The sequence below is a fragment of the Silene latifolia genome, chromosome 6, assembly GCF_048544455.1.
Source record: "Silene latifolia isolate original U9 population chromosome 6, ASM4854445v1, whole genome shotgun sequence".
Taxonomy (NCBI): Eukaryota; Viridiplantae; Streptophyta; class Magnoliopsida; order Caryophyllales; family Caryophyllaceae; genus Silene; species Silene latifolia.
In genome coordinates, this window is record NC_133531.1 from 5723407 (window position 1) to 5793846 (window position 70440).

A 70440-nucleotide genomic window follows, 5' to 3' on the forward strand; every position below is an offset into this window, starting at 1 on the left:
GCCGTGGAGGAGCACGCTTCCCGTGACCCTTCGACTAAGAGGGTTCGGCGGTACGGATTTAACTTGTGGTTCGGATTTAGCCGGCTCGTTGGGCATTCCTGGTGACAGCTTTCGACGTGTCAATGCACGGTGACATGGATGCTCTCGTAACTTTTTTGCAGTTCCATCGTCGGAGACCGCCGTCCTCGGCCGAACGGCAGCGGGGAAGCGACACGAGAAGGCGGTTGAGAAAACGGGTGACCAAAGTGTCACCGTGGACTCCTCACCCCAGAAGCTTACCCCTACCGAACTCGTGGCGGAGGGTGAGAAAATATACAAGAAGTTGGGGAGATGGAACCGTCAAGCCGCTTCCCTCATCATGGAGCAAGAAAAGGCCACGGCCCAATCGGGCGGCGATCGCAAAGCTCAAGTTTGATCTTCTTGCTGCGAGGGGGAAGCCGGGAAGGCTAAGGCCTGGATCTCCGTCCGCCGAGGGGCGTGCGGAGGAAGCCGAGAAGCCGCGAGGGCCGAGAGGGCCAAAGTTGAGGATGCGATGGCGCCACGACCAAGATGATGGAGGAACGGGACAGTACAAGGGCGCCTACGACTCTGTGGTTACCAAGAGGGACGAGTGGGAGGATCGGTTTCAGAAGCAAGCGAGAGGTGCTCGGGGGCACGCAGCTATCCTTGCTCGAGAAGAGAAGGATATTGAAATGCTTCAGGATGAGCTCCTTCCTAAAATGTGCGTCCAGTTCGGGACCGGGCCGAGAAGGCGACCGGGGAGGCGATAAGAAGACTCGTCCCCGAGGGCTCCTTTCCATGGGATAAATTTGATACTCTTTTGGATGAAATGGCGTCTTTGAGGAGGCGCGGCTACGGAGAAGGCCGAGGCGGCGAAGGCGCTCGAAGCGAGGCAAGGCGGGCGATGATGCGAAAGTGAAGGAGGATGAGAGGTGAAGTTGCTTGAAGATGCTCGGCCTTCAACAAAGCCGGCCACCGATGATCGTGGTGGCTGCGACGCAGGGAGCATCGAGCATAGGGAGACGGGCGGTCGTCACCGGACTCACCCAAGCATCTCGGATAGCTTTAGCGTTCGGGGCCAATTATTGAGCCTTCTCTCCCCCGCCATCCTTTTGGCGCTTTAATTTCCAAGTCCAGTACCTTTTTGCTTTTCTGTTTCCTTGCTTTTTGTAAAGCTCTGGTAGGTAGAGTTTAGGCAATCCTTATGGGGACGGCCGTCGTTTGTACTCTTCTTGCAGTCATTTTAACAAGGTTTTATCTTTTTGGTCCTCGGCTTGGCCGGGACTCTGATTACGATCCTTTATTTGTCTTCTTGTGTCACTGACTGAGGCGATTTGAATGTATGTCTTAACCGTGTAGACATATTGACCGCTAGATTGGCGTCTCAATTGCACTGAGTATACGTTTCTTCTTAGCGTATCGGCCGACGTGTTCCCCGTCGCTCTCGGTTTTGGCCGAGGTAATCGGGGTTGCGGCTTCGATAGCAATCGCAACTGTGTAGGCACATTGACCGCTAGATTGGCGTCTCAATTGCACTGAGTATACGTTTCTTTTTAGCGTATCGGCCGACGTGTTCCCCGTCGCTCTCGGTTTTGGCCGAGGTAATCGGGGTTGCGGCCGATAGCAATCGAGAATCGTGTAGGCACATTGACCGCTAGATTGGCGTCTCGGTGACCGAGTATACGTTTCTTTTTAGCGTATCGGCCGACGTGTTCCCCGTCGCTCTCGGTTTTGGCCGAGGTAATCGGGGTTGCGGCTTCGATAGCAATCGCAATCGTGCAGGCACATTGACCGCTAGATTGGCGTCTCAATTGCACCGAGTATACGTTTCTTTTTAGCGTATCGGCCGACGTGTTCCCCGTCGCTCTCGTTTTTGGCCGAGGTAATCGGGGTTGCGGCCGATAGCGAATCGCAATCGTGTAGGCACATTGACCGCTAGATTGGCGTCTCGGTGCGGCGAGTATACGTTTCTTTTTAGCGTATCGGCCGACGTGTTCCCCGTCGCTCTCGGTTTTGGCCGAGGTAATCGGGGTTGCGGCCTCGATAGCAATCGCAACTGTGTAGGCATATTGACCGCTAGATTGGCGTCTCGGTGCACCGAGTATACGTTTCTTTTTAGCGTATCGCCGACGTGTTCCCCGTCGCTCTCGGTTTTAGCCGAGGTAATCGGGGTTGCGGCTTCGATAGCGTTTCTTCCCTTCGAGTTTCCGTCTAGTGGCAAATTGTGGAGGGGACAGAGATGCGATGGGGAACTTTGGGCGATTCACTTGCTTGTTATCATCGTGCGTTGGGGTGTCCACAATGTGTTCGGACACCTCCGCCGCTATACAAAGTATTTTCTCAAGTTATCGGTGTTCCAATGGCTCATCAGAGGCACACCTCCCATGTCTGTCGTCCCGGTATGTACCCGGCCTTATTTCTTCGATCACTTTGTAGGGACCTTCCCGGTTGGGCGTCGATTTGCCATGAATATTTCCTTTGTTGGTGGCGGCCGACTTCCTTAGGACTAGGTCTCCTACTTTTAAGTCCCTTTTGTGGACTCTTCGGTTGTAGGCTCTCTTCATCCGGCTCGATATACGGACCAAGTTGAGGCGTGCGGGTGTCTCGGCTTTCTTCGACCGTGTCGAGGGAAGCTCTAAGGCCTTCCTCGTTTTCATTTGGGTCAAAAGTGGCCGTTCGAATGTCGGCACGTCGCTTCGATCGGCAAAACCGCTTCGGAGCCGTAGACCAGGTGGAAAGGGGTGTATCCCGTGGCTTCTTTCTCCGTGGTTCGAAGGGACCACAGGACGCCGGGTAGTTCATCGGCCCATCTTCCTTGAGGTCTTCAACCGTCTTTTTCAAACCGTTGAGGATGGTTTTGTTGGTCGCCTCCGCCGCCGTTGCTCGTGGGTGGCGGACGGAGGAATACGCAAACTTGATGCCGAGCTCCTCTAACCGATTCATTATTAGGTCGCTCCAAAACTCTCGGCCGTGGTCAAATACCATAACTTGGGGCAATCCGAAGCGGGTTATAACGTTTTCCCAGATTACCTTTCGACGAGCTGCTTGTGGTCTTTGCGATCGCTACGGCCTCAACCCATTTGGTGAAGTAGTCAACGGCAACAATTAGGAACTTCCTTCCCCGGAGGTGTTGGGAATGGCCCTAGCATGTCCATCCCCCCTTTGTGCGAAGGGGAAGGGGATTAAGCACCGGTTGTAGGTCCCCTGGAGGAGCGTGTATCACCGGGCATGTATTTGGCGTTCGTGCACTTCTTGGTCTTCGCTCGGGAATCTTGAAGCATGGTGGGCCAGAAGTAGCCGGCTCGGAGAGCTTTGTGGGCTAGTGTTCTTGCCCCATGTGATGTCCACAGATGCCTTCGTGAATTTCACATCGTATCATTCGCATCGGCCGGACCGACACACTTCAAGAGTGGTCTTATTACGAGATCTCCGTATAGTTCCCCTTCGAACATTAGGTACATTTTGGCGGCGATCCTTTTATTTTGGCCGAGGGATTGCGGCCCTCCGGTAATTCACCTGTAAGCTTGTATCTTATTATCGGAGTCATCCATGTTGACTCGGTTTCTATGTTACCCACCATGCGGCGGTCTCGGTGATGCTCTTCGCGTTCACGATGTCTACCAAGACGGTTGGTGACATTCTTGATGGTTGGCTGGCGGTTTGAGAGAGCGTCGGCCGGTTGTTCTCGGATGCGGGGACGCACCGTATTTGGAAAGACTTCAATTTTGCTACGTCGGCTTTTACCCTTTCTAGGTACCTTACCATTCCGTCGTCCCGGGCCTCGTACTCCCCTACGATTTGGTTAGTAACCAACGGTGAGTCATTTTTAACACAATGTGTTCTCGCTCCGTGACCCTAGCTAGCTCGACTCGGTTATCACCGCCTCGTATTCGGATTCGTTATTCGAGGCCGAGAATGTGAATTTCAAGGCGTACTCAAACTCGTCTCCGTTTGGGCTGATGATAAGGATGCCGGCTCCTGAGCTATTCGTTGTGGAGGAGCCGTCGGTGTAGACCTCCCATATGCCTGGGTTTGGCTCTTCCTGCACGTGCGTGCATTCGGCAAGGAAGTCCGCAAGTGCTTGCCCCTTTATCGAAGGCCTTGGTTTGTATTGAATGCCGAAGCCAGAGAGTTCCACCGCCCATTTGATGAGCTCCGGATTGTTCGAATTTTTCCAAGGATTTCTCCAATGGCTGATCGGTTAGGACCGTCACGGGGTGTGCGTCGAAGTAGGGTTTTAACTTCCTTGTGTCGACGACGACGGCGAAAGGCGCTTTTCGATTAGTGGATAGTTTTTTTTCGGCGAACAACGGTGTATGGTCGACGAAGTAGATTGGGTGTTCTTTGTTTGTCTTCTTCCCGATGATCACGGCAAGACCGACCGTGGCCGAGGTTATCTTATGTATAGGTATAGCGTCTCCCCCATTATCGGCACGGACAGAGTTGGGAGAGTCGAAGATGAGCTTTCGGTTGTTTGAAAGCGTACTCTGTTCCTCCCCCCATTTGAAATCTTTATTTCCTTTCAAAGACTTTGAAGAATGGGGTGCTCTTATCGGCCCGACCGAGAGATGAAACGGGCGAGAGCCGCCATTCTCCTGTCGATTATCATAACCTCTTTCCGATTCCTTGGTTGGGCGGTCTAGGATTGCTTGGACTTTGTCGGATTGGCATCTATGCCTGCGGCCGACAAGTACGCCTAGAAATTTTCTGCCGGACACCGAAGTTGCATTTCATTGGGTTGAGCTTCATCTTGTATTTCCTTAGTGAACAAAATGTCTCGTGTAAATCGCCCGGATGCTCTTGTCGGACTTGCTTTTTACAATAGCGTCGTCGACGTATGCCTCAATGTTCCGTCCTTTTTGATTTTGAAACACTTTGTCCACTAGCCTTGTGTACGTCGCTCCGGCGTTCTTCAGACCAAATGGCATCATTTTGTACATGTATGTGCCGTTGGCGGTGATAAATGCGCATTTAGGCATGTCTTCCTCGGCCATAAACACTTGGTGATACCCTGAGAAGGCGTCCAGCAGGCTCAAAGCATGGTGTAGCTCGCCGTGGCGTCGATTAAGCTATCTATCCGAGGCAAGGGATAACAATCTTTGGGGCATGCTTTATTAAGGTTGGTAAAGTCTACACACATTCTCCATGCCCCGATGACTTCTTCACCATTACAACATTGGCTAACCACTCGGGATAAGTACAAGGCGTGATGAAACTGCCGCTAGTAATTTATCTACTTCGGCTTTGATGGCCTCGTCCTTCTCAACCGAGGAGTTTCTCATTCTCTCGCTTGACGGGCGGGCGGTGGGTAGCACGTTCACTTGTGAACAATCACCTCCCGATTCACGCTGGCATCTCGGCGGCCGAGTATGCGAAAACGTCTTTGTTCTTTCTCGGCAGTCTAGGAGGTCGGCTCGAATTCTCGGTTCCAGGTTGACACCGACGGTTACGGTGCGGCCGGATCGATCTCTACCTCCTCGGTCTCTGCTCCTTCGATCATGCCGATGGTCCGGTCGTTCCGGATGCGGGGGTGTCTTGTATCCGGAACGACTCTAGTTACGGCGTTTACGCTCTCACCCTTACTAGATACCTTATTGTTTTGTAGTCCTGGGCTTCGCACTCTCCTCTAACCTGGTTGGTCACGAGGAGCGAATCTGTCTTTACCATGATACGTTACGCCGCGGCTTTAGCTAGCTCAATTCGGTTATCACCGCCTCGTACTTGGATTCCTTGGGGGTCACCGAGGTAAGCTTCAAGGCGTGCTCGGATACGTCCCCGTTTGGGCTGATGATAACCATGTCGGCCTTCGAGCCATATGTCGCGAGAGGGCGTTAGCGTGAACCTCCCACAAACCGGGATCTTCCTCTTTCTTCGAGATGAGCTTATGTGCCTCCCCCCGGTCCGAGACATACATCAATGTCGGGCAGGATGGATATTACTGGCGTCGATCTCGCTCAAAGTGATCCGGCCTATGAGTACATCGTAGGCAGGTGTACCGTCGATGACCACGAATTTAGACATGACGTTCTTGTCGCACCTCCCTCGCCGAACCTTAAAGCAAACCGATTGACCCCGGGGTACCATGCCGGCCCAGAAAAGTCAGTATAACGGGTTGGTGCGGGGCTCAAATCTTCCATCCTCGGACCGAGGCCGAGAAAGCATTCTTTATTCATAACATTGGTGTAGGCGCTGTGTCAATCAGGCACCCCTTCACCAAGTGGTCGGCTATGTCTAGGTGGACCATAAGTGGGTCGCTGTGAAGAGCGACGACTCTCTCGTAATCCTCCTGTCCGATGGTCATATCGGGAACTTTGGAAGCGGGGGTCACTGTGTTGGGCGCAAAGTTGATGGCCTGATAAGGTTTATCCAGGTGCCGTTTGTGCCCAGGAGTGAACTCGCCGCTCTCGTTGTCCCTGACGACGACATTGATCACTCCTACTCGCTCGGGAGCGGGCTTGCTCTTTGATCTGCCGGCATCTGGTTTTTGGCCTCTGGCAACATATTTGCCGAGGTTCCCCATCCGAATCAGTTCTTCAATGGCATCCTTCAGGTGTCGGCAATCGTTGGTTAGGTGTCCGTTGTGGCCGTGGTACTCACAGTACTGGCTCGTGTCACCATCACTTCTCGGCCTAGGGGGTCTTTCCCATTTCTGGCCCTCGTTTTTGCTCAAAGCGAAAACATCGGCGGCCGACGCGACTAGGGGATGTGATCATCGTATCGCTTTTTGTAGTATGTCCCCGAGCTCCCCCCGGCATTCGCCGAGCTTTGTTTTCTGGCAGACTTCTCTGGCCGTGACCAATTATTCTCACGGCGTCTCTCATCGGATCGTGACCCATTGTTGTCACGGCGTCTTTCGTCCGGGTTATTCTCCCGGCGGCTATTCCTTTCTGAGTGCTTGGCCTCGCTGGGGCCTTCCCAAGTCTTGTGGTAGTCTTCCACCTTGATGGCTTGGTCAGCCAACTTCCTTGCGGCGTCCAAACCTAGGCCTCCGCACTTGATGAGCTCATTTTTTAAATCTCCTTTTGGGAGGCCCTTCATCGTCACGAAGGCGCCGATTCGGGATTGATTTCTCGAATCTGCTGGACCTTTCCATCAAACCTCTTTACGTAGCTTCGGAGAGACTCGCCCCCCTTCTGTCTGATAGTTAGGAGGTCGGAGGTCTCTACGGCCCTTCTCTTATGCGAGAGTCTTGGGTTAGGAAAGCGCCCTTCGGGTCGGCGTAGTAGTACACCGAGCCATCGGGAAGCCCTTTGTACCGGCTCCGAGCCATCCCATGCGAGTTGTTGGGAAAATCCGGCACGGACCTCGTCAGGCCGCTCCCATACCGACATGTAAGACTCGAAAGCCTCGGCGTGGTCGGTGGATCGCTATCCCCTTGTATGATAGGGGTGGAAGTTTTAGCTTGTTTGGCACCGGGACTTCTAGGACGTAGGCGTTGAGGGGTTGCTTGACCACGTGTTGAATGACACGTGGCGATCGGCTCCTCGCATCCCTATCCGGGCTTCTCCCCTCGTAGCGGGAGGGGCTCCTTCTTCGACTATGACTCCTTCTCCAACTCTGCTGAGTCGGACTCCTCTGGCTCCTTTGGGGTATGCCTCGTTCGTGTGGCGGGGACGCTGTCCTTCCGTGAGTGCGGGAAGGACTTAGGTCTACCGCACCCACTTTGGGCTCCCGGCGTCTCGACCGGGTCAACTTCTCCTAGTGCTCCGTTGATTTCTCGGAGTCACGTTTTGGGCCCTGTTATCTGGGACGGTTTCCGCCGCTCTTGTCGGTGTGACAGTGTGAGCGGGCGTGTTCTTGATTAGGTCCGGGAGCATTTTTAGCTTTGCTACGTCAACCACATGCCCCATGATGGTGACCTGGTTGGTTGGCACCGGCGCGTCGGGTATTATTGGCATCCCGAACTCCGGTTGGATTACTCCGCCGGTGGAGGGCCGCATGACTCGAGTTGTTGAAAGCGTCATCTTGGTAGAACGCGGTTTCGTCGGTCACGATGCGTCTTCTTTGTTTCGACATTTTCTCGGCTTTTTGGGTGGGTTTTTGTTTTGAGTTTTGTTTTTGTTTGGGAATGAATGTGACTAGCTTCTAGTGTCTTCCCCACGAGACAGGCGCCAATTGTTAGGGTATAATTTCCGGAGAGCGGTTATTAGTTACCACCCTTGACTTGTAGAATAATGTCTTGAGCTGAATCCTTCTTGCTCCTATCGTCCCACTCGGCCTCTCCTGCAACAATGAACGAAGGCGAGGGCTTGTTTGTGTGCAAGCGTACTCACTCCGACGCTCAAGTCGGTAAACTTAAAGGATTAAGCTGTGTTACTTGGCTAGATGCGTATTGTAGAGAGATAAGGGAGATATTACAGGATGAATAAAGTGTATTTAGGTTATAATTGTGAGATGCTTTCCTCAATGAAGGTTGAGGAGTATTTATAGACTTTCACCTTTTGTCACGTAGTGGCCAAGTGGCCAAGTGGCTAGCAGGTGGAAAGACTGATCTACCCCTCGGCCGAGGGACCTATGGCAGGCCGGCGGACAATGTTGACTCGCCGCTGAGGGGTCTTGGATATGAGTACGCGGATGTGTGTCCCGGCTATCTAAGTCGTTGACTTGCTGTGGATATCTTTGACCTTGCTCAGTGTGTTGACTTGGTCAGCGGTGCAGAATATGCCCCATCAATTACATTGGTATTCAAAGTTATGACCTGACAATCCTGACATCCTGTTAATAAACCTAGCAAAACTAATCCGACCCAAACTCGAATTGAGCGCCCGAAACATGAATTGACTCGACCTTATTCAACCCGTACAGAATGCTTATTATTGCATATTGACCATTATCTTCAAATAAGTTGATAATAACTCACCCAAAAATGACCTGAACTGACCTAGTTCGAATCCTTATAAACCAGGCGAACACGAATTAACCCGATCCGATCCAAGTTCCAACCCGGCCCAATTAACAGGTTTACTCGTTAGCATCAAAATCGCCTTTAATAGACAACGGGTGAGCATAGTGGGAAACGGATCCGGGTAAAAAATAGGGAAATCGGAAAGGCATTAGGCATCCCTCCCCAATCCCCATCCTTATTTCCCTACCACTCCAGCAGTACTGCACTAGTACAAGTCTACTGGACTGCCACAATATCCATCTCATTCTCATACTCTGGTATTTACATTAGATTGAATGTTAATAAATGGCGGGAGAGTTAAATCCTGCGGCGGCGATTAATTACCCGGCGGCAACAGCGACGGCGATAGCGGGAGAGAAGAACAACTTGGGCCCAAAGCGACAAAGGCGGCCCAGCGTAAGATTAGGCGAAATCGGCGGCGACAAACCGTCCACCAATACCGGCCTCCTCCGTCCAAAACCCCCTTCTTATAAGACCCGCCCTCTAACCAACTTGGTCAACAAAGACGAATACGAATTCGACGACGACAACAACGACAAACCGGCCAAAAGACCGCTCACCAATTTCAGCATCAACAACAACAACAACAACAACGACGAAGAAGACGAAGAAGCTGGAGACGAAGACGAAGAACAACAACAACAACATCAGCAGCAGACTAGTCAAGATAGTGGTGAGTCGGGCGACGAGAGAGTGTTTCAAGTATGGCATGCTCATAACCGTAGATCTACCAGGCCTATTAATAATAATATTAATATTAATAATAATACTTCGTCTGGAGGTGGGTTTCGAGGATTGGATATTGGGGTTCGAAATTGGTTAATTGATTTAGGGTTAGCTCGTTATGCTCCGGTATTTGAGATACATGAGGTTGATGATGATGTCTTGCCGTTTTTGACTCTTGAAGATCTTAAAGATATGGGTATTAATGCTGTTGGTTCTCGTCGTAAATTGTATGCTGCTATTCTTAATCTTCGTAAGGGTTTGTCTTGATTTTTTGTTGTTTCTTTTCGGATGGTCGTCTACACTTTCAATTTATATTTATACAAATACTGCCTTTTATTCTGATTGTGACTGTTCTCTTGCTTGTTCTGTCTTACTTTTGATTCATTCTTGCTTTGGGCAGTAATTTGGTAAAATTAGAGGGAAATTTGAGTTCAAAATGCGATTTTTCTGATGGTGTGAACAAATTTACATCTGGGTTTCAGTGTAAATTATGTGAGGATTATGAAAATGTGGTTAATTTAGGAAAACATGGTAAAAGATGTGATCTTTTTGATGAAGTTAGTGAAATTTCATGTGTAAATGTGAGAAAACCTAGTTCAAGATATGATCTTTTTCATGAAATAAACAAGTTTTATAATTGGGTTTGTGAATAATGTAGGTGGTAATGCTGAGATTTTAGTTTCGGAATAAATAGGGATATGGGTTTGGTTTTGGTAGTTTTAGTAGGAATAGTGAAGTTGATGAATAGTGGAGAATGATTGATTTCGCCTGAGATACAAGGTGGATATTGACCTCAGTGGTGGCAGACACGGCCGCGAGCTGTGATGCTGCTGGCCATGTTCTTTCTGGTGTGAGTGACAAAAGGAATGTATTGCTGAAGGGATACTTACTGTTGCAAAAAGACCTGTTTGGGTCTAGTGAAAAGTGTGAAACCAAGGGTTTCGACTTTGAGGGTGAGAGTGTTGCTAGGGAACGGAGCAATTGTAGGGATTTGGTGCAGTGTCTTTCATCTCCTTCTGACGAGAAAATGAGTGAAAAATGGGATGGTGACGGTGATGGTAATATCAGTAATATGAGTGGGTTGCGATTAATTCAATGTGACGAATGTCTGCCCTTTGAATTTGTTAGGGTTTCATCCTCACAACCTCACCTTCATCTACTCAGTTTTTCTTCAGATTTGTTGGACAAGAGTAATAGCATAATCTCAAGTCTCAACTAGTGATGCCACTAGTACTTCTTCTAATAGTCAAAGAAATATGTGTTCTTTTCGGCATTTAGACATGAGCTCTGAAATTCGAGGTGTGCTTGGTCCTCCACTTGATCATTTCGCGCCTAGTCCATCCCTGCATTCCCTGTTAGTCCTAAAATGGACCAGGGATGGCTATTTAGTCCTACTTCGGAAGATTCGTTAGGAATTGGGAACGTTATGAAGTCTCCTAATTTCAGGTTGTCTTGTGACCTTGCTCAGAGTCCTAACTGCAATTATAGGTCTCCTAACTTTGACCTCTCTGATCTAAGTAGAGACCCGATATTTAGACTTTGGTTTGAGTGTGATGTTGTGAACTTGACTCGGTGGCTGAAGCTCTTCTTAGAGTTAGCATATCTCCAGGATGTCAAATATCTTTATTCTCCCAGAACAAGTTCGAGTTCAGTCCCCTTATTAAACGCGACAAATTAACCTAACTCTTCTCTGGGAAGCCATGGATGTGGGGATTCCTGACTCCCAGGCCAGGATATCATGGAGGGAAGGATTAGCAAGCCGCATGTTTGAAATGGACGACTTAGATGGTTGTCACTATCTTTCTGATGAAGAAGACAATGTCAGGGTGGCCTAAACCATGTCTCAAGTCCGTAGATGATGATTGATGATGATGAAAGGTATGAACTTGTTCCAAACGACTCAAGTTGGACAGTATGCTATAAAAACGATTGGTTTCAACTGTGATATATCATTCTTTTGCTCTCATTTGGCTGGTTGTTGGATTCATTTTCCACTTCAGGTTCAATAACTTCAAGCTTCAGTTTTCGGTGTACTTACCAGAACACTTGGCCATATAAGACAGAGAGATTTTTCATTAAACCCCTCCGTCCATTCCCCTAGATCTTCAAATTGGTCTGCGCAGTCCCGCTAAGAGGCCCATCATGTTGAGTTGTGTTGTGTTGTGTTATGTCGGAATTTGGAGATGGCGTCAGGGACTCACGGCCCACTGTTCCCACGATCTGTTTTTATGATGAAAAGATTGCGCAAGTCAGTCCTCACTGTAAAGGTCCACATATTTTTCAGAAAAACTGAAGGCTACATATGTTCTTAGGCCTATCATACCATGAGACGGCATAACCCATTCTTGGACCATGTCGCGCCATGACATCCTAAAGACCCACAAGACCACAACCTGTGTTCCAACCTTATCTACTGTCAGTAAATGGGTCTGTCCGTATCACAGGCTTCATAGCTGAAATGTTCCATTTAATATTATGACCCATTTTCTGCTACTAGTGCATTTCTCTACTTTTTAGATCAATGTTTTTGCCATGCTGATTTTTTCACAAAGCAAACTGAAAACAGAGGACCACGCCTATTTATCACTAGGCCAAATTGTAGTAATTGATTATTAATGTAAAGCTATCCGGAATAGCAATCATCCTTTATTATCGTGCCATCATCGGAGTTCGTGATCGATAGACTGTAGACAGCATAAAACGGCCTTTTAATTGATTAAAAACTCATTTATTACTACTCGTGAATGAGATATTTAACTGTCTTTATACAATAATAACTCGCTTTGTAACATAAGAATCACTAGTTAGCCTGGAATTGAATAGGATAACTTTTGAATCAACCCCGTACATGTGGTAGAAAACCGGGAGAAAAAGAAACACAACCTGGTACGGCCTCCCGAATGACTCTTATTGAAGTGTATAATACACGGTTTTCTTGATTCTAAGATCCCAAAACAAAAATATCCCCAAATCACACGAGTGATTGACAAAGCGGCCTCACAAAATTTGAGGAGCAACAGAGTATATTTGAAGCTGCCGATGTGCGATAAACCAGTCTCGGGCGGAAATCAGGTACTCGTTAAAAATGGTTAATACTTGTTATTTAGGGCGGAAATCGAATAGGATAACTCCAGAAGTGACCATGAACATGTGATAGAAAAACTGGGAGAAAAAGAAATGTGACATGGTACGGCCTCCCGAACGGCTCAAATTGAGGTGTAATTGAAATGTATAATACAATGTTTTAAAGATTCCGGGCTCCAGCAACAAAAATGTCATCCATGTTGTGCGATAAACCACTCTCGAGCAGGAATCGGATACTTGTTAAAAATGATTTAATACTTGTTATTTGAGGCAGAAATTGAATAGGGTAACTCGTGATACAACCCCGGATACGTGTTAGAAAAAACGGTTGTTGAGCCACTCAAATTGAAGTGTAATACACGGTTTTCGGGATTCTAAGGTCCCGGAACCAAAATGTCCGAAAATCACACGCATGGTTTCTCAGGTCGGACAAAGCGGCCTCACAAATTTTGAGGTGCAACGGATAACATTTGAGGCTGCCGTTGTACGATAAACCAGTCTCGAGCGGAAATCGGATACTCGTTAAAAATGGTTTAATACTTGTTATTTGGGAAAGAAATTGAATAGGATAACTCCTAATACAACCCCGGATACGTGTTTCAAAAACCGACTGAAAAATAAACACAACGCCTCCCGTGCGGCTCAAATTGAAGTGTATGATACACGGTTTTCAGGATTCTAAGGTCCCGGAACCAAAATGTCTGAAAATCACACGGATGATTTCTCAGGACAAAGCGGCCTCACAAATTTTGAGGAGAAACGGAGAACATTTGAGGCTACCGTTGTGCGATAAACCAATCTCGAGCAGAAATCGGATACTCGTTAAAAATGGTTTATTTTTCGAAGGAGAAATTGAATAGGATAACTCGTGATACAACCCCGGATACGTGTTTGGATAACTGGCTAAAAAATAAACACAGCCCATTATGGCCTCCCGAGCGGCTCAAATTGAGGTGTATAATACAGGTTTTCGGGATTCTAAAGCTCCGGAACCAAAATGTCCGAAAATCACACGGATGGTTTCTCAGGTCAGACAAAGCGGCCTCACAAAGTTTGAGGAGCAACGGAGAATATTTGAGGCTACCGCTTTGCGATAAACCAGTCTCGAGCGGAAATCGGATACTTATTAAAAAATGGTTTAATGCTTATTATTTGGGTCAGAAATTGAATAGAATAACTTCGAATACGACCCCGGATACGTGTTTCAAAAATCGACTGAAAAATAAAGACAACCCAATATGGCCTCCCGAGCGGCTCAAATTGAAGTGTATAATACACGGTTTTCGGGATTCTAAGGTCCTGGATCCAAAATGTCCGAAAATCACACGGATGGTTCTTAGGCCAGACAAAGCGGCCTCACAAATTTTGAGGTGCATTAGAGAACATTTGAGGCTGCCTCTTGCGATAAACCAAACTCGAGCGGAAATCGAATACTCGTTAAAAATGGTTTAATACTTGTTATTTGCGGCAGAAATTGATTAGGGTAACTGTAACATCCCGTTTAATGTTTATGAGTGTCTTGATATTGGATTTTTCTAGTGAATAAGATATTGGTGAGACGAAGCAAGCGGCGTTGGTGGATGATATTTAGTAGTGTATGGAGTTAGTGTCGACAGACTATAATGTGGTGGATACAATATCGTGAGCCATGTTGTGGAGGTAGGCATAGTTGGTGTTAAGAGTTCATGTTTTATAGGTTGGGTTTGAACTTCGAGGACGAAGTTCGTTTTAAGGATGGAAGACTGTAACACTACGGTTTTCTATGCTTTTGAGTACTCTATCGAGTGGGGCTTACTCTGTCGAGTAAGTGAGTTTACGAAACAGTGTACTGCTTATGGGTACTCGATCGAGTAAGTGTGGCACTCGATCGAGTAAGGGTCACTCGATCAAGTACGTGACTTACTTGATCGAGTAAGTCAGTTTTACGGGTTATTTGCCGGGTTTGATAGCAATGCGTGAATAGGTTATATAAGCTTCTCCGTCAGTTTTTTTTTTTACTTTTTACCAAGTTCTAAACATTTTTACAAGAAAACAAACATCGTTGTATTCTCTTTTCGCATTGCTATCAAATCCAAGGGGCTAGAGTCGTTGGAATTCAGAGTTCTTTCTACCGTTGAGACCGACGTATTGTGGGTAAGATTCTTGTACAGTTTTTATGTCGTTTCATTGATTTTAGATGAAACCCTAATTGGATAATTTGGGAGTTTTGGGAGTATTTTGATACTAGATGGTGATTATATGATTATATATTTGATAGGACGTGATTTCGTAGAGGAATTTTGCTGATTCGTTAGGGTGACGGTATTGGTGATTGCTTTTTCAGGTAGGGTTTCCCTACTCGGTTATGGATTACATAGTTGTTGGTGATGGTTGTGTTTATTGTTGATCTTTATCGTATTGGAATTGTATTGGTGGTGTTGTTGTATAATTGGTTGTGTTTGTGTGTGTTCTCGAGGCGTGTCCTCGGCTGAGTGGAGTCACTTGCGGAAGTGGCTTCACGCCCTTGATTCGCCCTCTGTGGAACCCGCCACAGGAGGGGATGTGCGCATTAAGGAACATGGTTTATCGCTCGGAATAGATGAGCGGGGATTTGGTGGGTACGGCTGCAGTCCCCCACTGGCAGCGTGGAATATCTGTTGCGATGGGTATTCTGGCAGGGCTACACACTGTAGTGTGTAGTCAGGTGTGTGGATATGTGACGAAGCTAAGTTGGGTGATTCGTATATTGTTATCTTGTGTATCTTGTTTTGTGTAATCAGTAACTGACCCCGTTTAAATGTCTTAAAAACTGTGGTGATCTATTCGGAGTGGTGAGCAGTTGTCTAGCAGGTATACTATGGATGTGCGCGGGATTAGCTGGGGATGGAGTCGCCACGAGTCTGAAAGTAGTCTTCCGCTGTGTTATCAAGAGACCTTTTGTTACTTTAGTTGTAGTTTGGTTTTAGAACAATTGTACTTTACTTTACAGTTGGTTTTGTTATGTAATCACTTAAACTTATGGTCTATTTGATATTCATTGCCTCGGGTAACCGAGATGGTAGCACTTTCATGCATTGGGTGGTCTTGGTAAAGCACATTGGTGTATGGGGGTGTTACAATAACTCCTAATACGACCCCGGATACGTGTTAGAAAAACTGGCTGAAAAATAAAGACAACCGAGTATGGCCTCCCGAGCGGTTCCAATTGAAATGTGTAATACACGGTTTTCCGGATTCTAAGGTCCCGAAACCAAAGTGTACGAAAATCACACGGATAGTTTCTCAGGTCAGAAAAAGCGGCCTCACAGATTTTGAGGTGCAAAAGAGAACATTTGAGGCTGCCGCTGTGCGATAAACCAGTCCCGAGCGGAATTAATATGAACTACCCGACATTGTATAAGATAAGATATCATATACTGATTAAGTTGAAATGATTATTCAATTTTGATTCTAAGCTCACAAATATACTATCGAGTACTTCCTCCTTCTCGAACTCTCGATCATTTATTTATCTTTGGTGTTGGTGGAGGTATAGTTGTATAGTTATTGATTGATATATCATAAATTTTTAAAGAGAGGCGGTCTCTCATTAATGTTAGTGAGAGACCTTTCTCATAAGAGGTACTTAATATTTTATTTAATTAGTTTTTTGTTAGTTTATTGGTTGTCTACTCGTCTCCATTAATGTAATGAGATAACGTCTTCTCTATATAAATGGTTAATATCATTACGTAGAAAAACATTTTCAATATACAAAGGTAAACAAATGAGATAAACCGCGGAAATTATAAGCTAAGGCTACGTTTGACACGACACTTCAGGTAGTTTATTTGACCAAAGTAGCTTATTTGACCAAAATTTCAGCTACCTGATTTTTTTGGAAGTGTTTGGTAAGTAGCTTATTTGGTCAAATAAGGTACCTAAAATGAAATGCTATCTCAGGTAGCATTTGAGAAATCAGGTACCTGAAATGACTTATTTTCCATTTTGTACCCCTTTATTCTAAAATAGTTTATTAAATAATTTTCATATCCTTTTACGTCATTTTACGAAAATCAGCTACATTTTCAGTTAGTTTGTCAAACACATTTTTATATAATCAGTTACCTTATTAGCTCCTACTTTCCAGCTACCTTATCAGGACCAAGTTATGTTATGGCCCAAAAGGTGGCAAATCTTCGTCTGAAAATGTTACGGCATTAGTGAGCCACGGTTGGTTGTGAGCTATAGAGGCGACCATATTCAATTAGCTTTTCATTTTTTAGCTAACTTTTCAGATAGTTTTGCTAAACAGAGTCTAAATCTAGTAAGATTTCACTAAGTGAATAAATACCAAACAAAACCCAACAAATCACAACTTTTAAAGATAATTTCCTTTTTTATTTTTTCAAATTTTAAAAGATAAAAGAGGTCGGTCAGAGGAGAGAAGAAGACAAACAACAAACCCACGCTTCTCTTCTCTACCTCTTCTTCATCTTCTTCCTCCTCAACTAACCCACCTCATTATTTTAATATTTTTATTCCTAAAAAGGAAAAATGAGGGAGATGAACCGGGATTTATTCGACCCGAGAACCGTAACTGAACCCGAATACTCTAGATCACCACGTGAGGGTAATTTTGGGTTTGCTTTCAACGACAGTAATTTCTCAGACAGGGTTCTTCGGATCGAGATTATGGTTGGACCGTCCGGTTCGAAATCTGATGGTGGTGAATGTTCTGAGTGGGGGGCCCACCATCGTAAACGACGTCGTGATGATTTGAAGAAAGATGGTGTTGCTAATCGTGATGTTATTGATGATACTATTGATGCTAATCATCCTGATAATGATGATGATTTAGATGGTTTGTTTCTTGCTTTTGATCAATTTTTAGTTGCTGTGTTATATTCTTAGTGACGGGTATTTTAATCAAAGGTAAATAAATGATTGAGACGGAGCCGTACGAGGGTGTGAACTGTTATTAAAGGGGAAAAAAAATACTCGGTCCACTTCAATTGTTTGTTTACCTTTTGAATTATTTGTCCCGATATTTTAATCAAAGGTAAATAAATGATGCGGAGCTAGAGAGTACATGTGTGGAGGTAATATTCCATTGATATTGTCCCCTTTGACAAAAGATCGGAGTCAAAAAATAGTGATGAAATGACATTTTTACCCTTTGACTAAATGGTAAAATGAGGAGGGTTTGTTACTTGTTAGTGCTTACTTATTTAAGGAAGGGTAATCTAAAGTGTTTGCTAGTTGACAAATTCTTACTTATGACGGTCACAAGCTTGTGAAGTCTCAAAACCGATTGTTGAAAAGGAAAGACTTGCTTTATTTATTAGATATAGAAGAGAGAATTTATTTAGGATAGAACAAAATGGAAATGTGGACGATATAATTGGAATGAAGGGAGTATTTGACTGTGACTGTGAGACATGTATGTATGTGAGATTGAAGTGAAGTTTGGGATGTTGAAAGTAGCTCATTTTAAGAATGCTAGATTATGTATGAGTGAGTCGGATGAGGTCGAAAGTAGTGCAGGTTAGCTACAACCTATGTGAATGAACTAGATTGTCGTGTTTGGAGGTTGTTTCCCTCAAATGGGAATGAATGTATGATTTGGGTAAAGTTTTAGTTATCTGAGTGAGCTGCGAATACACTAATTAGGAAACGAGTCAGATGATTGTGAAGAAGATAAGGCTGTATACTTGTATATGTTTCTATTCGGGAGTTTGGACTATTTAATGTTGTCGTTTTGTTACGAATGAAACTTTGACGAAAGTTCTTGGGAGGAACTAGAAGTGTGCTTTTGTTTAGTATTTGTGTCTTCTTTTGTCATTTGTCGGTCACATAACTTTATTTCCTTGCCCGTTAATGTGATTTTCTAGGACCATTTGTGGATTGTTGATATTTCTTTGACTTGTCACAGTAATGAAATTCTGTGTATGGCTTTGAGTACTACAGGGAGCGTGCTGTTGATCTTTGTTCATCTGTGCATGTTTTGCGATTACAGGTGCTGATGTTGCTGCATGTGCTGAGGAGCAGGTTTTGAATCAATCTGATGCGGATGATGTCTTAGGGGGTGAGAATGATGACGAGGAAGCCGTTGCAATGATTGACGAATCACTTTCTGGTACTGGGATCATGCTTGTTCTCGTTTCACTAGGATATCATTCTGTTAGATTCAACATATAAATTATGAACGGACTGGTCAAGTGCCAAAATCACTTCTTATTCTTGTCACAGTGGCATCAGTGCATCATTAATGTTTTGATTAGATTCAAAAGGGGATTCGATTGATGTGGGAAATATGGTATATTGGAATATATACCAATATAGAATAATATATTGATATTACGAGAATATAATCTAAAGTTACCGGTATTAGATGACGCCCTGACGGTATGTTTAGACTAGTGAATGTGAGTAATAGCGTCATTTGCTGCTGCGTACTGGCTTAGATTTTTGAATCTCCGATGATCGCTTTTGCTACGTCGACCACTCATGACTCAACCATCACTAACTTCTTGTACTACCTCGTGTACCCTTATCTAACGCTCGATACTTTTATCATGGATATGATACTTGGACACTTCCGTAGTTCTATGTAGTACTAGCTGCCCTACCCTTGAAATAGGTGAATGGCCACGATTGCTTTGTGGCTTGTCAGTAAAGTTTGCTTTATGGACAATCTATTTTTTTGTCAAGCAAGGAATCTATGTTTTCTTGTAGATATGCTCATATGTTTGAACCAAAATAAAAAAGAAATGCTCATATGTTTTTTATCTCTTTCTTTCTTCGTGATGGTAAAGCAGATGAAGGGGCCAATAGCAATGATTCATCATGGAGCATGGAATGTACGACAGTTCTGAGAGTTCAAACTTTGCACATAAGCTCTCCTATCCTAGCAGCCAAAAGTCCGTTTTTTTACAAGGTACTCCACATTCTGCCATTATTAGGTTCAGCCGAACGAGGCAGCACTGGTTTCCTTCTACTCGTGAAGGCCTTGTTTAGTATTTTTCTCTGTGGTAAGGTCACTTACTCTTGTAATGTCCTTGTGGCAGTTATTCTCGAATGGAATGAGGGAGTCTGAACAGAGGCACGTAACTCTTCGTATCAATGAATCTGGTATGCTTCATAATTTAGCTCATCCTTCTGAATAATATAACTGCTAACCTTTTCTCCAGTTTTCTTATTATATTATCTACATGCTATCTATTGCGCAAAGTTATAACATTTTCAGTCCATGATTTTGCGTTATACTTGCTGGCTTTTTTGCGATATCAAAGAAACAGAAAAAAAATATGTAATGTCTTAAAAATGAAAGCTTTGTGCTATCTTGTTATGCGCTTACTAAGGTACTCAATATCTTGTTGCAGAGGAAGCTGCACTGATGGAACTTCTGAACTTCATGTATAGCAACACTTTATCTGCAAATACGTCTGCTGCTTTGCTAGACATATTAATGGCTGCAGATAAGTTCGAGGTTGCCTCATGTATGAGATATTGCAGTCGTCTTTTACGGAATATGCAAATGACCCCTGAATCTGCCCTCCTGTATCTAGATCTTCCTTCCAGTGTTTTAATGGCTGAAGCAGTACAACCGTTGACCGATGCAGCAAAGCAATACCTTGCTGATCGTTATAAGGATGTTACCAAGTAAGCGCCCATATTCATTTGTTATGATGCCTTTGATAATGTTGAAATTGATTTGTAAACCGATTTCGCCCTGTTAAGTGTTTAATGTAAGATCTGATGGCTCTAAAGGTTTCAAGAAGAGGTTTTGTCATTGCCCATCGCTGGAATTGAGGCCGTTCTTTCTAGTGACGACCTCCAGGTGGCATCCGAAGATGCTGTGTATGACTTTGTTTTGAAGTGGGTGAGGGCACGGTACCCAAAAATAGAAGAGCGGCGTGAAATCCTTGCTACCCGCCTTGCTCGATACATCCGCTTCCCGCACATGACATGCCGAAAATTGAGAAAGGCTTTAACCTGCCCTGACTTTGATCATGAGGTATCATCAAAACTCGTTATGGAAGCCCTCTTTTTCAAAGCCGAGGCCCCACACCGTCAACGGATGCTCATTTCCGAAGATTCTGCTTCAACTAACCATCGTTTTGTGGATCGGGCCTACAAGTATCGTCCCGTTAAGGTAGTCGAGTTTGAATTCCCCCGTCAACAGTGTGTTGTCTATCTGGACCTGAAGCGGGAGGAATGTGCGAATCTTTTCCCATCGGGCCGGGTTTATTCTCAAGCCTTCCACTTGGGTGGACAAGGGTTCTTCCTCTCAGCCCATTGTAACATGGACCAACAAAGCTCGTTCCACTGCTTCGGGTTGTTCCTTGGAATGCAAGAGAAAGGGTCAGTCTCTTTTGCAGTCGACTACGAGTTTGCTGCAAGGTCAAAGCCGTCAGAAGACTTTCAGAACAAATACAAAGGCAACTATACATTTACCGGGGGTAAGGCGGTAGGTTACCGAAATCTTTTTGGGATACCGTGGACTTCCTTCATGGCCGACGACAGCCTGTATTTCATCAATGGCATCCTGCACTTAAGAGCAGAGCTTACGATCAGGCACTGACTCATTTCACGTCTTACAACGCTTTTTAGCAAACATTTATGTTCTTCAAGGAACTTTTGTATAATGTTAACTTTCCTTCTCTAGGTCAAGACCGATCACCGATAAGCCAACTTTGTAATATGGGAGGGGAGATGCTTGGAAATGAGCTATCTCCTGTGTTGTCCTTGGGACATTCCTTGAAAATCATTCGATTTGATACAACGGTTATGGGTTCATGTAACTAAAAATGTACTTGTCTGTCTCGATTACTTGTTTACCTTTTTTTATTCTTTGTGAGGTATTTTAATTAAAGGTAAACAAATGATTGGGATGGATAGAGTAGTTGCCGAGATGGGTTTGTACTATTGTGTGTTGATATCTCACAATACCGTCAATTTGTAGAATTTGTGTGTTTGATATCTCACAAATATTGGTATATTTGTGTCTTGACATCCATTTTGAGCTTTACAACCGTCAAAAATAAGAATTTGTAGATTTTATATACTCTAAAAGGGCTTTTAAAAGTTTGGACTTTGTTTAATGTAAATCCTTCCTCTCTCGGCTTAAAAAACAAATGAAATAAATAAAGGCGGATTCAGGAATTTCATGTATATTGATTAAAAAAAATATTAAAAATAAAATTTGATACAAAAGGCTTGAAAGTTGAAACTATATATATTGAGGAAAGTATTTGTTTGTGCAAAAGGAATAGGTAAATTTGAAAATAATATATAAACAGTGGTGAGTTTTGAACCCTTGACCTTTTAATCACATAGCTTTGATAGCTTGAACTTAAGCTTATGGTTCGAGTTCAAAGATTGATTTTATACTCTAATAATATTTGTACTTCTCTCAACTTTAAGTTGGGCTTAAATCCACACAAAAAGGCCTAAATAAACCCCTGGAAATAAATCGATTTAGGATTCTCTCTATTTTCTAAAGAAATAAACATGTCTACCTACCCTAATATTTATTTAATACGGAGTATATTATTTTCCTTCTATCTTATCCTTCTTTGCTTAAAATTATACCTTTAAATTGTGTTAGGAAAGAATCTGACCCGTTAAAAAGAAACGGATAATAAGGGTAAAACTGTCAATTCACATCAACCTTTAAATTCTTCGCTCAACATTACCGTGAAGCCCAAGGTTTGAACTTCCAAGACCGACCTTTCTTACGCGCACTCCAGTCAAACTCTAATTTGTGTCCACGTTTAATAATCCGATAAGGGTAAAACCGTCAATTCACATCAAACCAAGAATACCTATATAAACTCATCAATCCTTCCATACTCAACCAAACAAAAACCAAAGAAAACAGAGAAAGAAAGAAAGAGAAGCAGCAGAAACTACAGTTAGTTTACGATGCCGAAAAATAAAGGAAAAGGAGGGAAGAACAGGAAAAGAGGGAAGAACGAAGCGGACGACGAAAAGAGAGAACTTGTTTTTAAAGAAGACGGTCAAGAATACGCTCAAGTTCTTCGTATGCTCGGTAATGGCCGCTTGGAAGCACAATGTATTGATAATGAAAAGCGTCTTTGTCATATTCGTGGAAAGATGCATAAGAAGGTTTGGATTGCTGCTGGTGATATGATCCTTGTTAGTCTTCGCGATTATCAGGTTTGTTTATTTATTTTTTATATTATTGTCAAGTTTCCGTAGCAGTCATTCGATTCAGTTCTTTACGCGATTTTCATTTAACCCTAACTCGTTAATTTCTTAAAATTTTAATATTATTTTGCAAAAAAAATCCAATTTTTAAGAGACCCTTAAGCATTAGCGGAGCCAGGATTTGTCGTTAGGACGAGAATTTTTTTAGGGTTAATCAGTAATGGAATAAGGTAACTAGAAAAGATTCTCAGATTTTAACTAAAAGTCGAAACTTTTTCAGGATTTGTCGTCAGGGACGAAAAATTTTTAGGGTTAATCAGTAATGGAATAAGGTAATTAGAAAAGATTCTCAGATTTTAACTAAAAGTCCAAACTTTTTCAGGATTTTTCGTTAGGGACGAAATTTTTTAGGGTTAATCAGTAATGGAATAAGGTAATTAGAAAAGTTTATCAGATTTTAACTACAAGTCGAAACTTTTTCAGGATTTGTTGTTATGGACGAAATTTTTTTAGGGTTAATCAGTAATGGAATAAGGTATTTAGGAAAGATTCTTAGATTTTAACTAAAAGTCGAAACTTTTTATGGATTTTTTGTTAGGGACGAAATTTTTTTAGGGTTAATCAGTAATGGAATAAGGTAATTAGAAAAGTTTCTCAGATTTTAAGTCGAACTTTTTCAGGATTTGTCGTTAGGGACGAAAATTTTTAGGGTTAATCACTACTAATGGAATATGGTAGAATATGGTAATTAGAAAAGATTCTCAGATTTTAACTAAAAGTCGAAACTTTTTCATTGTCGAGACGCCCCTGAGTATAGATCACCTGTCCCAATTTTATGTCCCATCTTGTGTCCCCATCCCCTTTAGATTTTGACACCTCACATTTGAAATAATAAGAATGGTAATATTATATCTCCTATTGCTAATGTGTCATTATGAGAAGTAATGGGACACATCAAGATGGGACATGGAATGGGACAGAGGATCTCCTCTGGACGCCCCTGCTAACCCTCCTAACTCGACAACGACCCTTAAGACAGTGGGTGATATTGTAGTCAGAGTTATAGTAGATCGAGAGTCGAGACTGATTTGTTTTTGATTTATTTCATGATGATTAGGATGACAAGGCTGATGTTATCCTGAAGTACATGCCTGACGAAGCCAGGTTACTCAAGGCGTATGGTGAATTGCCGGAAAACATTAGGCTTAATGAGGGTATTGCCATGGAAGATGATGATGATGACGGTATCCAGGACATTCTGTTCGAGGATGAAGATATAGATAAGATTTAAGTAGCTAGACTAAGTTCTTTAATTTTCATTTTCATACTTTCATTGCTGGTATCTTATGTAGTACTTCTCGTAATACTGACTGTATCGGGTATAGCCCTTCTGATAGTTTTTGGGTGGCGCGTGTATCTGATAGTCATCTTATGGCTCAATAAATACAGATTTAACAGTTACATTGCCCGTTTTTATTCGTTTCATGTTCTTGCATATTTGCTGTCATACATCATTTTCTATTATGATTGAACACCCTATACAACAATGTTATACAAGTTTTTATGGGAAAATAATGAACGATGGAAGAATTGTTCATCGAATGGAATGCAGATCACAAAGGCGACGAAGAGGGAAAGGGGGATCGAAGATGGATTCATTGAGAATCGCTTTGGTAACAAACTTATTAGCAACTTCAGTCGGATGAATTCCATCCCAACTAACATAGTAACCAGGGTCTGCACAAGCTGTTGCTGTCAAATTTCTTCCCTTAACGAGCCTGGCGGGGTTCCCACAATACGCTGCCAGATTGTAATTGTAAGGCTCACCCCCTTGTCCACAACATGCTTTTGTTCCATACTTCATGCCTGTTCCGAAAAATCATTGGGAACTCACTCGGATCAAATCAACGACATTGGTAAAATGATCTATTTCCGTTCCAATCACCAAAATCAGAAATGTTACTGCCTCCGTCCCAAATTCAGGCACAATCCTGCTTTTGGTACTCGAAATGAATACTAGGCAAAGTAGATAGTAATAAACAAGATGTTAAAAGTACCGTATGATTTGGGACGTTGAAAGAGGTCGAGTAAGACAGAGTGACTGTCGACATAAATAACAGAAGCATCCGGAAGATCTGCTCTGGTATGTTCAAGTGCTTGTTTGAGCAGATTATTGTAATCATTCACTGCTTTGTTATAGGAGATCATGCATCCAAACTCGTCAACATCAGTACTATTATGAGGCAACTCTACTAAGTACGCCGGGTAGCAACCGATTGGTGCTAGGTTCAGCACCCAAAATGTTCTTCCTCCTATACCATATAATTCCTGTAATATCATTTCATCAACTTATACTTCCATTTCTTTCGGTCAATTACTAGATGTATGAACTACAAACTGACCTTAATGGCAGCGGCTATCTGAGAAATTACTTGAGGTACGAACTGCATCACCCCACTGATACCGAGTCTTGCTAAGTCTCGGGTGAAGTCATTTTGGCCAATGTAAATTGTGTATAGGGCTTTGCCGAATATGTTCACAGGAGGAAGCGGATTTGATACTAAACGAAAGAAAATGCAGGACAAATTTAAAAACAACGACAATATCAAAGCCTTAGTCCCAAACAAATTGTGATCGGAAGAATAAATATAATAGTTGGGCCTCAACCAAGAGGTCACGGGTTCAAATCCTAGCAGCCTGAAAATTCAGCACATGGTATAAGGGGGGCCATTGTGACCAAACAAATTGTAATCGGAACGACACTTACCATTGTTGGGAGTAGAGTGAGATTGAAGTTCAATGACGGTAGAACGAAATTCCTTCATTTGATTGAGCTGAATATCAAGGGAGAAAGGGCTGATACCGGTGACAAACAAGGAAGTAGTCGGAAGCCGTACTGTGGATGCTGCTGTTGCGTAGTTTACACCGTGTCTGAAATCCGATCCAATTGACCTCAAGTATGGGCTTAGAAATGGTATCCCTATCGCTTGTGCTAATCATTGCCAAATATGAAACGGTAACTCAAATTGTTGTATTTTCGTTTTAGTCAATAGTTTACGTTTAAAAAAGAATTGCAACGTACCTAACAAATCAGTAATGACTCTTCCATCAGTATATCTACCAACAGGCTTCTTGAAGAATGTCATTCCATAAGGCGATCTCTGTGCTGGGAATGCAGCCGAGTACCCACCCGTATCCGTGTTCGAGTCACCAAAGTTGAATATTCCCTTTATATCACATTTGCTTTCACATAAGCACCCAAAAACTGCAACCATCAACACCGTCACCATCACCACTATCGAGCTACCCATTTAGCTAAAACGGGCAATTTTTTTTTTTACTTCGTACTAGTTTTAAATTAGAATATCAATTATTCGAAATGCATTATTCGCACTACAAATAGCAACGCTTGAGGATGATAGCACGAGGTATGAACGTGATGTTTTATTATTTGTGGTTCTAGCACGCATGCTATTATTATAGGACCACGGTCCGTAAGTCGGCAACGTGTAACTAGTTCGATGGTTGTCGCATTGTTTTATATTATTTGAGATGATAGATGATGCAAAGTCTCAATTAAAACGAGTAAACCACACTAGACCCAAATTATCTTTCACAAAATCTCATTTATTTGTGACGGCAGTTATCCGTCACTTTGAAGTGACGAATACCATTTTCCCTCACAAATGACCCAAATAAAGGAGAGAGGGAAGCACATGGGGGTGCCCCCACCTTGTCCCCCTTATCCGTTTTATGAGTGACATTATCCGTCACTTGTTCCGACCCGTCTTCAGCCAGACTAATTGATTATCTTTGTATATTACTTTGAAGACCTCACTTATTGTTGTGTAGCTTTAAGGACCTTATTATGTGCTTTGGACCAAAATACCCTTATTATTATTTATAATTTAATTTATAAATGTAGATATTTTCTTAAAAATGAGAAACAACGTAAAAAATTTGAAGCCATAGGCATAATATATTTTGTGTGAGTTTATATTTTCCGTTGGTACCAAATACCGTTATCTTCATTTATTATTATTTTTTAGATTTTTTTTTGAAAACGTAGAAAATATTTATTTTACGATTTTTTTTGGGCGATGAGGGGATCTGAAACAGCTATCTTTAATGTGCACTAGATAAATCCCTGGTATTCATGATAACCTGCGAACCAAATTTTAACTTTACACATTCAATTTTTTTTATCAGTTAGTCTAAATTTTAACTTTACACATTCAATTTTTTTTATCAGTTAGTCTAAATTTTAACTTTACACATTCAAATTTTTTTATCAGTTAGTCTTTTTTAAGACGACATTATTCGCTTTAAGCTTAAGACGAGTCAATTACATATCACTTGTATATATAAAAATGTACAGGGAAAAATAATATATTTGTCTTATATACACAAGTGGTATAATATTTGACCGAGAATTTGTATTTTTATGTAACACTTACGTTAACCATTATAAGATAATTAAGAAAATATTTATCATTTATATTACTTCTCATTGTTAGATCGCACATGGGTTTGGTTGTGCCGTCGAGGAGGAGAGATGGTCAACTTTACAATTTCAAAGAGATTCCCTCCTAAATTCAATTGACAATGAAAGGAGTAGCCCCTTGGGTTACAAGCTAGATCATCATTCTCTATTTCTCCTATGTGGGAGACCTACATATAATTCTTCACACTTTCGTATTTGTTAATTTTTCCTAATTCATTTCACGCGATCTTCAAGACCAGACTTTCTCCGTAAAAACACGACTTGTATATATAAATTGTTTATTGAGAAACTACTTAAGTGAATTAGTTTCATAAGAGATGTAATTATTTTGTTTTTCATTATTAATAATTTTAGTTTGTATTTATGATTAAAGTTGTTAATTTCAATCCTTAAAAAAAGGGTGGGAGTAATAAATCTAAGGGTATTTTGGTCAAATTTATGTGGTGAGGTTCTTAAAGCCACCTAACAATAATTTAGGTCCTTAAAACAACATTTGTTGATAATTGGGGTCATTGTTGTAGAGTTTACTCCAATTAAAACGGTTGTACTCCATTTATTAGTGCATCATTCAAGGCGCATTACCTGAAAATCGCGCTTTATATATTAATGATTAATGATACTCGACCCCAAATATTTCATTTGTTAACATTGTCTTCCTTCATTTGTCTCAGAAAACACAAAAACTCCGGAGTAAAATAAAAATTATCAAGGTATGATGGTACTGCCTCAGTGCCTCATATAGAGATCTTGGTAAAACCTAACCAAAAGCTAGCTCAAAAGGTAGCAGAGCTCAAGTCTATATAAATCTCACATATTAACCCACATGTGAGTGTCCCACATTGAAGGAGAAAGAGAGATTGTACAACTTTATAATCAAAGGTTGTACCACTTTATAATCAAAGGGGCTACTCCTCCTATTGTCAATTGATTTTAGGATGGAACCTCCCTTGTGTTGTTAAGTGCTCTGTCTCTCCTCTATTCGGGTAGGTAAAGCCCAGGCTCATTTCACAAATTCTTGTTTCAGACGGACACTTTTGGTCTTATTTATCAGACGGGTAAAATGTTGCCATTTTTTAAGAAAATGTAACCAATTCATTCACAAAATGTTATGACTAGAGGTGCCATTTTTTACCCTGAAAATGATGTGAACAATAATGGTAACATGTTATCAAAAAATAACAACATTTTATTGTAAAATGATGACATGTTACCCGTCTTATTTCAGACCAAAAACAATGGTCTTAAGAAAAACGGACCGGGCTCATTTACATGATTTAACCGTAACAAACTTATTAGCAACTTCAATGGGATGAATTCCATCCCAACTAACATAGTAACCAGGGTCTGCACATGCTGTTGCTGTCAAATTTCTTCCCACAATACGCTGCCGGATTGTAATTGTAAGGCTCACCCCCTTCTCCAAAGCATGCTTTTGTTCCATACTTCAGTCCTTGTTAAATTAAACAACGGGCCTGAGTCGCACCCAAATGGAGGAGAGAGAGTCCACAACGCAGACTGAACTTTGGGTTTCTTCACACCCTTTCACATGTGAGGCCCACTTTTCACTAAGACTGGACAAATTCAACTCAGCAACTTTGCTCGTCCAGCTGCAAACATGGCCCAGTATTAACTCAGTCCGGACAAATTCAACAGAGCAACTTTGCTCTTCCGACTGCAAAGTTTGGCACATGAAACCCAGGTCTTTAGCCATGAACTCTTATACCATGTTATATTAAACAACGGGCCTGTGCCGCACCCAAATGGAGGAAAAAAAGTCCACAACGCATGCCCAAGAGGGTTCCACTCTAAAATCAATTGGCAATAGAGGGAGTAACCCCTTGCTTTATCAAATGATAATTCTTCTCCTCTTTTATCAATGTGGAACAACCCTCACATGTGGAACAACTTTGAGTTTCTTCATAGACCTAATCCGACATAACATTAGGAAATCACACTAATTAAATCAACGACATTGGTAAAATAATCTAAGGATATTTTCTCGTGTACCCTCAACGCTTTCATTTACTAAGATGTATCTGTCTTTTCTTAAAAGGCCGTCAATAACACTTGGCTACAAGTTCAGAGTATGATAATTTTTTTTTCAAATTGACCGTCATCAAGAGGTCTGCAATTTGAAAATAATTCACCGACGTCTCAACTCCTAGTTGGAAACTATGGTCGGTCAAAGTTTATTCGCTAAAAAAGTTTTGACCAATCATAACTACCGCCTACGAGTTCAAAACAACAACAACAACAACAACAACATCAGAGCCTTAATCCCAAAATGATTTGGGGTCGACTGACATGAATCATCTTTTCGAACCGTCCATGGGTGAACACACGCCTCAAAATGCGAATAAAAAAGGGAAGATGAAAAACAAAAAGGAAGAACGATAATGTAATGGAAAGTCAAGGTGAACTTAAGGGTTTTAAAATCGAATTCCGTCTTTTTTTTATAAAAACTTAAAATTTAAATCGAGAGAAAAGATTAAAACGATTTTTAAAAACCGAAATAGAGTTAAGGATCCGGAATGAACCAGGTAAAATCTATAAAAAAGTGGTTGGTGAAAAAGTGTAATAAAGGGGAGAAAAATAAATAAATTAATTTCTTTAAATTAAATAAAAAAACACTAAATCTGTCAAAAAAATCAAATACTAAAAATCCACATGTATCATTTCCCTCCATTGTGCCCTCTCCGTCACCATACTCTCCTCAAGTCCCAGAACTCTCATATCGTGCTCTATCACTCTCAACCATGTCTGTCTCGGTCTTCCTCTGCCTCTAGGGACCTTTTTTTTCTTCTCCAAGTCTCCACCTCCTAATCAAAAGGCCCATAGGTCTCCTTCTCACATGGCCAAACCATGTTAGTCGGTTTTCCATCATCTTGTCCTCTATTGGCGCAACTTTTACCTTTTCCCTAATCACCTCATTCCTTAACAGATCTTTCCTTGTATGTCCGCACATCCACCTCAACATGCGCATCTCCGCCACACTCATCTACGAGTTCAAAAAGTGGTGAATTTTTTTTCCAAATTCAAGCCTTGACGAGATAATTGGTTTGAAAAAAAAAAACAATTTATCGTTTTCTGAACTCGTAACAGAGAATTATTGTCGGTCAAAGTTTTTGTGAGAAACGAGGGATACACTTTAGAAAACGGAAAAGTTCAGGGGTACACGAGAGAATATCCCAATAATTTATTTCCGTCCCAAAATCAGGCACAATACTGTTTTTGGTGCTCAAAATGAATACTTGGCTAAGTAGATTTAAAAGTACTGTAAGACTTGGGACGCTGAAAGAGGCCGAGTAGGACAAAATGACCGTCGACATAAATAACAGAAGCATCAGGAAGATATGCTTGGGTTTGTTAAAGTGCTTTCTTGAGCATGAAGAGTAAGGACGAGAACACCTAAGAGGGGAGAGGGGTGAATTAGGTGTCTAATTAAAATTTTAAGCTTGAATTAAGCTTCTTTGAAATCTAGGACAATAGACTAAATTGATATGGACACGAATTCAGCTCAGTATATGTCACAGTAAAGTCGACTGTTGCACATATTAGAAAAGTATGAATGAAAGAGTATTTTTCTTCAACTTAACAATGAAGATATAAAGTGAATACTTTTTAAGTTGAATACTCTTAGCAATGAAAATCTTAAGTGAATCCTTTTCAAGTTGAACACTTGAGATACTTAATCGTTTTAAGTTCACAAGATTGATTCAATCAGCTGGTCTAAGACGCAATATTGAATAATGTGACACAGACAGATTGCGAGATAAACAAGATATAAATAAGGAGAATAAACGTAAAAGTAAATGAACAAACAAAACGATGTTTTAAAAATTGGTTCAGCCTCTACTTCGAGGCCTACGTCCAATCGTTATTTTATTGCTTGTTTAGAAATTTACTCAAACTTACTAAACCCTTACAATGAAAATAATTCGCAAACCTACTCCGGTTGCACTTGCTTGAAGTTACTCTGCTTCAAGACTTTCACTTGCTCAAAACTACTTCGCTTCAAGACTTAAGTTCTATCTCACAGGTTTACAGAGTCTTTGAATCTCAATCGTTCACTTAATTAACATGGAGATCACAATTAAGACCTAAACACGAGAATCATGGAACAAGCTCAGATGCCACAGTGCAGCGAACTAATACATGGAGATTTACAGCTCTTTTGAAAAACGATTGAAAACTTTTAAAATAGAAGAATTACTCATGATTAAACATGAACAAGTTAACTATTAAGCGGAGTTGTTCATCGAATGGAATGGAGATCACAAAGTCGACGAAGAGGGAAAGGGGGATCAAAGATGGATTCATTAAGAATCGCTTTGGTAACAAACTTATTAGCCGCTTCAGTGGGATGAATTCCGTCCCAAATAGCATAGTGACCAGGGTCTGCACAAGCTGTCGCTGTCAAATTCCTTCCCTTAACGAGCCTGGCCGGGTTCCCACAATACGCGGCCAAATTGTAATTGTAAGGATCACCCCCTTGTCCACAGCATGCTTTTGTTCCATACTTCAGACCTAATCCCACAAATCATTAAGAAATCACACTGATTAAATCAAGACATTGGTAAAATAATCTATTTCAGTTCCAATCACCAAAATCAGAAATGTAAAAAGTACCGTAAGATTTGGGACGCTGAAAGAGGTCGAGTAAGACAGAGTGACTGTCGACATAAATAACAGAAGCATCCGAAAGATCTGCTCTGGTTTGTTCAAGGGCTTGTTTAAGGAGGTTATTGTAATCAACCACAGCTTTGTTGTAGGAAATCATGCATCCAAACTCGTCAATATCGGTACTGTTATGAGGCAACTGTACTAAGAACGCCGGGTAGCAACCGATTGGTGCTAGGTTCAGCACCCAAAATGTTCTGCCTCCTATACCATATAGTTCCTGAAATTTCATTTCATCAACTTATATAATTACGTCTTTAATGCGGAGTACTTCTTTTGTTTCGGTCAATTACTTGAGGTACGAACTACAAACTGACCTTAATGGCAGAAGCAATCTGAGAAATTACTTGAGGTACGAACTGCATCACTCCACTGATACCGAGACTTGCTAAGTTTCCGGTGAAGTCATTTTGGCCAATGTAGATCGTGTATAGGGCTTTGCCGAATATGCTGACAGGAGGAAGCGGGTTTGATACTAGACGAAAAAAATTTACCTCTAATTAGTAACACACTAGTTTAGATCCCGTGCAATTATTGCACGGTATTTATAGAGTTTTACTTTTTAGTGTACTCCGTATTATTTATGAAATTTAAATTGACAATTTATTTATTTTTCATTTTCTCATCACTATATTTTGATTGGAGCAACAAAAATTAAAATTGAAAAAAGTCAAGAAATTTATCAATTGAAAAAAAAAAAATCTTTTGTCGAGAAATTAATGATGTTATTTTAGGCGCAACATTTATCATTAAAAGTCAATAAATTTTCATCGTAAAATTATTTAAACAAAAAAAATAATTTTATTTTACAATATAAGACTGGAGATAAATTTATGCAGAATGTGAAATATAGAATGTTGATCGAAGCGACTCTTACCATTGTTGTGAGTCGAGTGAGATTGAAGTTCAATGACCTTAGACCGGAATTCCTTCATTTGATTGAGCTGAATATCAAGAGAGAAAGGGCTGACACCAGTGACAAACAAGGAACTAGTTGGCACCCTCACAGTGGATGCTGCTGTTGCATAGTTTGCGCCGTGTCTGAAATCCGATCCAATTGACCTCAAGTACGGGCTGACAAACGGTATCCCTATCGCTTGTGCTAATCATTCCCAAATATGAAACAGTAACTCATTAGTTTGTTATATTCTTGTCTCAACCAATAGTTTACGTTTTAAAAAATCGTAACGTACCTAAGAAATCAATAATGACTCTTCCATCAGTAGCTCTACCAACAGGCTTCTTAAAGTATGTCATTCCATAAGGTGATCTCTCTGATGGGAATGCAGCATAGAACCCTCCGGTGTCCGTGTTCGAGTCACCGAAGTTGAATATTCCCTTTATATCACATTTGCAATCACATATGCACCCAAAAACCGCCACCATCACCACCGTCACCAGTACCACTCTTCCCATTTCGCTTAAAACCGGCGAAATAATTTTAAATAAGAATATAAATTGTTAAGAAGTACACTACTAGTAGTGAAGTAAGAATGTGATGCTTTATTTGTCACTTTGAGCTTTTATTTGTAATTCTAGCACGCATGCTATTAAAGGACCACGGGGAGTCGACAAAGTAATTTTAGTGGTTTATTAGTGTTGTTGGATGAATGCGAATTCTTATTTAAAACGGTTGTCCTGATCGTATTCATTATAGAGAAATGGACCCGACTCTAAAAGGTAATCAATGGGATTTGTTTTGGAATTGTGTTGTTTACAACGGTTTTATGTGAGACTTACTTGTCGGGAAATGGTGTGATCTCTTACGTGTTGCAAGTATTTATCCTTTTTTCTTTCATATTGAGTTAACAAATGATTAAAGCTTCCTAGATTAGTGCATCATTCAAGTTGCATTCTCAGGACTTCAACCAAAATCTTAGCTTTATATATATCAGCAATAGACGGGCATATCCGTCACAAGCTAAAGACGGTAAAGTAATACTTAAGTGGTAGATAAAACAAAAGCAGAATAACTAGGGAGGAGCATTCTACTCTTGTAGTCCCCTAGCATCCTCTCTTATACAACAAGAATAGTTTGACAGAATGATAGACCATATCTAAGATACGTGAAAGGGTGATATTGAGACTGATAACTAGGGATGGCAGTGGGTCGGGGATCCACCCGCACCGAGGGCGGACCTAATGGGCGGGTATGAGTCTCGATTTTGACCCAATGGGTATGGGTCGGTTATGGGTCTTAAGAAAATATTTTGTCGGTCCGGTCCAAGTTATGAGACCCATACCCGACCCTTAGACCCTTTATTAAAGAAAAATCAAAAATCAAAATTACAACTTTTCCGAATTCATACTGCTACAGCAGATCGTGTAGAAACCCAACTAAAGTCTCTTTTCTTCCCTCATCCCATAAAGCCGATAAAACTCAACCAAACTCTTCCGAGAATACCACCACTCCACCACTGGCACAAGAAAAACCACCACCACAAAGACGACACGCGACCCAAGCAACCACCTCTCTAATAGCCGACGCACCGACAACCACCATTAACTGCAGATTAATAAACTCATAATGTTAAAGTAGTATGAATTTTTTTTTTTTAATATTATAGACCCCATAATCGTTAATCTTATTCTTAAAGTGGTAAACTCTGACATGGGTAGACAGACTCTACCCTTACCCATGGGTCCGGGTATGGCCCTCAAATTTTAGACCATGGTCAGGTGGCAGGTGAGACGGTTCAATGGAAAATCTTGGGTCGGATCCGGGTCTAGACGGACCCTACCCAGACCCTACCCAGACCCTACCCATTGCCATCCCTACTGATAACTATCCGAGTGTAGTACTCTAGTAGTCCCCTAGCATTATTGATGTCTAAATTGGTGAGATGGGAAAACCATTTTTGTATTAAAGATTCCCTGAAAAAATGGGCCTACTTCTTCAAACTTGTGTTATTATGCCCATGTTATCACAAATTTTTGTTTCAGACCGACACTTTTGGTCTTATTTATCAGACGGATAAAATGTTGTCATTTTTTAAGAAAATGTAACCAATTAATTCACAAAATGTTATGACTAGAGGTGTCATTTTTTACCCCGAAAATGATGTGAACAATAATGTTAACATGTTATCAAAAAATAACAACATTTTATTGTAAAATGATGACATGTTACCCGTCTTATTTCAAACCAAAAGCAATGATCTTAAGAAAAACGGACTGTCATATTATTGTAGTGGTAGACAAAAGACCAGTTGTCTTTTACTTTGGATCATATGAAAGACGCTCCGAAAGTAATCAATCCACGTAAAATCCGCCCAAATCAATGTTACTTGGCCCATCTTCGATGTGTCCGGATTATCTCCATTACTTGAAAAGAAATGGTTATCCATTACTTTCGAACGGTTCGGATTAAATCTTAGGATGATCTAGTGGTTGTAATTATTTCATAAAAGTAATGTTTTCATGAATGGAGAGAGAAAATATATTAGAATGAGAGTGTATTAGAGAGGTAATGGAGAGAAAGTAATAGAGAGGATCACAATTCATCTTTGGTAAACTCTTTCTTTACTACAGATTAAAGTAGGGTAGACCGTAGAGTGAGTTTAGGTTCAGGCCGGAAAAACGGACTGAACTAGACTCAACGGTCAGAATCAAATCTTGACAGATTTATATTATACGAATAACATGACCCAATACAAATCCATTAAAAGTAAAAACTAGTTATCAAAATACTCGTTTACATACATCTTACATGTAAATCACCTTACTTGAGAATATATAAATGTTGAATACCCATTTTCCACGTTTAAACCATACTATTTTCTCTGTTTCTAACTCTCGGTTATTTGTTGTCCTATTTTATTTTGGGGTATATCACTCAATTGTTTTCCTTTTTTTATTTCAAAGCATCTTGCTTATGACGGGCTAATCCCGTCACAAGCTGAAAACCTCTCACAAAAAAGGGAGAGGGGACAAGGTGGGACATCCCCCATGTGCTTCTCACTCACCTCTCAATGGGTATTTTGTGAGAGGAAACGGTATCCGTCACAAGCTTGTGACGGATATCGCCCGTCTTCAATGAGATTTTGTGTTTTTATTTAAGGAATACATTTGATGAACAATTTGATCATTTTAATTTAATGGGTTTTTCTATCCTATGCCCACTAGGCATAGGATAAGAAACTCAAAGAGGAAAGAATTAATGATGTTTTTATGGGAAATTACAATATTCTATCACTTTACAAGAAAAACATCATTAATACTTTCCTCTTTGAGTTTCTTATCCTATGCCTAGTGGGCATAGGATAGAAAAATCGTAATTTAATTTGGTCCACATATCATTTAATAGGAGTAATTAGATCCCCAAACAGTAATCATAATCTCTAAATCTCTCATGTGACACACTAAAATGAAAACAAGATCAAACGACAAATATGTTCCCCACAAAACCCTAAAATACGGCGTCGTATAACCAAAGCTTACAGTAAAAACCCTTCAAAAAAACAAAAACTTACAGTAAAAACGACATATGGACCTACATCACAATATGTCATAATCTCAGATTTTCAAATGTTTTACAAATTTGACCATTTTATACACATGTGTTTATACTTTAGTCTTGTGTAAAGTTGTTCTTCATCTTCAAATGTCAACAATTATATTCACAACTTCTCTGAAACAAATCTCATAGTTTTTGTAGGTTTTTTTATTGAATTATTAGTCCACATTTGCATTTAATTCCAAGTTATACTCCATTACATTAAATTTACAGTAGATTACGACATTACCTATGTACGTTATACCCATGGCTTCATTTCATTTTCATACATTTGTTCAAAATATCTGATAACACGGTCGAGTCAGCCACTTTTCTGAATTAGGATATTTAGTTGGAAAATTTTGGTGGGCATTTTCTTACCATTTTGGGTTTTTTTGTACTGGTAAATTTCTGCAACAAAAAAAGTTGTAACATGCACATGATTTAAGCAAGTAGATGGTATTTTTTCACCCTATATTATAATAAAGTTTAAATCTTTAATGTGTTTTCTATAGTTTACACATGATTGGCAACATCTGGTAATTTAATGTGAATTTTAATAAGATAACTGTTGGAAATTAGCTTCTGGGTAGTTGCCAAATGTTCCCTTTTCATGGGATTATTTTGTAGGTTGATGATTCTCGAGACACCCAATTAATAAAGCATGATTATATTAATTGCCCAAATCATAGAGTAAGACGGTCTCGCACAGTAAGACGGTCCATTTTTAAAAAAAATCATTCATTTACTGCTAATAAGACGTCTCACACAGTAGTATTAAATATTGTTTAATGTTCACTTATTTTAGGAGTATGTAACATTTTTGGGGAGCAGGATAAGGTAATATATCTAGATCTAATATTAATAAAAGTTTAGGAATTAGTCACAGAAATCTCAAGTTTTTGTCACAAGAAAGGTGTAAGAAGGTTGCTTAGATATCCTGAACAACTGCCAAATGTGTTGTTATTGTCATGCATAATATCTACTTGGTTTATTATAAAAGGGGCAAGAAATAGGTGAAGGGTTGTAAATCAGATGTCCACTATCGACAACATTGTGTAATCCCCTCGCCACATATTGTTTACTAGCAAGCAGAATATGGGACATTGCTCTAATGTAGCAGTCTGGGAATATAAAGCTTCTCCACATGAGTTTAGCAAAGATTGGAATGGGAATTTGCAGGTTGTGCTTAGAAATCCTCATGGAGCTTCCGCCACGGTAATTATTGTTCGCCTTTAGTTCGTTTTCAAAATGATGGTTCATGTTAGCCGACACGAGTTTTACAAGATTGAAGCTTGTTTTCTGATGTTGTAGTAGCATTTTATTTTTTAAACTTGGATTAATAGATTATGTTTTGTAGTTATGTGGTTGATGTTGATGCTTTAATAGGATGAAATCTTGTTATTTATTGTTATTAATAGGAATAATTATAATATTTGAGCCTCAACCATCACCTTAACGTTTTGATTGAGATGGTTCATCTATCAGTTATTTTATCTGCTTAAGTTTTTTCCTAGCTTTTAGGGAATGTAAAGACTTAAGACTGCTTATGTTTGTTGTTTTCTGTAATGATAGGATTAATATATGTAGTCCGTAGTTGGTAAAGTCATGAAAAATGATACTCATGACCTGGGTCTGAACATCGTCAACACTCAACATCAAAATCGCCTTTGCGACTCCTTTTACACAAAATATTATGTAGGCATACAGGTTTCTATATAATAATTTTGTTTGGATCTTGGATTTTGATTTTTCAGGTTAGTCTTCATGGTGGACAGGTCATCTCATGGAGAAATGAACATGGGGAAGAACTCTTGTTTACTAGTAGCAAGGTATAGTTTCGATTTCTGTTCTTGTTTTCTGGTGAAAGTTTTCGATGCAATGTTTTGGTATATGTTGCAAGAAATGTAAGGAAAATGTTCTTGTATAGTAATTATATGCATTGTATTTGTATATAACCTTTCCTTTTCTATTTTTTTCGCATTTTGAGATGTGCGTTCACCCATGGACGATTCCAAAGAATGATTCATGTAAGCCAACCCCAAATCATTTTGGATTAAGGCTCTGATGTTGTTGTTGTTGTTTATAACCTTTTGATAAGAAGTGTCTTTCATTCTTTTGTTCTCTAAATTACGGAAGATGACTCGTTTTCTTTGGCAAACAACAGGCAATCTTTAAGCCTCCGAAAGCAATGAGGGGAGGAATACCAATTTGCTTTCCTCAGGTATGTTTCTTCTTGAATCCATTATCTTATGAGTTCGAGTTTGTATCACCAGTTTTTGACATCCTGTTGTTTATCATTGAAGTTCGGAAACTGTGGATACCTGGAGCAACATGGATTTGCAAGGAACAAGGTGTGGTCAATTGATGAAAATCCTCCACCTTCGCCATCAAATGATTCTAATGGCAAATCCTTTATTGACTTGATTCTCAAACCATCTCCGGAGGATCTCAAATGCTGGCCTTACAGGTGTGCTATTTACCTTTTCTTTACCTTTTTACCTTTCAATGGCACCCGCCTAAGACGAGGTAAGGAAGGCGGGATATACACAACCTTACCGCCTATCTGATAGAACAACGATAATAGACTGTTTTTTGAAGTCCCATAATTAAACCAGCTATTTACTTTCTCGTTTATTTCTCCAGCTTTGAGTATCGCTTGAGGGTTGCCCTTGGAAATGACGGATGTCTGTCACTTACATCTCGTATAAGAAATGTTAATGGGAAGCCGTTTACTTTCTCATTTGCTTACCACACATATATGTCAGTTTCCGATATCAGGTATTGAGCTTTTTCTGTCTCCAACTTCGCCTATCTTGAACTGTTGAGTATGTGTTAAGACTTTCCAATACTTGTACTTCAGTGAAGTCAGGGTTGAAGGATTGGAAACACTGGACTTTCTAGACAACCTATCTGAAAGACGACACTGTACCGAGCAAGGAGATGCTTTGACTTTCGAGTCTGAGGTACCATTTTACTTTAACTATTGTAAAACATGAAAATATTGCGGACAGTAGTGAGGCGTCTTATCTGGTTCTTTCCCAAGAGTCGGCTACTGTCGTAAAAAAAATCTTTGACCATTCAGAATGTATGCCTCTGCTAAAAAGTAATCTGATTATTATATTACCGGGGCTCTGCGTGAATCTCTTATTCACTTGTGACCTTTGTAGGTGGATAGAGTATATTTGAATTGTCCGAATGCTATCGCTGTAATTGATCATGGGAAGAAGCGGACATTTGTGATCCGAAAGGAAGGCCTGCCAGATGTTGGTAAGAAACTTCCTGCAGAAACAAATTACTAAATTTTCTTAGATGTTCGCTTCATACAGTTGGTACTTATCAGTACGAGTAATCCAAAAATACCCTCGCAAAAGGCACCGGGATACCAATGTTCCTGCAGAAACCACTTACTAAATTTTCAAACAGTTGGTACCTATCAGTACGAGTAATCCAAAAATACCCTCGCAAAAGGCACCGGGATAGAAATGTTGCTGTTCGGTTCAGAACCCTTTTTATCTTGAACTACTTACTTGTAGCCTGTAGGCTGTAGAACAGAAGGATAATAATTATTTTTCCGATGATGTATAGTTGTGTGGAATCCATGGGACAAGAAGTCAAAGGCAATGCTCAATTTTGGGGACGAAGAATACAAACAAATGCTTTGTGTAGATGGTGCAGCAGTTGGAAACCCAATTACGCTGAAACCTGGTGAGGAATGGACAGGCCGGCTCGAGCTCTTGGTTGTGCCATCTAGCTTCTGCAGTGACCGTTTTGATCTTCATTAAGCATAGTATTACTTACAAAAGTCCGTAGGCTATAGATAAGTAAAGGATGCATGGAATTTTGGTGTCAACAGGAAACCGCTGTTTGCCGCTAAGCGAATATTTGCTGAAATCATTTTTAACTTTCAGCAAAACATGTATGAAAATTTGTATCTTGTAAGTTGATTGATCAAGTTTGCAAAATATTGCGTAGTTTATTGCAGTGTTGTACCAAGATCGATAGAGTTTGAGGTCAATTTTAGTATGATGTTTCATTTAAATATGAGGTCTAAAAGACGTAAAATCCTCGGCAATTGCCAAAAAAAAAACAGGACAGGGAAGCCAACTCTATATCAGAGCCAGGTTTCGATCCTGGGACCTGTGGGTTATGGGCCCACCACGCTTCCGCTGCGCCACTCTGATTGTTGTGATATTTTGTTTAACTTTCATTTATATCGTATCGTTAATTGTGGAATTTATTCCAACCCATGATAGTTCAGAAGTTCGTTACTTTTGAATACCAGAAATACAAATAAATACCCGCCAATCATCTAATCAAATAAAATCTTTTCACCAAATCTTTTTTATCTCTACACTTTTCCCCAAATTTAGTCTCTCGATTCCAAATCTGCGATATAATTTTGCTCTCTTCTTTCTCATTTTAATTAAATTATTTAGCCATCAATTAAATTAATTAGACAACAATGGCCACAGGGCCATCGTTGAAGAAACCTCCGGGATTCATGGATCCAGCAACGCCTCCTCCACCTGCCGGTGCACAGAAACCGGTTATCCCACCTACGTTTTATCAAACGAAGAAGGAAAAAAGAAATTGTTGTCGTAATTGTTGTTGTTGCATTTGTTGCCTCATTTTTTTCTTAATCATTATTATTGGTATTCTTTGCGGTTTATTTTTCGCTTGGTTCCAACCGAAGGTCCCAATTTTCCATTTTAGCCGACTAGAATTAGACCGATTTAATATTAATGTTAAGTCGGATGGGAACTCGTTGTTGGATTCTAAGGCTGTTATTAGAGTCGAAGCTAATAACCCAAACAGTAAATTGGAAATTTACTACGGTGATACCGAGGTTATGTTAAATTTGGATGAGGAAATCTCATTAGGTTCAGCTACATTGCCCGGTTTTGTGCAACCTGTTAATAATGTAACGCTTTTGAAGTATACCCTAGGTGTAAATGATGAAGTAATTGACTCGAGTTTAGCTTTGAGATTGAATAGGGGAATGAAAAATGACGACATTGAGGTAAATGCCGCGGTGCTAACAAAAGTTGGGATCGGAGTTGGAAAAGTTAAGATTGGTATGTTACCCGTTAATGTGATTTGTAAAGGGATTTCATTGAAGCAACTCGACGACGGGAATGTTTCGCCTAAGTGTTCCTTCAATACTTTGAGATGGTAAGCAACAAAACTAATTAAACTTTATTATTCTTATCAAAGTTTTAAATCTATCTTCATACTTTCATAGTGTTTTTTTTTTTTTTTTTGAATATTCTACCTGATAACCCTGTAATTTTTTATTTTCTACATGGTAACCTCGTTTTTAACAAAAACGCCTTTAACTGGCGATAACTCACGATCAAATGTTATGAAAGCTGCGATTTTTTTTTTCAAATTGACCGGTTTTATGAGATCTTGATCTGGAAAAAAAATAAAAATTCAATATCTGAACTCGTGGCAAGAATTACGGCAGTCAAACTTTAAACTTTGACTGACCGTACCTCTTTGTAGCGAGTTTTGAATGTGACATTTTTTTTTCAAATTGACCGCGTTTATGATATCTTTGATTTGAAAAAAAAAATGGTCGCTTTCGAAACTCATAGTTGTGAGTTATGAGCTTATGCCATTCAAAGACATTTTTTTTTGTAAAAATGAGGCTGTCATGTAGAAAATAAAAAAAATACGAAATTACCACGTAGAAATATTTTTTTTTTTTTTTTTTTTAAGAAAACAAGCCTCCTCAAAAACTCTGTTTCACAAAAAAAAAATTGGAAAGCGGTAAAAATTTAAAATTTTACACAAATTTTGAGTCTAGTTAATAATCAGAAAAGTGTCTAATGCAATTTACCATGCCCTTGTTGCAGGATCACCATACACTAATGCATTTATAAAACCTAATCATGCAATTCGGGTACTTTCTCGTCATTACATTGCTCATCATCATCATCACATTGCTCATCATCATCATCGACTATTGATCCATTTTTCTTAAATCATTCCGAGTTTATTCTAATTTTTCATTGAAATTTACGCCGTAAATATTGTATATAGGTGCTAAAAGGAATGATTGGCTGTTTGGCTGTGGTCGTATTCTAATGGTGTAACTTGCAACAAAAAAAAATATGACCAATTACATTAAAAATCGATCGCCGATAACCCCTTCACATAAAAGGAAATAAATTTTACGGCGTAAAAAATTGTCATATGTTCACTCGATCAAAGTCTGGTGTCTTTGTTAAACAATGTAATTATTTTTAATTTAAAACCAAACATTTATGTAACAATTAACAACCAAAGTACTACTCTTGTTTAGAATTGTTTTACTTGCTATGGAACGTTGTTCCAAACTCAAAAATCTATTTCAAAATGATATTAAAAAAAAAAAGATAGGAAAAATAATCAAAGTCTATCATTACACAATACTGTAACAATAACATTACCTTAATGTCTTAATGACTCTAACATTTACGGGATAGGGTCGGATGCATAACTAATTTGTACGATCTGATACCAAAGACAAAAGGCAAAATAAGCCCATAACACTACTAAACCTAACCTCTAAAATTTACCGAACCTATTACCTACTGTAAAACGGTATAGTAATCACCATTGGGTCAATATAATATTGATGGCTAATATTTTCGTAAGTTTGGTGTTTGTTTCAATCACAAAGCTCAATTTTCCAAACCTATTAGTAGCCCTCTCCCCATCAATTTTTGTCATTATTAGTTTGCTAATTCAAAAACTAGCATCATTTGTGAAATAATTATGAATCAGCGAGTCTCCCTTGTAACGGGTATATCCGTCACAAGGTTACGACGATTAAATAATATTCATGTGGATAGTAAAGACGAGCAAAATGTTACAGTACTTCCTAAGTCTCTAGGCACTCTGCTTTTATCTTATTTACCCAAATAAATACGGAGTAGTATTTGATCAGCAAGTTTGCGACGGATATTCCCGTTACAAATGAAAATTTGTGATTATGAATAGAGTAGTAGACCTTGAGTCAACTTATTATTCAATTTCCTAGATAATTCTAAAAATTGTCTATTTCTCGATTAAATCAGCTTGGAAATTTCTATGAGGGGAATACCAATGCGACATTTTGTTCTAGTTGTGTTTACCTAAGTTCCATTAATCTTAATCTCAATACGTTGGCTTTGTTCTTTTAGATTTAAAGTCATCCCTTTAAATTCAGTTTAAACTCTATAAATTCAGTTTAGAAAAGTTTAAATTTTATAAATTCAGTTCAGAAAAGATTTTATAAGTTCAGTTCAGAAAAGTTAAGCAAAATACTTTTAAGGTATACAATTATTGATTAAACATAGGTCATAAGTTAAACTTTTAATTAAGATGATCATTTCACATAATATCAAGTAATCGGAGTTCGAATTTTAAGAGTGATATAGAATTATTAATTCGATATGAACCATCAATACACACAGTACTACACTAGATAAACAAGTCTAAAAATATCATTACTTGTGAAAGTGTTACTCCTTGTAAGTACCATGATTGAATTGGATAATTGCTTTAAAAAGTTGTCTAATTTTTTGATCGAGCTATTTTGGACACCGACTGTACTATTGTACTTTGTACTCATCGTATATAATATGGGTGTAATGTTAATTCAATTATCAATCCCAGGAATTGGACAGAATTTACTTCACAATCTTAAAATGGTAAAGTCAAAAGCTTCAGGGAAGAGTAAATGATGGAAGACTTTAGTAAATATTGCTAAAAATATTTGGTTAATAATTACAAACTACAGAATGTCAATAAGTCTTACCAATTTCACTAATTCGAGTAGGTATAAGGCAGGTACGTAAGATTCAATGCGAAGTCATAAGAGAACATACACTAAGAAAATGACATGCACATGATGCACTAATATTGGATGGACTATTACATTTACATGCTCGCTCGCATCTACGGAATTGTATTTTCTATTTACTTAATCTTCAAGTTTCTAAATTAGACAAAATAATTATACATGATAATAATCTAATTAGGGAAATATTGTTGAGAATATATCATGATAAATTAGAGTTGAAACTCATATTTACCATAATTAGTGAAATAATCTCAACAATATTTCCTTACATAGCTTATTATCATGTGCCCTAAGGGCACATGTTAGAAAAACCCTTATACAGTAGATCCCCCAAACATAAAAGTCAAAATAGACTTAAGGTTTTTGAGTATTTCCATTCGTATCGGGAACATATGAGAATTTTAGGAGAGAAACACACGTACCTATGTAATACGGAGTATATTAAAATGAATTTAAACTACATTATTATAAACTTCATGAAGACGGGATGTCATTGTCTAGGTTACGGAAGATCAAAAATCTTAATGGTTTGTTATATGGTATTACATACTCCGTATGTTGTTAGGTTATCAGCTACAATCTATCATATTTGATAAAATCGATTCTCTTGAAAACTTTATTAGGAAAAGTTGTCTCATGAATCATCATTCATCAATATAATAGATGATATATATGTAGAAGCGGAGTAGATGCAGTTTAGAGATCTTTGTAAATAATGAAAATTTATTTTATATACTGATTTTAATAGATTTATATCCAATCAAATTTTCATGCTAATTATCACAATTGTTTAAAAACAATATTAAAATTTAAACGTGTGAATTTTGTGGCGGCAATGTTAATTATTAGCATGCATAAATATGATCGTAAAACTCGTGAAGTCGTGATCTAGTACTACTCTTTTACTACTCCATAATGGCAAAATATTAAATGGACGTACATATAAGTTCAATTAATTTTGATGGGGTCTAATTACGTCGATAAATTAGGTGTTGTCTAGCTAACGGAATGATTAGTGTGATTTTTGCTGCAATCATTCTACATTGGCAAGATGTTGCTTGTCAGCTAATCAGTACATATTTGCATGACTTGTCCAATTACAAACCTGTTTATTTGTTTTTGTCATTAGTATGATGTGATGTTATAAAAGTTACAAGTACTACTCCTTAAATTCGTATTTGATTTGGTCAAATTAGTGGTAGAGGCATGGTAGCGATGCTCGTCTTAAAATTTTAAAAATTTATTTAAAATTTACCGTTTTTAAAAGTTTCGCATTCCTAAGTCCAAACTGTATATTTGATTTAGCTAATACTGAATCCGATTATACATCTACGATACTAAGCTTAAGCAATGGCACGGTGATGGTGCCAATGTCTCCGGCAAAGAGTAAAATTAAACACTATTTTTGAGTGTGGTAGAGATTTGAAGTAAGATCGATCAATCTGTTTGCTTAATTTAAAACGATAAAAATAAGAGATAAATGGGTGGAAGAACACAAATTCTTTTTTCAGACCGCAAGATCCGTCTGAAGTAGTAAGACGGATAACGTTTCCTCTCACAAAAAACTCATTTAGGGAGTGAGTGGGAAAGCACATGGGGGTGTCCACCACCCATGAGCTTCACACTTGTGAGAGGTCTTATTGTTTCAGACGGAACTTACGGTCTAAAGCAAAACGGACTCGTTGAAGAATGGTGAGGAATCGTAGCAAATACTCCTCTTTCATTTGTTTCTTTTCACATATTTGTTCAATATTTGTTCAACATAGGTAAAAGCCATTACTTCATATGATCAATGTATGGAATGAATATGGGAAATTCAATCATATAGATGTATTTTAACAAACACACATCATAGATTCGTGAAATTGTTATTCATGACCGAAGCTCAAATTTAATTAACATTATATTTGACTTTGTGACTCCCGTAGTCGGTAGAGTTCCATTACACCGAATAAAAATAGCTTTGTACCAAGTACTAAATAATTATATAGAAGGAAAGTATATATTACAAAATTGTTTTTGCCCGGGGAAATGTTGAATGCTTGTTGGCCAAACAAGCTGGAAATTATTAAAGTATCAATATATTTCAAGCTCAAATTTTACTATACGATGGCAAAAAAAAAAAAAAAAACAATCCAATGTATGATAGAACGATCGTGCGTCTTATGTTACAAGTGACCACAATTTAATTTATTATTATTATTATTATAAATAACTACTTTATAAAATTGATCACTAATTAATCATAATTCATAAGATAATTAATTTCCCTTTGTCGCACCATATAATATTCGAACACAATAGTTTCTCCGTCCCGGTCATTTGTTGTCATATTCCATTTTGGGTGTTTCAGTCAAGTTTTGTTCTTTCTATTTTAGGATTGCATTTGATGAATAATTTGGTCATTCACACTCAATTTAGTCCAAATATCATTTTATAATTGGCAAAATCAAATGACAACAAATAACCAAAACGAAGGGAGTATTTACTTTATTTTAAGTAGTCAAAACTCAAAATCATGCAAATATGTCGCTACCGGTCGCTCTAAATACTCCTGAAAAATAATCCGTATTTAACATCACCTTAAATATCGTCATTATCTGACTGACGATTGAACCGAAGATGTCTTAGTCAAGTGGTTAAGACGGAGGTATTGTGGACAATAGGTCCCAGATTTGATTCGCTCTCCCCTCTATTGTAATGCGACTAAGTGCGTGCTTCATTTGACCAAAAAAAAAAAAAAAAAAAAAAAAAAAAAAAAACTGACGATTGAAAGCTTCCTTCCATTCGCGTTACCTTGGCGCACAAGTACTAAAAACTCCACTTTTTTACTCGCCTACCACGTGTACCTATATCACTCAACTGTACGGAACAACTTGTTTGGCACATTATCTATCTGATAAACACACATTCTTATTTAAAATCGTCTTAATTTAAATAATTCTCACACCCAATTAAAATAAATATGAAAATAAAAAGAGATTTTAAAAAATACGATTTTAAACTAGACCAATCAATTCATACTTTCCTCGTCTCAATCAATAGTTTAAACTTCTTTTATTTCCTTCTCACAAAATAAAACCGAAAATTATAAACTGGGACAGAGACTAGGTTGCACGGAGACTCCTCCTAATCAGCGTTCCGTGTCGGACACCCGTGTCAAACACGACACTCGTCGGACACACGTCAAAACGTGTCAGACACTTGTAAAACCGTGTCTAATTTTCATCTTTTATTTGGGCACGTGTCCATGGTATTTTGAGCCATGTCCATTGTATTTGGACACACCTCCAAACGGAATCAAGTTGAATTTAAGCTAAATGGCAATAATTGTTATATGGTTGAATTTGGTGGGGAAATAAGCTGAATTAGAGACAAATGATGTTCTTTAGACTAGTAATGAAATGTCGAAATAGATTGATTATAAGTTGGTTTTGGTTTTGAAAATGAGAATGAGTTATAATTAACGTAAGTTTTACTTTCACTTGTTTAAATTTAATATTTAATACTTTTTCAAAAATAAAATCACACATTTATAACTATAAAATATATATTTTATTAAATTTAAATGATGTGTCCCGTGTCCTAAATTTCATGAATACCGTGTCACGTGTCCGTGTCATGTCAGTGACAGTATCCATGTCCGTTTTGGTGCAACCTAGGACAGAGAGACTGAGAGAGTATTGGATAAGTTAAAATGAGAACGTAAAAAAAAAGAAGAAAAAAAAACGGTCATCCTATAAGACAGCATTCAAATCGCCTTCACCGCACTCTCCTCGACATTTCCTCTTATCTCTCCTTCTCCTCTTTCCTCTACCTAACCCACAATTTACTCTCTTCTTCACTCTCACTAAAACAGAGCGACCAAAAAAAAAAAAAGATTAAATCTTTACCCAAAAAAATGAACAACCCGTTTACCCGACCCGACAATCCTCCAATAGTCAAATACACACTAAAGAACAAGACTTTCCATGACCCGACCCGTTTACCCGCTCCGAAAGTCCTCCGTATCTCTGTCGTCGACGACGACGCTACCGACTCAGACGAAGACGACCACGTGACTTTCCCTACCAGTCGCCGGGTTGTTAAGCACGTGACAGAGATCAATTTTGGACCGGGTCAACAGGCGGATAGAGTCCGGAGAAGGAAAGTGGAGAGGAAAGTGAGTAAAACGGCGTCGTACGAGGAGGTGAAGTACAGAGGAGTAAGAAGACGTCCATGGGGTAAGTACGCTGCTGAGATACGTGATTGCGTTCATCGTAGGAGAATATGGCTCGGAACGTATGTTACTCCGGTCGAAGCTGCCATGGCTTACGACTCTGCTGCGGTCAAATTGTTCGGACCCGACGCCGTCACCAATTTCCCAAACCCGACCCATCTCCATGAGGAAAGGATGCAGATACAATCCCCAACTTCTGTCTTAAAGTTAGACGAACCGGTTTGTTCGGGTTCGGGTTTCGGTTCGGGTTGTGAGGATTTTGAGTTAAAGGAATTGAGGGATTTTTTTGGGTATAATGATAATACGCCGAGGTTAGTATTTGGTGATAATGAGATGAAGGATATGGTGAAATTGGAAGAAATTGAGGATTTTGATTTGGAAAGTGTGGATTGGTGTGTTGAACCGTTGAATAGTACGGCGATTGAAGTCGATGATTATCTTGTTCAAGATGAAGATATGATTTGAGTTTAAATTCCGTTAGTATTAATTAATTTTTGTTAAGGTCGGGTTAATTTCAATCTAGTATAGTCCGGTTTAGCTCGGTTTAGTTTATATTTAAGCCGAGTTTATTGGTAGGAATGGACTATATACGGATAAGGGGCTGTTAAGTGAGATTATTTCGGATTTTTGTTAATTTTCCCTCGGAGATTAGGATTACGGTCGTAACTCGTAATTAGTAATTAGTAAGTGTGGATAAGAAGGCTATGTTAATGACTAATGGTAAATTTAGATTGTGAATTTAAACTCAATGAATATGGAAGTTGTTCTTTTAGTATTGTGTGTTTGGTATGCAATTACTTTTTGATGAACCCAGTGACAACTAACAAGTACTCTTTTTGTTTTGATTATTTGTTTACGTTTTTTTTTTTTTTCATAAACGGTGTAAATGCGGACTAATTGTTAATATATTTTCTAAGTTCAAATTTCAATTTTATCCAAGTTTTGGGGGGAGGGGGGAATCACGAAAGTAGTGATTACTAGTTAGTGAACTGACAAGTGTCAGGTGTTTAATTTTTTTATTAATTTTTTAAAAACGGATATATCCGTTTTAAGTTAAAACGGGTTGAGTATTATACCACTTGTATGGATAAGACGAATAAATTGTCTAGAAAATTACAAAGTGTTTGTCCTGTTTATACAAATGAATTGTTATTTGTTCCGTTTTAATTTAAAGACGGATACTTTCGTCCTAAACGAGAATTTGTGAAGGAAGAATGCAACGTGTAAAATATGGTACGGAGTATTAGTGTAGTGTATTACCCTGTAAACTATAGCCTAAATATCTTAGACTAGTCACTGTTGTAACTGATTGAAAGCAAGATTACCGAATTCTTTGCCTAGATTTTCTATTTCTCATTGAACTCTCACATTCAGTCACGTTGGCAATTCAATCTACAATTTCATGTATAGTCAATTTCAAATGACAATCAATCTACTCTATCGATATTAAACCAACGGACTATCTCATAAACTCATAAACGATGGACATTTATCCTATTAAAATCGATATCCCTGCTCAATTACATCTCAAAATATCGTAAACTTAAGTGTTTAGAATGTCCATCTATTGTGTTCTTTTCATAGCTCGTTTTGTAATTACTAGTCTGTCATTTTCTTTGTCAAACATATATCAAATTCGATTTAATTTCAATGTAAAATTGAAAAATTTCAGTAAACTTAAGATAGATATAATTGTTTTAAAAAAGACTCAGCGTCGTACTTAACAACTCTCCACGTTTTAATATGAGAATTACCTAATCATCTGAAATCGACATTAATACAGTTAGTGACTACTCTCTTTGTGCCGGTCATTTGTTGTCCTATTCCATTTTCGGGTGTCTCAGTCAATTGTTATCCTTTCTATTTTATGATTGTATTTGATAAGCAATTTGATCTTTTAGACCCAATTTGATCCAGTTGTCATTTTATAATTGACTCTTTCCTCTTTTCTTGATCTGTGTGCCAAAACTAAATGACAACAATCGACCGGGACGGATGGAGTATTAAATTAGTAGAGAACATGGATCCATAGTTGGAGTAGTATGAATTGATGAGGATGATGATGTATTAATGTTTGAAATTGAAAATAGAGAGACGACGACAATAGAGGAAGCGTATGAAGACACATTGACCAACGTCATATTGTGATGCATACTCTTGTTGTACAGTACGAGTAATTTTTAGTGCAACTTTGGTAGTAGTGCTCAGCTCCTAAAAGGACATTTAACTGTTTCCACACCCTGTCTTTGACTACTCTTCAGTCCTCACCACCAATTACCTGTTGGGTTGTCTCTCCCGGTTTTCGAGAACGTTTTACGTTTACAACCGTCAATAATGATACACTTAGACCATCCCCAAGCAAGGTCAATTGTTTGGTCATGGTTAGTGACTTAATTAAGCTACTTAATTGGTGACCAAAGTTGCTAATTTGTGACCAAAGGTCAATTTGTGACCTTTGGAGGTCAATTTGTGACCTTTGCTACATTTGGTGACCTCTTCCATGACCCAATAAGTGTCATTTTCTGGTTTGTTGGACAAAAAAAAAGGACAAAAAAAGGACAATGAATATATTTATAAAATTAGAAAAAGTAAGAGAGAAGTATATAATATGATAGTGGGAATGTTGTAAAGTGGATAATGATTGGGTTGATGACCTAGGTCGCGACCTTCTGCTTGGGAGGGTGAAAATGGGTCAAGGTTAATAAGGTTGAATTAAGAGTGCAATTGGTTCGTGACCTAGTCAGCGTGACCTTTGCTTGGGGATGGTCTTAGAAAACCAAAAACTATCTTAAATTAACAACATGAAGGAATACAGGTTGAGTGTCGAGACACGAAAATGGGACATTTGAATGAATCATATAGAATAAAAAAAAGATTATTCGACGATCTCAAATAAGATTTCGTAGAGCAATTAAAATATAGGGAGAATGCACATGATGCCCTTGAGGTTTGCCATTTTGCACGATATACCCAAAATTTTGATCCGGAAAACTTTAAGAGGTCATAACTCGTGTTTAAGAAATCGGAATGTGACGGGTTTTTTTTTCATATCGATCGTCTTTTCAAGAACTACGATTTGAAAAAAAAATAGTCGTATTTGGATCCCGTGGCTAGGAGTTTTAGTATGTCAAAGTTTTTTTGACCGAACTAACTTTGAGTAACCATATCTCTTGGTAACGAATTTCAAACTTGAATTTTTTTTTCAAATTGTAGTTCTCGAAAAGACGATCGATTTAAAAAAAAACCTCGTCACATTTCGATTTCTTAAGCACGAGTTATAATCTCTTAAAGTTTTCCGGATCAAAATTTTGGGTATATCGTGCAAAAGGGCAAACCTCAAGGGCACCATGTGCATTTTCCCTAAAATATATATACCCAATGGCGACAAACTAAACAAGTAAACAATATAGTATCTTAAAAAATATCGAAAATTTTAATTTTTATGTTAGCGATAGGCCTCGGTAGTCGCAACATGAATTCATATTCTTTGTTTCATTTTCGTGTCTCATCTTATATTTCATTAGCTTTTTGTCTAATACATAAGCTTTAATCATTCAAAATTATGTAAATTCGTAAGAGGATATGTGTCAAAAGATAATAATGTTAATACTCCCTAGTCCCTCCTATTCAGAATAATTGTCCCATTTGTCATTTTCGTCTATTCACATAACTGTCCCGGCTCTTTTCTTTATTTACCACCCAACCACCCCTAAACCATCATATTCAATATTTTTCATTATTTAACTCCTATATTCTTACCCCCTATAAAATACTCTTCATTATTTTAACATCATTCCTTAATTTTCGTGTCATTATCCAAATGGGACGGAAAATGAGACGGAAAATCTGTTATCCTCAAATATAATTAGTTTTTTATATGTAGAATCGTTTCATACAATAATCCCGACTTTTGAAAAATAAAATTAATTTTTTTACTATCCTTATTATTGGCCCTACAACTTAAAAACAATACGAGTAAACAATTCACAAATTCTCATTATAGACGGACACTATCCGTCTATACTTATAGACGGATACCATTTTCCCTCACAAAATATCCATTTGCCATAAAGTGGGAAGCACATGGGGGGTGCCCCACCTTGTCCCCCCTACCCATTTTATTAGAGGTCTTTACCCGTCTGTTCGCCCCACCCGCCTATACCAAGACCTATTGTAAACAATTACACAACTTTTAGAGAAGTATGCAATACTCAGAAAATAAACATTGATAATGGTAAATGCAGAGAAGACAGATGTATAGTAAAAGAGAGACTAGTACAACTTTGATTTGCACCATAATAGGTATGTCCTTTTCAGAAACTTCAAGCATGCCAACTGCATTTTTTTAACTGTTTCTATCTTAATTATTTTACCAACTTTTTACAATCTACCATCTTGCTCCCCAAGTTACCACGTTTAATACTCCTTTACGTGTCACGGGTTTTATATTCTTCATTTTTATGTTGCTCATCCATTTTAGTCATATAGTCACGTACTCACGTTAATCACGTTTCCTTAAAAATCGTTAATAACAAGTTTAAAAAGTTTCCAAAATCAGTTTTTTAAAATTTGTAGAATTTAATTTGTTACTTATATGTCCGCGTTTGAGTACGATCTACACATTTGCTATAAAAAAAATGAAGTTTTTCTATTATATGAGTCTTAAACAGTCTTTTGAAATCGACCTCTCAATTTCATTTGACGACACTGTTACACTTACTCTATATAGTCTACGAATTTAGCACTTCTTATCTCCAATCAACGGTTAGTAGTCACACTTAAAATAGTTCATTTACCTCATAAGCGGATAAGTAACTTTAACAAGACACTTATTCAAAATTTAAGTGTCTTTTCTTATAGGAGTGTAATTTTTCTCAACCCTTTATTATACAAAAATGACATCCGTTTGAAACTTTTTCAAACAAACCTGAAAATACAAACAAGTAATTAAAGACTTGAATTTATAATAGCCTTAACTTGTGAAATTGACCTATTAACACTACGATTAAGTAGACTTGGCAAAATTGATCCAGTCCGAATAACCTGGCCTGACCGCAAAACTCAAGACTTGAGTTTGACCTGAATATCAATTGACTCAACCTAATATAACCTAACACGAAATGATCTTGATCTGAAATAATTTGAATAAAAATTGATCTGATCCAAACCCAATTCAATTAATCCGGTTGCCAAATTAGATTAAGTGAATACAAAACACATGAATTACATGTGGCAAAAAAAAATGAGGGTTTGGGGTGAAACAAAAGCAAGAAAAGGACATAGATTGTCTAGTTTATTGCAAGAATGGGGTGGCAAATCAGATCCACTAATAATAACAAAGTTGCAAATAAAAACACTTTGTTGATGATCAGTCTTGTTTCACCATAAGTTATCTCAAATAAACCCTACAAGATTTTAATGAACAATCATGGCGCGTCCACCCTCTGCCTCTCTTTTGTGGCCCTCTCTATTTTCTGTCTTTTATCTTCTAAGAGCAATTCCAATGGTTGTATTTAGGGATCTGCTTGCAATTATTCTAAATATTTAAGCGGTATGTTCACCATTGGAGTATTGAAATACGTCCCTCCTTATCAGCAGGTGTAGCTTTGTCAAACTACATGCTTAGAATAAATTAGTATTTAAGAAAAAAAATAAATTAAATTAAATTATGATATTTATTTGTTATATGGGCCCCTTTAAGCTAGATTTGTTCTAGTTTACCATTGGAGGACGTTGTAGCTTAAAAGCTGTGTTGCTTGAAAAAACGATGAGTCAAGACAAACTACAAGACATCGTAGCTTGCCATTGGAGTTGCTCTAATAAGTGTATGTCTTGCCTTTGGCATTTAATTATGTCCAAATTCAAAATGAATTAATTAGGGACGGAAACGTACTCGGTCATTCGTTTTGTCATAATATTAATATTCATGACGCTAGTAGCGGATTTTAGAGGAACAAAAAGAGGGATCGGGTTTTAAAGTATTGACTTTATTTGTGGGTAAATGTCTAAGACTTAATTAATCATTAAGTATTGGCAAACTGACTGAAATTTTTACAGTTTTTACACTATAATATAAAAAGCGAGTAGGGGTCAAATCCCTCCCTGCATATCTAAAATCTTTCACTGTATGACGCATTAACGACACTCCATAATTAAGTGAGTTTTGTCGATTGTTTCTTGTGATTGTTGACTTCTCATAATATTTGTGTTCCAGTTTCATATAGAGAAATATATATATCGAAAAGTTTCTAATTTAGTGATTTAAACAAATGTATTATGATAATAGTCACGACTTCGAATTCTCCTCCTTCATACATTATTTTGTACTCGTACTAGCCTTGCCATTTACTTGACAAAAAATTATAAAAAATACTCCAATAATTAGTTAATAGAGTAAACAAATGCGAAGTACAATGTAGAATGGTCACCAATAGACTTGTCAAAATTCGACCCGACCCAAAAACCCGACACGTCCGACCCGTTTTTTTCGACCCGCGGCCCGTTTGGCCCGAACCCGAAATGACCCATTATTGTAAGGTCGATAGCCAACCCGAACGGGTCGACCCGCTGGGGCAAAGGTAAATCATGAATTTTATTAAAATATTAATTCATTTATATATTATATTGGAAAAAAATAGTTAAACAATTATTTTTTTTATTACTGAAAATTACAAATTCAATTAAAAAATCAATTTTATAATATTTAATAACAAAAAAATTATCAAAAATTTTTTATTTTAATAATTATGTTAATATATAGTTAATGTAAACGTTGAAAATGATTAAAATATTAATTTTAAATATGTTTTACTTTTTAAATTAAAAAATCGTTAAAAAATATTTCTCAACCCGTATTCTGATCCTAACCCGACCCGTAACCTGTATGACCTGACCCGTATCTGACCCGACTCATATTCAGACCCGACCCATATAACCCGGTCCGCCCGACCCATTTGACCGGTCTAGTCACCAAGAAGATATTAGGAACATTAGGAACTGTACGGAGGTGGAGTATAGTCTATTATCGCATTTAAATTATTGGACAACATTTAGTTTAATAAATCTTTTGTTGCTTTTTGGTGGCTGGTCCCCTAATATCTTAACTTTGTCTTTTTTCCAACATCAAAAACATCTAAATTATTGGACACGATCATATTTTAATATACATACAAATATATTCAAGTTATTATATCATCTTTTATATTCTACTTATATCAAATACACTTATTTTACTCACTCCGGTCGAACATTTGTTTACCCTTGATTCTGGCATAATGTCTAAAGAAAGAGGAAGAAAACAATTATTATATGACAAATAGAACAGATTGAGCGAGTATGATCAAATTGCCCAACAACACACATTCTTAAATTAGAAAGGTAAATAATTGACTGAAACACCTAAAAGTGGAATAGGTAAACAAATGACCGAATCTTTTGACTACATCAAAAGAAATGAAAATCTTCCTTATGTGCGTGCCTATTCATTAAGATTTAAGACAATAAATAACACCTCACCATTTAATTAATTATATCAGTGAAACTTTTTCGCATTATATATATCTCGCGATAATTTATTAAACCTTCTTATATTGAAATTCGTGCTATGCATACTTAATACTTTAAATTCTTATATCATATTTTCGACCACTGTTTGCCGGTGTTAACCTCACCTGAATCCACCACTATTTATTCGGATTAAAAATGAGAAAAAGAATATGGTCTTAAAGGTTAGTCCATAAGAAACAATAGGTCTTAGTATAGACGGGTGGGGCGAATAGACGGGTAAAGACCTCTAATAAAATGGGTAGGGGGACAAGGTGGGGCACCCCCTATGTGCTTTTCACTTTATGACAAATGAATATTTTGTGAGGGAAATGGTATCCGTCTATACGTATAGACGGATAGGGTCCGTCTATAATGAGAATCTGTGCATAAGAAATTATTTTGGGCTATAAAGCGTAAAATGAGCCATAAGCTGGATATCGTGAGGCACGCTAGTGGACCAATAACCTTAGCTAGATAATTGCATTTCATTTTAAATTGATTTCTTTACATTCCAAAATGTGTGCCTAAATCTTAGACAAGGATCTTGCTGTTGATTCTTGGTGGCTGAAATTAGGCTCTATATTTTGAGTGATTTTGACAGGCGTGACAGCTACTTGTAGCCGTACAAGCTCGATATCTTTAGTTTATCAATTACTGAGTAGTAGCAGAAGGTCGCCCTAATCGGGTCACTAAAATTTTTCCTTTTAATCGCACTTTATTAATCTTGACCCACTTTTACCCTCTCAAGCAGAAGGTCACGACCTAGGTCACCAACTCAATCATTTTTCCACTTTCCAACATTTCCAATCATTTACCACATTCACTACCCACCAAACTTTTCTCCTACTTTTTCAATTAATATTTATTTACAAATTATAAATAACTTATTTTTGCAATTTTGTAAATATCCCAACAAAATAAGAACTACTCTAGTCTTACATGATCGAATATATAACAATATCATATTGTTAATTTTTTTAATCCGAGTATGAAAAAAAAAAAATAATAATAATAATGGACAAAAATTAACGTGGTTACCACACACACCAAAGCATATGACTTGTTTGGTTGACATAAGAGAACTAAAGTTCCCGGGAACTTCAAGTTCACATGAATTTCCAATTCATGTGAATTTCCAAAAAGTGTTTGGTTTGCATGTAGGAAGTTAATTCATGTGGAAAGTTCCAATGACCAAGGGGGGCTTGGTGAGTGACTTCCCACATAATGGAGGAAGTAGATTCATGTGGGAAGTTCTACTTCCCATGATTTTGGCAACCAAACAACATCATGATTTTACACTTCCTAGGAAGTTTAAAATCCCATGATTTTAATGGGCAACCAAACAAGCTCATATTATTTTAGTTATCAATTATCATTTCCTCTTTAATTAAAATCAATACATCATCAAATTCTTTTTATTTTCCCAAATCAACTCTTCCCATCTACTTCATTCTTCATCCCAAATTTATTACATCAAATATTCCATTAATCTTCATCTTCCTTGTTCACCATCATCAAATATTCCATCGAGTTTATTTTATAAGATGATTTCAGTCAATTTCCTCCTTCATAAGCTGATTTCAGTCGATTTTTCTTCACCAAATCTCCCTATTTCCTTCTCAAATCAACCAAATCTGCTTATTTCTTTTCTTCTTTTACCCAGATCGACATCATCCATTTGATAAATTGACCCTAGACCGTCACCATTACCGCCGTCAACATCCTCGATCATCGCCACCATCACCATAGATCGTCACCACATTCTCGATCATCACCACTTCTCAGATCTAGAAAAAAAAAGTTGCTTAAATTATGTCAAAACTAATTTCATTTTGTAGCTAATTAAAAAATAAAATCATTTAGGATATGCTCATATTTTATTTTATTGTGTTTTACTATATAATTGCTGTTTTATATCTTTATTATTTTCTTCTCTTTTTGGGAGAAATAGAGATGTGCAGAGCACCAGTAGCAAAGCTTCAAGGATTTTCGTTCTTTGCTTTGAGGGTTGTCCTTTTTTTTTTTTGTTTCCAACCAATGAAGGACTGCCACTTATTGGGTCACCAACTTTTAACAATTTCTCAACTCAGGGTCATGGGTTGCCCCTCAGTTGTTCAAGGTCACCAAAATCATCTTGTTAATCCTAGTTTCAGGAGTCATTAGGGTGACACGACAAGGTCACGACCCAGTCGGTGACCTTGCTTGGGGGTGGTCTTAATATAGATAGATATATCCATCTAAAGTAAAAGACGGCTTAAATATGCTTAAAGTGGTGATATTTTTAGACCCACCATGCAACTTATTTCTTGTCTTATACTTAAAGTGGGTAAATATTTGGTCCATCTATAATTATAGACGGATATCTCCCGTCTATAACGAGAATTTGTGTTAGTTTATATTTTCTCGTTCTATTTATTAAAACTTTATTTTTATAAAAGGATTACAACTATTGAATCATCACAAGCTTTAATCCAGACCGTTTATATTAAATGAAGATCCGTTTCTTTTAAGAAAAAAGAGAGAATTCGGACCGATATTTGGGGTACCATTTCTTGTTTGAAATAGAGCTGGGCCGGTCCGAGCCGACCCTAAAGTCACTTTTGGCTTGGTCCGCATGCAGCCTTAGTGCCTTACCCAATCCACCCTCTATTCCAGGCCGGTCCCGAATTCAAAATGTAAAGCCCGTTCTGTCCCCAATCCGGACTTGCCATAAGCTTGGCCCAAGGGCTAAGCTCGCCTCTCAGATGATCTTTTATCCGGCCCGCATGCAGTTTGGCCCGACCCAAGTTTTGGGTCCCCTTAGCCTAGCCTAACCCGCTCCCATGTCCCAACCCATCCCACCCATTTGACCACCCTAGTTTGAAACCTCTTAGAGCTTGTTTGATAAAATAACTGAAAATGTAGCTGAAATCTGAAAAAGTTGGCAAAAATTAAAAAGTTGATAAGGTAAGTGATAATGTAACTTATCTTAGCGAAATGACGTAAAATGATATAAATAGTTATTTAATATTATAGATTGAACGGTAAAAAATGAATATAAACTATGATCGGAACGTGAAATCTCAAATGCCACCTACTTGTCAAACATTTGCCAAAAGAAATAAAAAAAGCTACTTAATTTTTTTTTTGTCAAAAAAACTAATTCAATTAAGGTGCGGCGGTTTGGCCTTTCTTATGCAAAAGAGTTTTTCCTTCTTAGAAATAGTTTTAATCACAAATTATTTTGCCAAACTTTTGTAAAAACGATTTTCTTATAACATTCTATGTTTGTAGTAATTTGCTACTTTTACTTTTAGGGATCACTTTTTGAAATTAGGGTGTTTGACCTAACTACTGCTTATTCTGTTATTAAAAACACTTTTAAAGTAGGCCAACACAACACCTTAAAAAGGTATCTGAAACTTATTGCCAAACAGAGCCTTAGCTTATGACGATTTTCACCCAATTAAAATAAAGGTGGAGAATTGGAGGTTGTGAGAACTTTGAGTTAAAACAGTTTTAAACAAGATAAACTAATATTTAGGAATACAACTACTTATTTAGAATGGAGAATATAATAACTACCATCGACAATATATCTCCGTGTCACCTCATGAGTCATGACATAAAATATATTTTATGAATATACTTCAACTTTTTATAGGATCGCCTTATAACATAAATGAACTTAACTACATAATAGCCCAAAGCTGACCATTAATTATTTTTATATTTTTATTTTATTTTGTTAGTCCGATATATCATGATGAATGTTAGTATATTTTAAATATACGGGTTATCAATAGACAATATTAAATGACTATATAATATACTCGCTCCAATTCTAAATAAACTTTCATACTTCATTTTTTGTCAATTCACAATATCTTCCCTATTTCTATTTTTCGTAAATGTTTGTGTGGTTTAAACTTTATTATATCGTGGAGTACCGTGTTTATGTGGTGCAAATTTAATTGTATAGTATGGTAACTAGTGTAGCTCCCGTGCTATAGCACGATTTTTCTAGATGGAAATGTAAAAAAAATTAACAATTAAACTATTGATATTTTTCTATTTTCAATTATACAGCATATATTTATGGCTACGTTTACTGTGTACAAAATCAAAATATCATTAAAATAAATTAGGGGAGTAGTTAATCAGAGAAATATACTAAGTAGTGTAAGTAGTAGTCAGCGACGTAGGCGGTAAACTTAGGCGAAAAAAGTTTGAGATTTGTTATTTTTTTTAGTAAAAAGAGGATGTCAAGTGATTCTCTAAAATAATAATTATTGCATTATTGAAAAAAATTTAACAACTTTTATTTTATAATTTAATACTAACTTTATTTAATTTTAATGAAAAAATAATAATTATGCATTTAATAAAAAAATTAGAGTTACAATTATTAAAACATATTTATTGAAAAGATAATTTTATGATACTTATTTACTAATTTAGGTAGATGCTTTTTGAAGGGAAAACTAAGAGAATTTTTATTCTCTTAGTAGTAGGGGAAGTAGTAGGGGATGTGTTTTCCTAAATTTTGTGCATGTAAGGGAAAAAGGGGAGTTTTTTAAGAATGGAAGGGAGTATGTTTTTTATAAAATACAAAATTATAAAACTAATTTGGTTGTTGTACAAGTTCCATCAAAAGGAAAAAAGAAGAATGGGCCAACAGTTGAGTTGCTTTATAAAGTTGGGCCTCGGAATACTTCATCTTGAAATATTGACATAGCCCGTATAGTGAATTGGAGGCCCAATAAAATAGTTAAAAGTTCGATTAATGGGCTGGCTAGGGCATCAGGTCCATGATAATTAACCCTAATTATGGTAAAAGTAGTAACTAAAAAGCACATTTTTACAATAAATTTATATAAAACGGTCTTAATTCTCAACCGTTTAAGGATTTAGATCTTCACTATAATCTTTCCTTCTTCCATAAGGTTAATTAACAAATATGGAACCCTACGCGGTGAAGAACATCAAGGAATACAATGCATCTCGACCAGAAGCTTTACGGTTTATGACTCGGAAACAAATGCATGATTACGATGCTAAAGTGAACGAAACCGACGGCTTTGATGCTGACGATTGTCCAGGGAATTTACCAGGCAGAATTGCTCCAATCGAGAAGGACACTCGACAATGGACTATCGCTCAAAAGGTAGCTGAATTCGCGGTTGTTGACTTTGAGACGGAATTGAAAAACCCTCCGATGAAATCTGTAACTTTGATCAAAGCAAACTATCAAGCTGTTTGTGGGCTGATGTATTATGTTACTTTCCTTGGTCTCGATTCTTGTGCGTCGATGGCTACGTACAAAACCAAGGTATGTATCAAGCCTGGTCCTAGTGTTAAAACCATTTACTTCTCCAAAGTTACTGAATCAGAGAAAAAAACTCGTAACTCAAGTTCACGACCTGCGGTAATTGGTTTCTTCGCTTATGTGAGATCGCTAAGGGAGAAGAATCCGAAGATGACATTCGCAAAGGCGAGAAGTGAAGGTTCACGTCATTGGAAGATGCAACTCACAATTTCGGAGAAGAATAGATATGTACGTGCTGCTGAACGAAATAAGCGAGCAAAAGGGGGAGGTCGGAATAAGTGAGCCCATGCTTTAGCATAGTCCATATTTATTTAAGAGTTAATTTGAGGCCCAAATAAAATAGTTATGAAGGTAGGATAATGGGCTGGGAAGGGCATCCGGTCCATGATAACCGGATATTATGATACTCGATTCTGAGGGTTTATGGTAAAACACAATTTGTTGCATAAGACACTTTTTATAAATAAAAGTGGTATATTTTATTTAAATATTCTAATATTTTATTTTTATAACGCTTGGATATTTAAATATATCAGCATATTAATCATACGATATGTTAGGGTGCAAACTCTTGTCCCACATCGATAGAATAAAGATGAAGCTCATCTTTATAAGTGTCTACAAAATATAATAGTATGAGGCCTTTTGGGAAGGAGCCCAAGAGTAAATCCGTGAGGGCTTGACCCAAAGCGGACAATATCGTACTATTATGGACAGTGGACACAGATGCAGCAGAGGCCCAACACGTGATATTCACGCTTCCGCACAACACAATATTTGGTTGTTAAATTAAAATTAAAATATAAATATAATTGCACGTTAACTTTGGGTTATCCTCTTTTTGTATCGGAGTCATTACCTAAACGAACAACTACTCTTATTATATGATACCTAAATGAATCATATTATCACTAAAGCGGATATTATCGTCTCAAATAAAAATTTGAGTAAATTATTTGAGAAGTTACAAACAACAACAATTCCGGTTAACGACAAACTTATTCTTAAACATACAACTAAATATATGAATAAATAATTTGTTAAATGCAAATTATACCATGAAACCGTCACATAAAAAGTGACCATTTAGGAATTTAGAAAATGGCCACTTTTATCTGTCGTACCATACAACGATCCTGATACGATACCTGCGGTTTGTTGTGACTGACAGATTCCATTTTAAGGAAACTAACAGTAACTCGAATACAAGTATTACTGAGACGATGTTGCAGAACACGTACGATTTCAAGAATATGATAACGTAAAAATTAACAATGTACCAATGATTGCGTGATGAATGTGATCTACGTAGGTAGACACATAATGAAGTAGTAGATGAACGTCTTACTGTTGAATACTGTCTTGTTTGCAAAATTCTACCGACAACTTACACTATGCCAAAGAAATTCCTTGGAATTTAGTAACATGGTTAAGGGACCATTAATCTACGATAATAATTATTACTCCGTATTATCTACGGATGATTTTTAATTGATCAAGCTTTCATTTTCATAATTTGTCCCCTTTCTCATCTTTACCTTGTGGTTAAATGCTACATGTAATCTTTACTGATTTATTTTAATGACCAATCGTTCTCTGAAAACGACATATACTATACTAAAGTTGGCATGAGGTAAAACAGTTCTCATTTCTTAACTTAGTGAGTGTTTAGAAAGTTTGATTATGTATACGAATAAAAAAACAAACATGGAAGAGGTCAACCTATCAAGCTTCAGTAGTAAATCATTACCTTGAAAAGAGATTGTTGTAACTATCGATAGGAGATATAGTCGTTGTCAACACACAAAACAAAAAAAAAAACGACACTCATATTTTTACACAACTTTACTAAACTAATAGTCGTATTATAATATAATACTCCCGCTATCCCATTATTTAGTTCCTAATTTGACTTATAAATAACCATTAAAATAATAAAAACTAAACAATATAATAAAATATTTACATTCGTCATTCTTTATTTCGTAAATATCTTTTTCAAACTTCAAATGACAAAAATGATTACAGATGGAGGAAAAACTGAGTTCAAATGGTGTTTTGAAAATTGTGGAAGCCAAATTAAAAAGATTATTCGAGGGAGTAGTAATTTGATTTATGATCATATTAAAAGTTGATATGAATCTTACCTACTAAAGTACTAAGTTAGATAATTTTTTATTAAATGGAGTTGAAACACAAATAAATTAACAAATGGGTGTGAGATTGAAACAAATTATCGAAAATGAGTCCACGTAGTACAATTGATGTGAGTCCCGGCCTCAACGGCTTCATACCCAAGTCAATGAGTCGCTCAGATCAGCGACATCATCCTTAAATGGTGTTTTAATGACGTCGTTTGGTTCATCAACTTAGGTATGAACGAAGTCGATGATCGACTCAACAACTTATATGAAACTGTTGCATGTATGTAATAAAATTCAATTATTCAAAGTCAGTTTTTGTACTATTGAACTAATTAAATTCTCTAAGCATAGTAAAGTGTCTTATCCTTCAACATGTCAAGATACAATGTTCCCTAACTTACATCATAACTACCTTACAAACAACAATAAATTATTTGTACAAATGGTCCACAACCCTAACTCTTGATACTGATGTACGTTTAAATGTAGTGGCGGAGTCAAGAACTATCTCAGCGGGAGCGAAAGGCTAATGAACTAAGGAAAACCCGAAAAGAGTTAAAATTTTTTAACTAAAAACTTTGAAATTCTCGACTGCCACCGGGGGAGAGCGCCCCTACTAACCCCCCTAATTCCACCAATACGTTTATGAATGAATTAGATATCTTTATGGCAAATTTAGGACCAAAGTAATTGCATTAATTATAAACTATGTATCACATGAATCATGTAAGAAATCCAACGTCGTGAAAGTGTAATATATCAAGTCTTTAAACCCACGCAAGCAAAAAAGTGAAGAACAAGAAAGTTGTGAAGAGTTAATTAATCACAAGTAGTTTGACCATAAAGTTGACGAAAAACTACGTAAGACTTGAACAAATTTTTTCATATGAGGCTAATAATAATAAGATGTTACCAACGTTATGATAGATGAACCATCTCAACCAAAACCTTAAGGTGATGGTTGAAGCCCAACTATTATAAATGAGACCAAATTGAACAATTATTGTTATTTAGTTTTGGCAGAAAGATTAAGAAAAGAGGAGGGGTTAATTATTAAATGAGACCAAATTGAACAATTATTGTTATTTAGTTTTGGCAGAAAGATTAAGAAAAGAGGAGGGGTTAATTATTAAATGAGACCAAATTGAACAATTCATGGACTATACAACCAGTTGTATATGTTGTACGGTGTAGAATCTGAGCTTTCTGATAAAGTATCCGAACTTTATGTTAAAGAATATGAGTTTTATTAGAAAGTATTAAACTCAACCATTTACACATTAAAAATATGAACTTTAAATTAGCTCAGAAAAAATACATATAAGCTCGGATTCTTATACCTTGGTTATACCATGCTTATGGTACAACATTGATGTATAATCCTATTTGTTCAAATTGAGTGTGAGTGATTAATTACTCATCAAATGCATTTTTAAAATAAAAAGGACAACAATAAACTGAGACACGTAAAATAAAATAGAACAACAAATAATTGGAACGCAGTAAGTACATTTTCATACCATCATACTCTCCTTAGTGAGTTGTGCCAACTGTCCTATACAAACTATCTTTGTAAGTCTACCGTGTCTTGCTAGAGTCCAATGTCGATCTGACACATTAAAAGTTACTTCCTCGGGACTCCATCTCAGTCAATTATTATTCTTTTGTGTTGACACAAAGATTAAGGAAGGAGGAGGAAACCAATTATTAAATGACAAGTAGACCAAATTTAGTGTGAATAATTAAATTGTTCATTAAATACATTCCTAAAATAGAAAAGACAACAATTGACTGTGACACCCAAAAATAAAATAAGACAACAAATGATCAAACTAAGGGAGTATAAGATTAGGATAATTATTATAAGTGTGACTAATAATAATAATACTAATCTGGATCTCATACAGATTAGGCCTCGTTGCGCTTCAGGTTAACCGGATACACAAAATCTCATTTGTGACGGCACGTATACGTCACTTCAAAATGACGGATACTATTTTCCCTCACAAATGACCCAAATAAAGGAGAGAGGGAAGCACATGGGGGTGCCCCCACCTTTGTCCCCCTATCCGTTTTATGAGTGCCATTATCCGTCACTTGCTCCGACCCGTCTTCAGCAAGACTAATTAAACCGGATATATCCCTATATTAAGAGAGGTTTCTATGCCAAACCGCAATCATCAGTTTTAGCTGACATAAAGTGTGAAACACCTAGAGAAAGAGTAACACTAGCATGCAAGGCGGAGTTTAGTACTTTAGTACCTGTATGTATAGAGTGTGGACACCAACATTACTAAAAATTAGCTGTTTCATGTCATTTTGGATCAACTAAAGTTATTTATAAATGGGTTATTTTCAGTCTTGATGGTTTCGGAAGGTTGTTTTAAATTGGATTATTTTTGGGTTCACCAACGGTTTCAAATTAGGTTATCTTAGACCGAGTCGGTAACATGTTAGATAAGCTTGTGTCACATTCAGACCCCATTGGTTTCATTTGAACTTTGGGCCTATGGATCCTAGTTCATTTTTTCAAGGTTCGTGCTAAATTTCGTCGACACATTACTAATTATCGTTGACTATTAACACTAACTTTCTCACAATGCCCCCCATTTCATTCCTCTTCTTTCTCTCCCTAAAAACTTTCTAAAACAAAAAATGACGGTTTTTTTTGAAAAAAATCGTAATTAAATTTTCGTAATTTGCGATTAAGACGATTTAAATCATGTCGGAGAATTTCGTTAGCAACGACCAAGCTAGTAACACATTCGTTGGAGAATTTTGTTAAATTTTGTCATCAATTAGTTGAATTAGGATGAATTAGGATAGAAGTGGTATTGATAGAACGGATTTAAAACGGAAATTAGTTTTTTTTTTTAAAAAAAAAATACACGAAATGGTCCGGACAAAAAAACATTTTCGTCCAGATGAAGAAATTTTTTGTCTAGACAAAGTTTTTTTTTGTCCAGACGTAGGTCTAGACAAAATATTTCTTTGTCCAGACAAAAAATTTCTTTGTCCGACGTATTTTTTTTAAAAAAACCACTAATTTCCGTATAGTCTTGGGCACGGGAATCGATAATCACTAATTCGTTCTACTCTAATCCGATCGTCAAATCATAAACTTGAAATTCGTTACTAGCTTGATCGTTGTTACCATCATTTGTGACATGATTTAAACCGTTTTAATCGTAAATTACGTAAATTAAGTTATGATTTTTTAGAAAATCGTCTTCGATTGCTTGATTTATTTGTTGCGGTTTTTTTCTAGTGATTTGGGGGGGTGTTAGAGTGAGGGGTAGATTAGGAAAGTTATTAAATTTTGTCGACGATATATAGCAGGTTGGTTTTTCAAAGCCAGTCAATCAAATCAAATTGATTTTTATCATGTCTAATCCAATTCATCCTCAAATATCATTCTCAGTTTTTTTTTTGAAGGGAAAGATCGATTTCATTAATCAACAGCCATACGACATCTACAACAGATGTCAGAAAAGACGAAATACAATATCGTTAAAATCAAAGAAAAATCATCTTTAACAAAACAAAGATCAACGGGAGGGATTCTTCGGATCTGAACGAGTTTTGTGAAAGATGAGTTTTTTCTGATCTAACCTCTTGTATCTGACACACCGAAATCAGCTGCACCACCAAAGGAGAAACAAAGAGAGCGCCGATCTTCCGCATCGATCTACAAATCCCAAAAAGGGAGACAAAGCCCACAAAAAGCGGGAGCAAACCCACCATATGTGGGGACAAAACTCTCAACAGGGAGAGGACAAAAAGACCAAACAAAAAACGAAGCCTAAACGGATGAACAACGCAGACACGAAAAAGAAAAGAACAACAGAAAACATGAAAGAAAAAGAGGACCGCCACCGCTGAACCCACCGTCACTACCACCAAGCCAACAAACAAGCCCTCACATTCAGATCTAAAACACCAATAAAGAACCAAATCAATAGAAACCCACAGAAGAAGAAAAACAAGTGGGTTAAAACTGATTTATCACGAACTTTATTGGTGGTTTAGAGGTGAATCGCCGGAGATCGACCTCAGGGAGGCCAGATCGCCGGCGTAAGAAAGGGCTAGCATGGGGTGGTAGGAGGGAGGGGGCGGCGGCGGAGCAGAAGAGAAAAGGGTTTTGTGTTTTTTACTTATTTATTTGGGAAATTTTAGAAAGGGAAAGAAGAGAGAAATTTCATTCTCAGTTAGTTAATACTTCATTGATTGATTTTAAGCCACAAACATAAAAGTCACATATTTGGGGCTTATTATTTGAAACTTGATTCCAAATTTCGAAATCCTAAAGTACGTTCACTAACCGTCGATAAAATGACAATACATGATTGATATGTTGATATTTTCATCCCTACAGACTCGTTTAGAAGTACGCCGATCACAAGAGATGGAGAAGTGCATGCTATCGACTTGCATGACTCTTCTCAAAACGACATGCACGACTAATAGGATGTGACTACTTTTAGGCTAAATGACAATTGTTTAAGAACCATATAAATTGGTCACAGCTGAAACGTGGTTCCGTCTTCCGTCCATGTCTCCTTTTCTCCTTTCAATAACTTATCCTATGGGGTCAACACTCAACATCATTGTCATTGGGTTTAATTTGATTTTTTTTTTTTTTTTTTTTTTTTTTTGAATGGTGGGTCAATAAGTTTAATTTGATGTGTAATTGAGGATTTTAGTTATGTTAGGAGGAGGCTCGGTCTTCGCTGGCTTTTTATATTACAGTAAACATTATAAGTCAGTTATCACTAACTCAGTGATGATTTAGGGTTAAAGAATATTTACACAGGAAGTCAATAATTAAAATCTCGGCCTCTTTTATTGTTTACTTGAAGATTCATCACCGGTGTGCATGTATAGTTTTCTCCAAAAACAAATTACGGAGTATATTTTGTTTGGCTGTGAATTTGTGGGGGCGTTTCAAATGACACTATAATACAAATATTATTGTTTATGTTTTAATTTGAAATACACTATCATAAAAAATACTTTTACATTTCCTATATATTCTCTATTACATGGTATTATTCTGTTATTTTTACGAGTATATATTATTCTATTGTTTTTACAATTTATGAAATATTTGGGTCGGGTTCGGGCAGGTCACTTTAGATATGGTCATTTTTGGGTCAACAATATATCAAGGCATTTTGAGTCAGGTTGTTCTGGGTTGCTTTGGGTCGTCTCAAGCCAGGGTTTTTTCTTAACCAAGTCATTCCGAGTCATTTTGGGTTTATCGGGTCGATTCAAGTCACTTCAGGTTGCGTCACTTTCCGATTGGTTGGCTTCGGGCCTGTCGGGTTAAGTTCGAGTCACACTTTTCATATCACTTTCGGGTCTTATGATTATTCAGATTAGGTCAGCTTTACCAGGTTTAACAAAGCATATACTCCGTATATATTGTACATTTGTACTCTACGTGTGTGGACAAAAGAAGAAACTTTTTATAATGCTAGGTGGCCAATTAATTGGGGGATTTGGTTGTGGATCACACACACATGAGATAGATATAGCACATGTACAGTCGTAAACTGTGTTAATGGTCCACTAATCCTTTTGATTTGAAAAGCCAAAACGGTTGCTGGTTAGGGCTCTATAATGAACCATCCACTATTAGTTAATGTTAATTTTGTTAGGTGGCAGTATTTCATGTCACTGTTCACATTGCGACTGTATATTTGTAGAGCAATAATAACGTCACTATACTTTTGTTTAATGTCACTCTAATACAAGCTAAATTTTATGGGTATTTATGAACTGATCGTCCATTTTTTTTTAGGGGGAAGAAGAAGCAATTTTTAATTTCAATTGTTCTACCTTTTTATATCTATATTAAAAGAATTATTTTGTACGATGAATTTTTCTTCACGAAATTTAAGACCGTGATACGAAAATTTCAAATTCTGTCAATATGTATATCATTAATGTTAAGATTATGTTTTTTTTGACGTAAAGTCATCCCCTTTATATTAAGCTCATATACTATAAACTCAGTTAAGAAAATTCAGATCATATAAATACAATTCAGAAAAAGTTCATATCTTCAATTTAGAAAAGTTTAGTTCAACTCAATTCATACTCATTATACTATAAATTCAGATTCTATAAGTTTTCATATTTATATGTACATTTCAGAAAAATTACAGCTTCTAAAAATTTAGTTTAGATCATATAAATTCAGTTAAAAAAAGTTAAGATTTTATAAATACAATTAAAAAAAGTTAAGAATAATTAAGAGCAAAAGAACATAGTCTTAGTGATCTTACTTTTCCTTTAAAAAGCTTTCAACCTTTGATTTATGTGATATGTGAAACACAAATGTTGAAAAGTTCTATACAATCGTACCTATTCCACAATACTATAATAATTAATGTACGTATGTACTATGTACTCCCTCCATTCAACTCCACACTACCATTATCTATTTTGTACACTATTCATAGTTAAACATTCAATTTCAATTTTCTCCCAATACATAAGTGAAAAATATATTCATGTGGGATCTTGTTTTATTCGTCTTTACGAGTACATTAAAAATATCTAACTTTTATATTTTTCGCAAATACATAGCTAACGATATTTAGCGCGTAAAAGATGTGTTGACAAACGTGAAAAAAGAAAGTGGTAGTGTGGAGTTGAATGGAGGGAGTAGTTCATAGCATTTTTTTCCCGATTTAATACAGAAACTTTAGGGGGTGTTTGGTTCACCCAAAAAAGGTATGAGGTATGGGTTTGGAATGAGTCAAACTCATACCAAGTGTTTGTTTGGCAAATACAAGGGTTTTATACCCATACATCAAACCCATGAGGTATGGGTTTCTCATACCCAAGGAGGGGG

The 70440-nt window shown here is 37.8% G+C and overlaps 8 protein-coding genes and 1 non-coding gene across 11 annotated transcripts; 6 read left to right on the top strand and 3 right to left on the bottom strand.

The window, feature by feature from the left end:
- The first annotated feature begins 9023 nt into the window (after positions 1 to 9023).
- On the top strand, positions 9024 to 9970 carry LOC141586141 (uncharacterized). Its single transcript, XM_074407272.1, has one exon. The coding sequence runs from the start codon at positions 9191 to 9193 to the stop codon at positions 9896 to 9898; it is 708 nt and encodes a 235-aa protein (XP_074263373.1). The 5' UTR covers positions 9024 to 9190; the 3' UTR covers positions 9899 to 9970.
- Positions 9971 to 17039: 7069 nt separating this feature from the next.
- Positions 17040 to 21695, top strand: LOC141586142 (BTB/POZ domain-containing protein POB1-like). Of its 2 annotated transcripts, none has more exons than XM_074407273.1 (6): positions 17040 to 17537; positions 18693 to 18812; positions 19492 to 19613; positions 19744 to 19807; positions 20059 to 20338; positions 20447 to 21695. In XM_074407273.1, exons 1-6 carry the CDS (start codon positions 17231 to 17233, stop codon positions 21258 to 21260), a joined length of 1707 nt encoding a protein of 568 aa, XP_074263374.1. In that variant the 5' UTR covers positions 17040 to 17230; the 3' UTR covers positions 21261 to 21695. The 2 variants fall into 2 exon arrangements, with proteins under 2 accessions (XP_074263374.1, XP_074263375.1); XM_074407274.1 differs by having other exon boundaries at positions 17050 to 17537; positions 19495 to 19613.
- An 826-nt stretch (positions 21696 to 22521) lies between these two features.
- On the top strand, positions 22522 to 24343 carry LOC141586145 (eukaryotic translation initiation factor 1A-like). Its single transcript, XM_074407277.1, has 2 exons — positions 22522 to 22858; positions 23967 to 24343. The coding sequence occupies exons 1-2, from the start codon at positions 22604 to 22606 to the stop codon at positions 24138 to 24140; spliced, it is 429 nt and encodes a 142-aa protein (XP_074263378.1). The 5' UTR covers positions 22522 to 22603; the 3' UTR covers positions 24141 to 24343.
- On the bottom strand, positions 24313 to 26242 carry LOC141586143 (GDSL esterase/lipase At4g01130-like). Its single transcript, XM_074407275.1, has 5 exons — positions 25932 to 26242; positions 25617 to 25841; positions 25252 to 25409; positions 24907 to 25177; positions 24313 to 24715 (listed from the first exon to the last, which is right to left on the bottom strand). Exons 1-5 carry the CDS (start codon positions 26158 to 26160, stop codon positions 24444 to 24446), a joined length of 1155 nt encoding a protein of 384 aa, XP_074263376.1. The 5' UTR covers positions 26161 to 26242; the 3' UTR covers positions 24313 to 24443.
- A 4942-nt stretch (positions 26243 to 31184) lies between these two features.
- Positions 31185 to 33599, bottom strand: LOC141586144 (GDSL esterase/lipase At4g01130-like). The gene is made up of 5 exons (XM_074407276.1): positions 33227 to 33599; positions 32911 to 33135; positions 32351 to 32508; positions 31983 to 32253; positions 31185 to 31880 (listed from the first exon to the last, which is right to left on the bottom strand). Exons 1-5 carry the CDS (start codon positions 33447 to 33449, stop codon positions 31609 to 31611), a joined length of 1149 nt encoding a protein of 382 aa, XP_074263377.1. The 5' UTR covers positions 33450 to 33599; the 3' UTR covers positions 31185 to 31608.
- Positions 33600 to 37119: 3520 nt separating this feature from the next.
- LOC141586146 (putative glucose-6-phosphate 1-epimerase) lies at positions 37120 to 40488 on the top strand. 2 transcript variants are annotated; one of them, XM_074407278.1, is made up of 8 exons: positions 37120 to 37746; positions 38286 to 38360; positions 38696 to 38752; positions 38835 to 38998; positions 39175 to 39309; positions 39392 to 39494; positions 39699 to 39798; positions 40117 to 40488. In XM_074407278.1, the coding sequence occupies exons 1-8, from the start codon at positions 37627 to 37629 to the stop codon at positions 40311 to 40313; spliced, it is 951 nt and encodes a 316-aa protein (XP_074263379.1). In that variant the 5' UTR covers positions 37120 to 37626; the 3' UTR covers positions 40314 to 40488. The 2 variants fall into 2 exon arrangements, with proteins under 2 accessions (XP_074263379.1, XP_074263380.1); XM_074407279.1 differs by lacking the exons at positions 37120 to 37746; positions 38286 to 38360 and adding an exon at positions 38474 to 38558.
- Positions 40489 to 40640: 152 nt separating this feature from the next.
- Positions 40641 to 40712, bottom strand: TRNAM-CAU (transfer RNA methionine (anticodon CAU)). The gene has a single exon. It is a non-coding gene; the product is annotated as a tRNA-Met (tRNA).
- Positions 40713 to 40981: 269 nt separating this feature from the next.
- LOC141586151 (NDR1/HIN1-like protein 6) lies at positions 40982 to 41707 on the top strand. The gene has a single exon (XM_074407282.1). The coding sequence runs from the start codon at positions 40994 to 40996 to the stop codon at positions 41705 to 41707; it is 714 nt and encodes a 237-aa protein (XP_074263383.1). The 5' UTR covers positions 40982 to 40993.
- A 6556-nt stretch (positions 41708 to 48263) lies between these two features.
- On the top strand, positions 48264 to 49046 carry LOC141587438 (ethylene-responsive transcription factor ERF070-like). Its single transcript, XM_074408924.1, has one exon. It carries the CDS (start codon positions 48264 to 48266, stop codon positions 49044 to 49046), a length of 783 nt encoding a protein of 260 aa, XP_074265025.1.
- The last annotated feature ends 21394 nt before the right edge of the window (positions 49047 to 70440 follow it).

What these genes read in the sequence shown, in the direction of transcription:
- LOC141586142 (XM_074407273.1), top strand. Translation starts at nt 17,231, where the DNA reads ATGAGGGAGATGAACCGGGATTTATTCGACCCGAGAACCGTAACTGAA. An exon ending in TAATGATGATGATTTAGATG is followed by an intron (nt 17,538 to 18,692) that starts GTTTGTTTCTTG and finishes TTGCGATTACAG; the next exon opens with GTGCTGATGTTGCTGCATGT. An exon ending in GATTGACGAATCACTTTCTG is followed by an intron (nt 18,813 to 19,491) that starts GTACTGGGATCA and finishes GTGATGGTAAAG; the next exon opens with CAGATGAAGGGGCCAATAGC.
- LOC141586151 (XM_074407282.1), top strand. Translation starts at nt 40,994, where the DNA reads ATGGCCACAGGGCCATCGTTGAAGAAACCTCCGGGATTCATGGATCCA.
- LOC141586145 (XM_074407277.1), top strand. Translation starts at nt 22,604, where the DNA reads ATGCCGAAAAATAAAGGAAAAGGAGGGAAGAACAGGAAAAGAGGGAAG. An exon ending in TTAGTCTTCGCGATTATCAG is followed by an intron (nt 22,859 to 23,966) that starts GTTTGTTTATTT and finishes CATGATGATTAG; the next exon opens with GATGACAAGGCTGATGTTAT.
- LOC141587438 (XM_074408924.1), top strand. Translation starts at nt 48,264, where the DNA reads ATGAACAACCCGTTTACCCGACCCGACAATCCTCCAATAGTCAAATAC.
- LOC141586144 (XM_074407276.1), bottom strand. Translation starts at nt 33,449, where the DNA reads ATGGGAAGAGTGGTACTGGTGACGGTGGTGATGGTGGCGGTTTTTGGG. An exon ending in TCACTCGACTCACAACAATG is followed by an intron (nt 32,509 to 32,910) that starts GTAAGAGTCGCT and finishes TTTTTCGTCTAG; the next exon opens with TATCAAACCCGCTTCCTCCT. An exon ending in TCAGCGTCCCAAATCTTACG is followed by an intron (nt 31,881 to 31,982) that starts GTACTTTTTACA and finishes TTGTGGGATTAG; the next exon opens with GTCTGAAGTATGGAACAAAA.
- LOC141586143 (XM_074407275.1), bottom strand. Translation starts at nt 26,160, where the DNA reads ATGGGTAGCTCGATAGTGGTGATGGTGACGGTGTTGATGGTTGCAGTT. An exon ending in AGATAGCCGCTGCCATTAAG is followed by an intron (nt 25,178 to 25,251) that starts GTCAGTTTGTAG and finishes ATGATATTACAG; the next exon opens with GAATTATATGGTATAGGAGG. An exon ending in TCAACGTCCCAAATCATACG is followed by an intron (nt 24,716 to 24,906) that starts GTACTTTTAACA and finishes TTTTCGGAACAG; the next exon opens with GCATGAAGTATGGAACAAAA.
- LOC141586146 (XM_074407278.1), top strand. Translation starts at nt 37,627, where the DNA reads ATGGGACATTGCTCTAATGTAGCAGTCTGGGAATATAAAGCTTCTCCA. An exon ending in TCTTGTTTACTAGTAGCAAG is followed by an intron (nt 38,361 to 38,695) that starts GTATAGTTTCGA and finishes GGCAAACAACAG; the next exon opens with GCAATCTTTAAGCCTCCGAA. An exon ending in TACCAATTTGCTTTCCTCAG is followed by an intron (nt 38,753 to 38,834) that starts GTATGTTTCTTC and finishes TTATCATTGAAG; the next exon opens with TTCGGAAACTGTGGATACCT.
- LOC141586141 (XM_074407272.1), top strand. Translation starts at nt 9,191, where the DNA reads ATGGCGGGAGAGTTAAATCCTGCGGCGGCGATTAATTACCCGGCGGCA.